Source organism: Perissodus microlepis, chromosome 3 (genome assembly GCF_051167445.1).
Source record: "Perissodus microlepis isolate ML-2025 ecotype Zambia chromosome 3, ASM5116744v1, whole genome shotgun sequence".
NCBI classification, from domain to species: domain Eukaryota; kingdom Metazoa; phylum Chordata; class Actinopteri; order Cichliformes; family Cichlidae; genus Perissodus; species Perissodus microlepis.
Window position 1 is genome coordinate 46,834,149 of NC_140463.1, and position 72,089 is coordinate 46,906,237.

Consider the following 72,089-nt stretch of genomic DNA (forward strand, 5'->3'; position numbering starts at 1 on the left):
AGTACCATTGATGTTAAGTTAGACTCTTTTTCTCCAACTGATCTTTCTGAGTTAACTTCTATAATTACTTCCTCCAAACCATCAACGTGTCTTTTAGACCCCATTCCTACAAAACTGCTCAAAGAAGTCCTGCCATTAATTAATTCTTCGATCTTAAATATGATCAACCTATCTCTAATAATCGGCTATGTACCACAGGCCTTCAAGCTGGCTGTAGTTAAACCTTTACTCAAAAAGCCATCTCTAGACCCAGCAGTCTTAGCTAATTATAGGCCAATCTCCAACCTTCCTTTCATATCAAACATCCTTGAAAGAGTAGTTGTCAAACAGCTAACAGATCATCTGCAGAGGAATGGCTTATTTGAGGAGTTTCAGTCAGGTTTCAGAGCTCATCACAGCACAGAAACAGCTTTAGTGAAGGTTACAAATGATCTTCTTATGGCCTCTGACAGTGGACTCATCTCTGTGCTTGTCCTGCTAGACCTCAGTGCAGCGGTCGATACTGTCGACCATAATATCCTATTAGAGCGATTAGAACATGCTGTAGGTATTACAGGTACTGTGCTGCAGTGGTTTTTATCATATCTATCTAATAGACTCCAGTTTGTGCATGTAAATGGAGAGTCCTCTTCACACACTGAGGTTAATTATGGAGTTCCACAGGGTTCAGTGCTAGGACCAATTCTGTTTACATTATACATGCTTCCCTTAGGCAGCATCATTAGAAGACATAGCATACATTTTCACTGCTATGCAGATGACACCCAGCTCTATCTGTCCATGAAGTTGATTTGTTCACATTTTCACATCTTAATTTTTAAGTGAAATGTGCATTTTGAGTTTATACACTATGTATAAGGGCTGGGCGATGTGGCCTAAAATCCATATCGCAGTATAATTTGAAGCACGTGCGTAACGATATATATCGCGATATATTCTTTTCTTCTGTATAACGTATTTTCTACACTATAAGGCACACTTAAAATCCTTTAATTTTCTCAAAAATCAAGAGTGTGCTTTATGTATGAATTCTGGTTGTGGTTACTGACCTCGAACCGATTTTGGTGTGCAGAAATCTGTTAGAAAATGTTTTGATGGATTGTCAGAGCATTACGGCTGCTGTGGTGAGGAGCTTCACGGAGTAATCTGGGTCCAAAACTCTGTTCCCTTCAGGTCCCAAAGTCAAACGAACACTGAGAGTTAAAAACGGTCTAATTCTTTCATCTTTAATAAAATCATCAGCGTTGCTGCTTTACCAGGTGTAACAATTAAGTTTAACATCCAGGCATCCATGAAAACAGAAGTTGTTAAATTTAACGGAGTTACAAGTTAACAGGAAGTTAGCTCGCTAGTTTCCACCTAAACATTTCATACCATGTTCTGACTGAGAGATTTTTGAAACTAATTAAAACGTACAGCTCTGCTACCACTACCAACATAAATGAAGACAGAAAACTAAACAGCAGTGGCGTTTGAGGGGTTACTGAAGTTGGACTACCTGGTATATAATGTATATAATGTCGTATATAATGTTGTGCTACGTGATTGTGCATAACAAAGAGCTCACAATTGTGCAGTCAAAATGTAAACTAAAAGACGCTGAGCAATAACAACATAGACAGATGTCACAGCTGCTCTGTTCCTAACTTCTGGGAATTCTCTGGAGTGGTTGGATGAAAAATCAGTTTCCTGTTGTTCAAGTTTTTATTAAATGTATTTTGTTAAATAAAGCAAAAAAAAAGTTAAATAAAGAATTGGTTTAACAACAAAGATTTTGAGCCATGATGTCATTTCCTGTATTTCAGAGTAAAGACTGAAGTGACAAATGGAAACATGTTTACAGTCATGGAATAAACACTGATGGGTCATCTGCAGGAAGAACTATTGCTGACCTGACAGACTCGACCTTGTTTACAAAGAAAGAAAGGAACTGATTACATGTGTCAGCAGAGGCTTTCAGGGTTGTTTAGAGTAGAGCTGATAGTCTTAAAGAACACGGGGATTATGACAATTTAACACAATGATCTGAGAAAAATATCTGTTTCTTTCACTGTATTCTGATCAAATTTCCAACATTCTTTTAACATTTCAAAAGAATCCTGCAATTTGTCTTTCTTCCACTTTCACTCTGCTCTCCTACACTGACGCCTGACTGCTCGGGTGGATTCATTTAACCAGGGCTGTGGAACACGTTTTGGGCGCCTGGTTTTTAATGGGTTCACAGTGTTCAGGGTCTGAGTACAGGTTTCCTGGAACTGCAAAAGCAGCTCATCTGGGGTGGGCCCAATAAGTAATCTCAGGGTCGGTAAAGATTTTCTTTATAAAAGTGGAGCAGAAGAGAGCAGCGGTGGGGTGGAGCGCGAGCTTTAAACTCATGCGCAAGAGAAACAGGTTTGTGATGAGAGAACACTGAATCCCCAATTTCCAAATTAAAAACAGATAAACCATATGATAACACCAGGTCAAGAGTGACTGATGAACACTGAGAAAACCTCCAACCATCAAACCAATTTGAGCTTAAACAGAAACACATGAAAGGTAATCTTGTTTCTTACATTAATCACCAGAGGTTGTTGCATCAAAAGAGACGACGTCTGTCAAAGTCAGGGGTTAAAAGTGGGACGGTGTTTTTGTTTTGCTAACTCTCCACGACACTCTAAACTTCAGGCTGCTCACCTACAGTCAGCCTCCATTGCCCCTTGATGCCTACTCACACTAGTCAGCTTCTACGACAGTGGGTGGGGTAACTGCAGAGTTACTCTAGTTTTGCATTTTCATTTTCTTCGTTTGTTTTTAATTTAGTTTAGTTTCACTTACGTTCTATTGTGAGTTTATGTATTTCAGTTTCGTTTAGAGAGCAAGAGAGTAATAATAACTAACTGAGGAAATAAAAGTAAAACCCTTCAAAGTGCTGCAGAGAAAGAAAAGATTTCACTCGTGTCAGTCACCTTAAATGATAAAAACTGGACTTCACCACTGCTCTAACTTGGCTGTCCAATTTAAAATCACTGTCCAACTTAAAACCAAGGTCAGTAATAAAAGGTTTAAGATAAACTTCCAGGGGTCCCAAACCAACAGAGGAGGACTCACAAGGACCACTAGTTCAAAACGCCAACATCTCTGTTTTCTTATCATTAGAATTTAAGAAGTTTAACCCTTTAAAGCCGATCGGAGCGGGCACGCTCTGTTTTGCGTAAGTATTTTTAAATCCCGGTAGCACTGCAACCATGTAAGCTAGCGCAAAAATTTTTTTTGCATATGAAACCGGAGGAGTTGTACTTACATCTTATGCCATCAGCTTGTCCTAGGTCACGGTTTCCTTCCACATATAGCTTTGCAAAAACTGCATAAAAACCACTTGCAGCAACACAAACATAATATTCCAGAAACACGCTTTGCCGATCTGATCAGCTGTTCATAACACTTCCTATGTTGGAATAGACGTCAGCGCGAACTTTCACATGTCCGCCATACCTGCCCGAAACCGGAAGTGATGTCGTTTTCGCAGAAATGTACTGTTTTTTTTTTTTTACCATCAGGGCCTCATGAGCCTATAATTGTGTTTTTAAAAGTTATCTTTGACTTTATGACTTTCTGTGTCGTTTGTGGGATGCTTAGGACTCATATTGCACTGCTGGAAATAGTTTATTTTGATGCACATGCTGCTTCTTTGCAAATTTGCATTATAATATTTATTTTCATTTTTCCTGCAGTATATAAAAATTGGTGTATTTCAAAAATAAAAGTATGAAGACACTCAAAATAAATTTCCTGTGGTGGGAAACTATTTTGTGCAACTTTTTTGTACTTACAGTTTTGAGGGATAAGCCTCTTAAATTTCTCTAACTAGAAATATATGTTAAAAAAACAAAAACGATTTTAAATTTTTTTTGTAGTTTATTGCACTTTTTTGCAATTTATTTAATTACTATGCACTTAATGCATACATATTATTAAAATCTGGGTTATAATGGTTGTATTGATGTAAAGCAACTTGAAATGCTCCCAAAAATGGCTCCACAGCATGTAAAAATATAATATAAGCTCTGGCGGACTTGGTTCTATGGTAGGTCTTAAAGGGTTAAAGCCAACCAAGCTTTAATGTTATTTAGACATGTCAAGAGAGGTTTTATGGAGATGCCATCCTTCTGCTTTAGTGGCAAATACATTTAACAGTCATCAGTGGAACAATTAAAAGAGATCCCATGCCTTTTAAGGATGAAACCCAAAGGCAATATATACAGTAAAAAGAGCCCTAAACTTGACCCCTGTGGGACGCCACATGACAGAGAAGCAGAAGATGATTTGGAACCGAGAAGCTGACAGAGAAAGTTCTGTTTGCCAAATAAGACTAAACCAATTAAGTTCAGTGCCACCAATAACCACTACATCCTTTAATCAAGATAATAGGATGTTGTCATCTACTGTGTCAAAAGCAGCAGTCAGGTCAAGCAAGACCAGAACAACGTGGTTACCAGAATAAAGACCTTTAAGAATGCAGATTCTGTGCTATAAAGGGTTTTAAATCCTGATTGAAAAACCTCAAGGATGCCATTACATCTATAAAATATTTCAGTTGACACAAAACATTTTTCTCTAACACTTGGAAAGAAAATGCAGCTTGGAAATCGGTCTATAATTAGCTAAAACTGTGTGATCAAGGCCAGGTTTCTTAAGCAGTGGCTGCCCTACTGCATGTTTGAAAATTGCAGGAACCACACCAGAGGACAGACTGCTGTTAATAATGTCAAGGACAGACTGCCCTATACTAGGAAAGATTTCTTTTAAAAATCGTGGAGGGAAAGGATCCTGGGGGGAACCTGCGGGGTTAATATGACACCCCCCAGGGCAGCTGTGGCTACAACCGTAGCTTGCCTCCACCAGTGTGTGAATGCGAGAGTGAATGAATAGTGGCATTGTAAAGTGCTTTGGGTGCCTTGAAAAGCGCTATATAAATCCAATCCATTATTATTATTAAAATCAGCAGTGCAAGGGACAGAGACAGAGGGGTCAGAGTCAGGAGCTGTGATAAGAGGCCTGGTGGTGCCGACCTTTTCAATAAAAGATGATCATCATGTCTGGCGATTATACCTCAGCAGAGACTTTGTTTGGTGAATGACACAGGTCAGAAATAATAGAAACAAACTTCAGAGTGACAGACGAGCAACCACGCACACCAGCGCCATCTTGTTACCAGTCAGGTGTGAAGAACAGTTGGACCAAAGGTTCATTCAAGACTTTTTATGTGAAGGGAAGGAGTTTAAACTGGATTCTGGATTTATCAGAAAATCAGTTCAGTTCGGTCTGTTTCAGGATGGCTGAGTGGTCTAAGGTGCTGTGTTTAGTGCTCACTCTCCCCTGGAGGTGTGGGTTTGAATCCCTCTTTTAGCAGTTTCTGCTTCATTGTCTTTCTCGGTGTTCACATCTCCTCATTCCTGAAATGGTCTGCTCACATTCACGTCCAGTCCAAAAAGGCTAGGCAAGCGCCTGTACTGTCTCCGACAACTCAGGAAGTTAGCAGGTTTTTCCAGTGGTCCTCAGAACTTTCTATTCAGGCGCTGTGGAGAGCATCCTCACACAGAACATCACTTCCTGGTGTGGGAATAACTGTGTCCAGGATTGAAAAGCAGAGTGATCCGTGCGTCAGAACGCGTTACAAATGCAAATACAGTATGATCCACAAATAAAACTTCCCTACAGGACATTTACACCAGGAGATGTTGGTCCAGAGCATCTCAGATATTAAAGGACTGGTCCCATCCCAGTAACAAAATGCTTCGACTTCTGCAATCAGGCAGAAGGTTCCACACCATCGGGGCCAAAACAGAGACTCAAGGAGGAGCTTCTCTCCTCAGGCCATACGAGTCCTAAATCAGAACATGCCCCCACTCCCCTCATAGCATCAATAAGTGACTGAAACAGGACCTGTTCACACTTCTCTGGTCACTCAGTTGAATTACTCTGTTTATATTACTCTGGTCACTTGTTTACTTGCACTGCTCTGTCAATACGTTGCTGTGCTAATATGGCACAAGACACGTTAACGCTCCATTTGCACAATGTACATTTTCAGATTTTTGATTTAAAATTTCCAGACTTTTAAAATTTATTTACTTATTGTATATAATGTCTTTTTTTGTACAGTCAAAGGAGCAGTTCACTGTTTTTTTTTGTAATTTAATGACTATGCATGTGACAAATAAAAAATCTCGAGTCTTGAACGTTATGCTCTCTCTTTCTAGGCCCTGCCAGTACTCTCGCTCCAGCATTTTGGATCAGCTGAAGGCTTTTGAGGGAGTTTTTATGACATCTGAAAATAGCAAATTGCAGTTGCCCAGGACTTGCATGAACAGTTCAACAGCAAAGCCCCAAATACAAAACAGGCTCATCAGGGATTTGAACCCAGGACCGTTTACACCCAAAGTGAAAAGGGAAAAGCTTCCTTAGGCATTTTCCAGGTCACAGCAGAGGTGTGCTTGCAGGCCGAGGAGGAGTGAGGTGCTGAGGCTGCTCCTGCTGCTCTCCAGCGAAGTCCAGGTGGCTGCTCTCAAACCTGCCCACAGCAAAGAGGAGCAGCTTCAATTACATGTTTCTTAGATTGTCACAAATAAGCTTTCGTCTAATTTTCAGATGATCACTTTTAATTTTAAATTAAGAACCAATTTAGGTGGGTTATTTAGAGCTTCCAATGAGGTGCATGTGTTTAGATCATGGCGGACAAAAAAAGAGTACCTGAAGAAAAACCCTGCAACATGAAGCATGCACCCACTGCAATCAACACAGTGGCATGAGCAGTAAATATAAACAACGATAGTATTCAGGAAGAAAACCAAACATTACAAATATTTTTATCATAACTCTGGTTTTACGTGGCCGATCAACACAATTTAAAAACTGGTAGAAAGTCCACACATTTTCCGTCAGTTGTTCCGTCTGTCCTGCTCACATCTCCAATGGTTGTACACGTTGTCATTAACGTGGCTTCACTCCTCATCATCCGCTTTGCTCGCTAAAACACCGGCACATAAGGACGCTGTCATAGCCTGTCAACGACGTTGATTAGCTGCGTATATACGAATGTGAATCGCATTACTGGCTGGACTATGGGATAAGGTGGCATCGTTCTGATCCCATACAGGAGCAGCCAGTCACTGACTAACACTGCAAAACAGGATTGTTAAAGTTTTAATTTTAATTTCAATTCAGGTTGGATTTTTTTGTGCGCAACACAGATGTACTGTGCGCAGAGACCGTGCCTGCAGTGCGCAATTGCTCACGCCTGCAGCTTAGAGGGAACATTGGTCAGGCGTCAGTGTAGGAGAGCAGAGTGGAAGTGGAAGAAAGACAAATTGCAGGTTTCTTTTGAAATGTTAAAAGAATGTTGGAAATTTGATCAGAATACAGTGAAAATGAGAGAAACAGATATTTTTCTCAGATCATTGTGTTAAATTGTCATAATCCCCGTGTTCTTTAAGACTATCAGCTCTACTCTAAACAACCCTGAAAGCCTCTGCTGACACATGTAATCAGTTCCTTTCTTTCTTTGTAAACAAGGTCGAGTCTGTCAGGTCAGCAATAGTTCTTCCTGCAGATGACCCATCAGTGTTTATTCCATGACTGTAAACATGTTTCCATTTGTCACTTCAGTCTTTACTCTGAAATACAGGAAATGACATCATGGCTCCAAATCTTTGTCGTTCAAACAATTCTTTATTTAACTTTTTTTTTTTAACTTTATTTAAGAACTTTAATAAAATACATTCAATAAAAACTTGAACAACAGGAAACTGATTTTTCATCCAACCACTGAAAAAAAAGGTAACCACTGAACACAAACACTACAGAAGAACAATTTATAAAGATTAAAATGGAACTACAGGAACATTTTGATTCATAGCCTCATTAGATCTTCAAGGAGAGCCGATCTGAACTCTGTGGAGCCTGATCTCCAGGGTTTTAAGTTGGACTCTGAAACTAGAAGAGGATGTTTCTCTCTCTTCAGATTCGCTGTCGTCCCGTGATGGGAACGATTTCAGCCCTGCGTGATCGCGCTGATGTTTGCACAGAGCAGATAATGAAGTGAATGTTTTGGCACATTGGTAACAGTGAAACAGTTTATTAGTAACGTGGGATTGTTTGTGTGCAGAGTATGAACTGAGATTACTGAAGCTCTTGTCACACTGCTCACAGCTGTAGTTTCCTTCCATGTGTGTACGTTCATGCTCGTTACAATTCCTTGAATGTGAGAAGCTTTTGTCACAGTGTCTGCACTTGTATGGTTTCTCTCCTGTGTGGACTCGTTTGTGTGTTTTAAGGTCACCTGCAGTGGTGAAGGATGACCCACACTGATCACAGAGATGCTTTTTGACCCCACTGTGAAAGAGTTCATGTCGTTTTAAGTCACCTGACGTGGGGAAGCTTCTCCCACATTCTTTGCAGTATTTCAGTTTGTCGCCAGTGTGTTTACGTTGATGTATTTTTAGGCCGGCTTGCTGACTGAAAGTCTAAAATACTTAGTCATTTGTTTAATTGTAATTTAGCATTATATAACTCACATATAAAACTATCAATTGTAATTTTAAATGGTTTAAAAGCATGTAGAAGAGCATATTTAGGCAAGTACATTTCTCCTTTTGTTATCAAGAAGCACAGACAAACAGGAAAAAAAAACTGAATCATTGGTCATTGGTCCCCACCAATGCCAAAACGAAATCTACGCCCACTGTCTCTTCCATTGCCGTTTCACTCCAAACGTAACAAATGTCCAACTCAGACACTGTTCTCAATTTGCATTCACACACAGTGAAGTTGCAGCTTGTTGGAAACGCATCTCCATCCATCCAGTCATGATGATGGTGTTTTCTCCTTGCTGATGCCTTTTGCACATACTGCTGTTGCTGCTGGACCCCTCGCTGCTCAGGATACTGCTGTTGTCTCTTGACCTGCCATGTTGTTGCTTTTGGATCTGCATTTCGCGACAGTCAAGTGGAGGGTGCGTCTGTCCTCTCAGTAAGTGAGTGAGACAGTAGACAGTGGTGAGGAGGGCTGTGCGAAAGCAAAAACACATAAATATGCCTGACACCCGTAAACGAAGCAGCATCTGGCTGCAGTTTAAAGACTTTTTTGTCTGTCTTGGTCTTGGTCTCGTCTCGACTTCGTCTCATCTTGGTCTTGGTCTCGGTCTTGGTCTCGTCTCGACTTCGTCTCGACTTCGTCTCGACTTGTTCTTAGTCTTGTCTTGGTCTCGATACCCTCTGGTCTTGGTCTTGGTTTAGGCGGTCTTGACTGCAAGTCTAGTTGCACCAGTGGTGCCATGAGCAGTATCTATCTGCTGCTCATCAGCTGCTATGCCGTGGTTATTGTCACAATGTGGTGTATTTGGATCACTCAATCCTAAGTGGATATGGATATGATCCAGGATTGGATGTTTTGTATAAAATTTGAAAGGAACAATTGTTCCTTTCCCCTTTGCTGTGTACTCTGCTGATGCTGTTTTCAAAACCTACCACACTCATGTACAGTATCAGTGTCACACTGAGATATTTCAAAGATAATAATAATACATTTTATTTGAAAGCGCCTTTCAAAACACTCAAGGTCACTGTACACATTAGAATAAAAAGCAACATAAAAGCAAGCAGTTCACACAATGGTAAAAGCATAAGACATAAACTAATAAAAGAGCAGAGTGGAGAGGTTATGTGGGATAAGCTATTTTGAACAAGTGAGTTTTGAGTTGGGACTTAAAGAGAGAGAAGGAAGAGATGTTTCTTAAATCAGGAGGTCGGGAATTCCAGAGTCGTGGAGCAGAGCAGCTGAAAGCCCTGCTCCCCATGGTGGCAAGACGGGGGGAGGGGACGGAGAGTGAAAGGGAAGAAGTAGATCTGAGACAACCAGATGGGGCGGTGATCTTAACCAGATCAGAGAGATATGGAGGGGAGAGATGATGAATAGCCTTAAATGTGTGCAAGAGTATTTTGAAATTGATGCGATATTTGACCGGGAGCCAGTGAAGCTGCTGCAGGACAGGAGTGATGTGGTGGATAGAAGGGGTCCTGGTGATGATACAGGCAGCAGAGTTCTGGACGCGTTGGAGCTTGTGGATGGATTTTTGAGTATAAAAAGAACCTGAATAAATACAAATAAAGGGAAAGAGCTGTCCAAACCTCTGTCTCTGACCATCTGTGTTAACACTTGAAATGGGAAACATGTAAATGTAACAAACATGTTAAAACATAAGAAATCAGGAAGGGGCAAAAAAAGCATTTTGCTAAAAAAAGATTTAGAGCAGAAGTTTTTAAAATGAAGATATATTGCATTTATTTACAATTAAAAACACACAGAGCAGAAAGTGTGTTACTGTTTTACATCCACAGACACACAAGAAAAGAAGCAGGCAACATGAGGTCAAGTTATGGCAATTTTATTTTTGTATGTCAGTACATGTATTCAGAATAGAGTTTTTAAAAAACAAACAAACGTCCCAAGTAAAGTTTGGGGGGATTTTTGTGAAAGAAAGGTTGAGAGAGGGGGAAGGAGGAAGATGCTGCTGGGTCAGTTCTTTCTCAGCAGTCTGCTCCAGAATCCCCTCCTGTCCTCGGCTTGCTTTTCTTTTGCCTTCAGCTCTTTTAAGGTTTTGTTGAGCTGCTCCTCGGCATCTTTAAATGTTTCTTTCAGCTGCTGTTTGGCCAGTTTCCCTTTGTGTTTGAGGAGCTCTTTAGCTTCCTTTTTGTGCTTTTGTATTTCTTTAAGTTCATCTTTGCAGCCTTTCTTGCTCACCGTCGTTTCTTTCTTGAATACCTTCAACTCAATTTTCTCTTCTGCAAGTTCCTCTTGCACTTTCATCAGTTCCTTCTTCATGTTTTGAGTGTAACTCTTTGTATCTTCCATTTCTTTCTTTGCTTCCTGTATTTTAATTTTCTCTTCCTCCAACACTTTTTGAGCTTCCAACAATTCTTTCTTCATATTTTCAATCTCATTTTCTGCCTCGTGTTTACATTTTTTCTCCTCTTCAAGTTGTTGCTTCACATGCAGTAATTCCTTCCTTAGTGTTTCAGCTTCAGCCATTACATTTGCAGCTTCTTCTGTTTCCAACTGCATTTTCCTTTTTTCCTCTTCAAAAGCTTCCTGCACCTCCTGTAATTCCTGCATCACATTTCCTGCCTCCTTCTTTGCAGTTTGATATTTATTTTTGGCTTCTTGTGCTGTGCTTTTCTCTTCCTCCAATGCTTTTTGAGCTTCCAACAGTTCTTTCTTCATGTTTTCATTCTCGTTTTCTGCCTGTTGTTTTCTCATCTTCTCTCCTTTAAGTTTGAGACCCACATCCAGTAATTCCTGCAATACTACTTCAGTTTCAAACTTTGAATTTTTAGCTTCTCCTCTTGATTTTTCTGCCTCTTCTTTTAATTTGACATTTTCAGCCTGTATCATTTGAAATTTAAAATGAATCAGCTGTACTGTATTGTGAGGTGAAGCACTCGCCGATCCTCTTCTCGGTCTCCCTTCATTCATTTTGGCCTTTTAAACAAAGGAACCAACGTTTTGCAGAGGAGTGAAGTGAAGTTTTCGATGTTTCTTCGTCAACTGTCGTTTGTCCTGCACAGAGATGCTGCTGTAGATGTGTCTCTAGCTGTGTCTGGATACAATGAAACATGCTGTAACTAAGTGCTTGTGTTGCACAGTTCTACTAAACATTCCATTTCATGCATGCTCCGCCCACATGGTCAGGAATGTCAGGTGCTGCATCTCCAAATGCTGCTCCCGTTGCCTAGCAATAACAGCTGTTTACTTTTTGGGGTCTGGTTCATTGTTTAATAAAGAAAACATGTCCAAGTATTGGGTGCTGAGGCTCAGCGCATATTCTAGCCTGCTGTGTGGGTGGGCAGCTAGAAATCACTGGTGGGCAACATGAGTGAGGAGAAAACTGGAGCAGCCAAGCAGGGAGCTGCAGGTTGCTGGTTTGAGTCTCTGTTCAGATGCTGGTGTCTCCTCTCTCTGAGATGTCTGCAAACAGTCCCAGATAAAACAATAAGGATAATAAACAAACACGTGACTAAAATAACAATTATGACTCTGATGTGTTTCATGTGTAGCAGGATGGCCTCTATACAGCAGTCGCTGCAAGCATCCACATCGCCACACTTACGTTTCTTTAAGCAGGCGTGCTGGGCTCCTCCTAAGGAAAGTTTGAAACTTCATTTCCTTCATGCTGGTGAACTTTTTACCAAATATTTTCATCAAAGCTTCTCCATCACTGACAGGGATTGTTTGGATCTTCACACTCATCTCCACCAACCCTAAAAAATGAGTCTCACTTTGCTCATATAATGCCAGGAGTGTCTCCATATTCCACAAAAGTCTATGCAAACATGTAACAGTATCCCATATTCATAGAAATATTATTGATATTATAACAAAAGCTGTCACCAACACAATTGTCCCAAGTGCTTTTTTAAACAGGATTTTCAACCAGAGGATTTCCCTATAGCTTAATTTTTTAAAAATATTTTGTACACAACAACAGAATCATTTCAGAAAAACTCAAAATGACTGGTGTCAATATTATTTGCCCCACAAAAAAGGTCGAATATAAAACAATATTGCAAATATTGCACAGTTGAAAAAAAAAGCACTAAAGCTCAGTTGTTCCCGCCCTCCTTTGTCCTCCTGTTTCCCATCTGTAACGCTGGACCCAAGAAACATAAGCCGGAGCGAATATTACGACAGCAGAACTTTTATTTAATACTGTGGTTTTGCACTGGGACACAGACACTCCCGCTCTCTCTCACTTCTGTCACGTCCGCTCTCCTCCTCCGACTGTCACTGCCAACATATAAAGAGAGACAATCACTGACAGATCCCCAGCACACCTGTTCACCCCGCCCCTGCGCCACCCCGGGACCTCACTGCGTCACCCCTCCTCTGCAGCTGGCCAGAGACCACACCCACGCCACACCCTCCCTCTCCCCTCCAATGAGGAGTTTGATGGTGTTACAGATTCAAATATTGGGGATGGATACAAGAGGAAAAACCAAAATAACAACACTGGTCCGGCCGGGTTGAGTCAAACGATGATTTTAATGATCACACGCGTGGGAGATGGACACCGTACGCAGACAGCATCAGATCTCAAAATGGTGGAGCATTGATCAAACTCTTATAGCCTCTAGTGGCCCCCACCTAATCATAAAAGCCTAAACATTCACATCCTTTCTCTCACACGGCGCCTAAGCTACAACCTTGGCTCCCTGTTTATCTGCTCCTGCTGAGATGGGGCAGAAAACCTCTCCAGTATGTTCTGTTCTCTTCTAATCAGACAAATAAGGCGATGACTTTCTGCGAACAGTATTTCTTATAACTCAGCAGTATAATGCATCATAAAACAATATCATTCATTCACAATAAATCAGCAGTCTAATGTAATGCAAATCAGTTTAACAAATGCAATAGTTATCACCTTCTTCTAATTCAGGAGAATAATGCAAACTAAAACTACATAATAATTCACAATCTTCAATTAGGGGTCTAACATGGCATAAAATAATATTATAATCCCACACTGGCAAACTTCTCCCGATGTTTCCACTGAAGGGGTTGGAAGTTAAAAAGCGCTGAAGGTTAGGTTTGGAGTAAATCATAGATGTGTGCATGTGTTTGTGTGCAGCTTGTAGTGCAAACGTGCGTGCAGAATTCATGCAGACATGTGTAACTGGTCGTTTTGAGGTAGAAAAGAGTGATGCGCGGTCAAGCTGGTAGTTGAAAGTGTCAGTCAGAGTAGAAGAGCATTGTGTAAAAATGCAAGTAATAACAGAAAAGTGCAAGTCATTAATCGCATCACCCTGAAAAACCTGAGTAAGGAGTGCAGCTCCTGATGAAAGGAGGAGCACTGAAAACCAGGAAATGGTGTTTCTGGAACAGTCTGATGACTGAAGCTGGATGTTTGAAGTCTCAGTGAACTGCTTGTCTTTTCCCCACAGCTCCTCCCTCAGCGATGTATATGGCTATATGTTATGAACAATGTGCTGATGTCCGTATCAGGTAACAAACAGCGTGACACAAACGGAGAACATTGTGTCCACTCGATAATATGCTGCTCTAAAAAGGCTCCATCCTGCAGGGAAGTCGGCCCAGCTTTACTCGCACAGACTGCCAGCTCTGTTTGAACAGAAAGGACATCTGCACAAGAAACACAGCAGCCTGTCGCTCAGCACCAACCGCCTCACTGAGCGGATCAGTCTCAGGTACGACACGCCATCACAGATGCAGGGAAACAGGAGCTGTAGGTGCAGCAGTATTAATAATGTCATGTATGATGCTACCACCTGATTTTGAGGAAGGAGGATACTGTAAACCCAATTTTGTCTGCTTGTTCTGACCTGGATATTCTCTGTTGGCCACAGAAAGTTTGCCATATCTGTAAAGATTCCTGACACTAAAGGTTGTAGGAGGTGCAGTGTAGGTAAGCAATGCAGAGTTACTCTGGTCAGTCTGTTTGTTCACGGAGAACAACTGCAGACACTTAGTCCTGCTCTCTCTGTTTCAGCAAGAAACCCATACACAGATAGCACATTTCTGTGCGGGGCTGTCCAATCTGGCCTGGTTTTATTCTTGTGGTATGAGCCTCTTCAGAAGTTCATGCATCTAAAGGTTTGTACAGATATGTCGAACTTGCCACCTGAATAAATGTCTTCCTTTCTAACTCTAACCCGATTTCCACAATGCAAACCAGCCATTAGACCTGAATTACATAAAAGTAGACAGACAGCACATCAGAATCTGAAGCTGAAGAATGTAATTGATTTTTTAATAACATATGCATACTTTTTATTCAAGCCCAACAAGATTTTAGAGACTTTAAACGTTGTACAAACGCCGTCCAAAAACACCAACAGCACCTTCTCTGGGTCCAAGCTCGTGTAACTGAATGGTTACCATGTGTTTTCTGTGCTACAGGAACAGTGTTATCAGCACACAGTTCAACGCCAGCATGCACCATTAGATCACATAGCAGACTAATTGACAGGTTTTTTGTGAATGTCTCGCACATTTCACGAAGATAATGTATGTACTGTGAGAACAGAGCTCTGTGTTAAGCCTGTCTGCAGTCCTAACACAGTGCTGCTTGGAGAAACACGCCTGTGTCACAACATTATGGAAAAGTGGCATCAGTCCAAAGACGTGCAGTTAGGGGACAGGTTCATTGGAAACGCTAAATTGCCCATAGGTGTGAATGTGTGCGAATGGTTGCCTGTGTCTATGTGTTAGCCCTGCCACAGACTGGGACCTGTCCAGGGTGCACCCCGCCTCTCGCCCTAAGACAGCTGGGACAGGCTCCAGCCCCCCGCCACCCTGAAAAAGGATAAGCGGAAGCGGACGGATGGACGGATGCTTGGATGGATGGATGCATAGACGGATGTATGGACAGATGGACGGACGGATGGATGAACGGCTGGATGGATGGACGGACGGATGGATGGATGGATGGATGGATGGATGGATGGATGGATGGATGGACGGGTGGATGGATGGATGGATGGATGGAAGGATGGGTGGATGGATGGATGGGTGGATGGAAGGATGGGTGGATGGATGGATGGGTGGATGGATGGATGGACGGATGGGTGGATGGAAGGATGGGTGGATGGACGGATGGACGGATGGATGAATGGACAGACGGATGGATGGGTGGACGGATGGATGGATGGATGGACAGACGGATGGATGGGTGGACGGATGGGTGGATGGATGGGTGGATGGCATCAGTTTATCTTTAATCTCAAGATTTACTAATCATACAAGAATTCTGTTGTGCTGTTTTGGACGGTTGTATGAACAGGTTCAGCTCCGGTTTAACAAGCATCACTTAACCATCATGAGACTTTATTTAGTTTTGCTTGTTTCCTTGGTGACTGTTTCACAGCAACTCGCCATCAGGCTCCCAGATTCTCTTCCGATATTTGAACTGCTGGTGTTGGCAACAGATGAGTTTCCTCAGCTGTGTGTTGGAGTGAGAGACTGTAGTAATGATAAACCACCAACCGGCCAACAGCTCAGGTTTGATATTATAGAGCTGAACGGCGCTCCTGTTCCAGTGCCAGGTAGGACCGTTTCTGAATTTCTCTGCTGACTTCCTGAAGCTTCAAGCTTCAACCTGTTTCAACAAGCTTCCTTCTTTCCGTGCGTCAGGAGATAGTGGAGCACTCAGAGCCGTGCAGGTAACCCAGCTGGACCGAGACACTGTTCTCATCACCTTGGAAAGTAAGTCCCCTCGCATATTGTGAATCCTTCAAATGTCTTTCGTGCTCATTCTCAATCTGTGTACCGTTTGGACAGGAACTGTAAAGATCGTGAACCTGCAAGGACTTCCATCCAGACAGCTGGCTGCAGAAATAGTCTTTGACTTCCCCATTGAAGCACTAGGTAGAAATAATGATGTGACAAACAGAGTGAATGAGAGCTGATGTGTGTCCTGAAAGCTGAGTGACACCTCCTGTTCTGTCAGTCTGCTTGCAGGATAGTGTGCTGGCGTTCTGGAAGCATGGCCTCAAAGGGAGGAGTTTCCATTCAGATGAGGTGATGAACTAGTAAATTCATCCAGCGTTGGCTGAGCTCGTATCATGTGCTTATCATATTTGTTCTAAGTCATTACACATGTGAAGTTTCACTTTATGTGCAGGTAACACAAGAAATTACAGATGAGAGTCGTGTGTTCAGAGTTCTGGGAACAAACAGGTATGTTAACAGTATGCTGACAAGAGCTATCAATCACTGTGAGAAACTAGTAATCCTAGAACATCAGAAGTAATCAGGATAGTATTTTTCTTGATACTATTGTTAATAGACCTGGAAATGATTTTCAGAGTAGCATGTGGAAGTAGCATGAATACTACTAGCATTAATGGTAGCATTAAAGCAGGAGTCACACTAGAGTGTTTGTTCTGTTGGTTACTCAGATCCAAGGATTTAGGAAATGCAGCCTATGTGTTTGCATGCAGCCCTCCAAAAAAAACCAGCCATTAAAGTTACCAACTACCGTCTACCTGACACTTTGTACAGAAAACTACTTTCCTTAGTGCTAATTTTCTTTATGCTAGTACCAAATCACAACAATAGTCACTTCAAGACACTGTATATTGTAAGGTAAAGGCCCTGCAATTATGGTGCACAAAGGTGAAAAACTCCCTTTTAGCAGGTGAAAACCTGAACCAGGCTGGGGGAGGGGCGGGCATCTGCTGCGATCGGTTGGGGGGGTGAGAGGAAGACGGGACAAAGACAATCTGGGGAAGAGAGCCAGAGAATATTCTCAACTAATGATTGAATGCAGAGAGGTGTATAAACAGATAGTGAGTGAAAAGGGCGACTGAAGAAGAAACACATCAGGGGAACCCGCCAGCAGCCTAGACTTAGGCTAACTAAGGGAGGATTCAGGGAAGAAAGGAAAGTTGTAATCCTAATGTTAAAAGTAGAGAGGGTGTCCGTCTCCCAAACCCAAACTGGAAGCTGGTTCCACAGAAGTGGTGGCTGTAGCTCAGGTGGGGGAGCAGGTCACCTACTCCCCGTCTACATGCCAGATATCCTGCATGAAAGTTGCTCTCCGGTGCATCCGTCAGAGTATGAATGGGTGTGAACGGGTGAATGAGGCAAGCTTTGAGTGCTCAGAGTAGAAAAGCACTATATAAGAACCGGTCCATTTACCATTTACCAAGAGGGGCCTGGAAACCGAAGGGTCTGGCTCCCATTTTACTTTTAAATACTCGGAGCGAAGTGCTCTAATGGGGTGATATGGTACTATAAGGTCATTAAGATAAGACAGGGGCTGATTATTCAAAACCTTTTATGTGAGGATTTTGAATCTTTTATTCTGGAGCCAATAAATGTTCTGTTTCTAGTCCCTGTCAGGACTCTCGCTGCAGCATGTTGGATTAACTGAGAGCTTTTAGGACATCCTGATAATAACCTCAGCACTTCCTTTTGATCATTTTTGTGGGGGGAGGGGACATTAACACCAGGTTTTCTCAAACAATTGACACACAACCTGTGAAAATGAATAATTTCAGTAACTACAAGTGTGTGTTTACATTTGGATCGTATAGATATCTGGCATTAAAGCTCAGTCTTCAGAAAATGTCCTTTTCTTTTTGATTTCTTTCAGAGCAGTCTGGATCTGATTTTTGACTAAATAATTAAAACTAATAATAATATATTACTATATTATATTACTAACAAATCCAGGACACCCCTGTTGATCCAGTAGCTCTTAATGAAGTTTGAAATAAGAATCGTGGTGAGTTCATTAGAAATATTTCACAATCTTTTTTAAATCAGTCATTACTGGAATCTTCTGAAGTGCAAAAACAGTGAGATTATATATGAGAAGGACGGACTCAAAGACTGTCGTGTATCACATATATATTACATAGATGTCCAAAATCAATGCATCATTAATGAAACTGAAACAAAAGTACTGAATTTCATGTGGAAGACCAAACCTCAGCATTCAGGAAAGTCTTATACAGGAGCAAAGATAATGGACGTTACCCGGAGTTTTCCACTGTGAAACCAGGAATAACAGCTTAAAAATGTTGTTGGATTTCTGTGATCTAAATCATTGTCAGCCTGGCAGGCAAATAGCGTGGACACCAAAGTTTGTGAACGTGATAACCTGAGAACAAAGACATGTAGGATTTTAAATCGGTACCATAGGTGTGTCTACTGGGAGGCTGAGGCTTAGCGCTGGTGGCTGCCAGTACTAAGTATTATTATACAACTGTGCCAACCCTTATTTAGTTGATCTTATCTTCTTTCCTTGTGTTTCAGTTAGTTTTTACTCAAACTGGGTGTAGAAGGAATCCTCGCAAAGGTTTCTTTTTCTTCTGTGTTATGTTTTATGTATTTCTCAGCTCTTTGCTTCCTTTTTTCTACTTTAAACTTTTTTGTATGCTGTTGTGTAAATGTTGACACTTATCATAAAGTTTAAAAAAGTAGTAGGCGTGGTGATGAGCAGGAACAGGAGTAAAACTCCAGTAAGTGTACCAGTACTGTACCAGTGTGTAGCATTAAAGTCAAACTACAGTGGTTGTAGTATCAGTAGAGTAGTGTTAGTACTAGAGGTGGGAGGAGTAGAAGCAGGTGGAGGCACTGGCTTTAGGTTAGTACTGCCTTTCTCTGGTTCTCCTTTACAACTCATCTCCTTCTCATTTGCTGACAATGTGCAGAGACATCATCCTTCAGAGCACACCGACTGATGACCCGTCAGCACTGAGCAGCCTGTACATCCTGACAGGACACGAAAGCAGCTACTGAGAGAGGACACGGGGCTTCTCTTTCGACGGTGTTACCAAAGAAAAGCACAGCCTGTCTGTAACTGTGGGGTGGAAACGATGCTCTGTTTCACTGAGGCTGTGCCAGGAAACGGTTCAATGCTGGGAATGACAAATGTTAGGAAGGTATCCTGCTGACTGTCCAGCCTTCACCTGTACACAAGACACCTGTCAAGGTCCTTGCTGGGGTTATAGTTGATAAAGCTTTCTAGCTTTTCTTGTCTATTCAGCTTACCTGCTTAAATCAGACCTTTCTGTTAAAGCTAATGCAGACTCCACTGATCCACCTGCTCAGTGTGGACGGGAGAATAACCTGAACATGGCCTCTGGGACATCATCATACTGATGTTATGAAGCGCTCAGCCAGGTTTTCTTCTTGATCAGACTGAGGGGCAGACTGAGTGTGTTTTGGTGCCTCAACATTCAGTCATATTCTGTAAAGCCATTTTCTGTCTGCATGCTGCACATAAACTCTTTGGACCAGAGTGCTGTGACACCTACACCTTACACCTGCAGGAGCTGCTCGGCCATAGAAAGCTGTTCTGTGAAGTGCACGGCTTTTTTGCCAGTGTTGATTTTATGGGTTTAATGTAATAACTAATTTTTCACATCATCGTCTGAGTCGTAATCCCAACGAGGAAACCTGGAATGTAAAACTTGATGGACGCTCCAGCTGAAGAGTGAAGTGTCAGACTTTTAATGGATCTTTCAAGCATTAGCGTACTTACAATGGCAGAAACAGTGCCACGTCTAAAGCATAGGAGCCATCTTCATCTCATTCTTCCCATTTCATGCAAGTTTCTTTCTCATCCTCAGATGGACAGAATTTGGTTTGCTGACTTCATTCAGTCACACCATACTAGAGCATAAAAAGTGGAAATAAACTGGTCAGTAAGAAAGTGTGATGCTTGAAAGTATAGCGTAAGGACAGCAGCAGCACTGCATTTACAGCTGATATGATGACTTCAGCATCTTTAAAGAACTGTGAAGGAATTATCAGTGCTAACACAACCTTAAGCACGTGATGTGACCGTATACACTGCTTACACTCTCAGTATCCTTACTTAAAGAGAACATCTCAGAAAAAAGTACAGTTAGCAAGAAGCTTTGAGAACAAGGCAGTGTTATTGTATGCTAACCACCGTGGTGGTGTAGCTTGTCCTGATAAAAAGTGAATGTGGTCACATTATACTTGTTAACTAAAATGAAAAAATAAAATAATTCCACTACATGGGTAAAGATATTTATGATATTTATGGAAAGGATACTATAAAAGTAACACTGGCCTTTCCATGAGAGAAACTTGAAGTACAGTATGCATGTTGAGATTAATGTTTTTTTAATATGTTTTTGCTACTATGTGAAGATGTGATGTTATTAACAACACAGAATAGACAGAAATAAAGATTTTCATATCTCTTGGAGTTTTATGAAGAGTTTGTTGGGTTGTTCTTCTTTGAATGTGTGGATCGATGCTTCTACGATTTATATCTTAATCCTTCAATTTGTAAAAAACATTTTGAATTCCGTTTGAGAAGATAAATGAAGGTTCTTGCGTTCAAGTGGAGGCTCTAGCAGACTGAGAAAGTAACTGCATAACTGTGTTATTCCTGCACCCATAGCAGCAAGTAAGTGAAGGCAGTGATGAGCGCTGATGAGTTCTCAGATCACTCAGTCAGTCTCTGAACGTCACCTTTATTGTGATCGCGCACTTTAAGCTTTCATGCCTGTATTTTTGCACAATTGTGATAATACTGTATTGAAAGAAATCTGTGCACAGACGAACATGGGGCGGCTTTGCTCAGGTAGTAGAGGAAGGTGCTTCAATCCCCGTCTGCATGCCAAATATCCCTGGACAAGATACCAACGCAGAGTTGCTCTCCGAATGTGTGTGAACATTACACAGAAAGTGCTTACAGAGAAAAGTGCTTGCGTACACCTGAATGAGGCAAGTTTAGTGCTTTGAGTACTATATAAGAACCAGTCCATTTACATCGCCAAAGCACTCAATACTCTCTTTACGAAGTTCTCTGTAGTTTGTTTCTCCAGCACCATATTTGACCGCGGTCAAGTGAGGCCTCACTTACGAAGACACAGTCAAGCTAGCCGCACCTAAAATGTTGTTGCACTATTCTTATGCACATTACGGTACGGGTGCCGACTGGCTTAGAAACGCAGTCTTTTGTGTCCTGACACTATTGTACTTCACAATCCACTCCCAGTTTTGGTTCATCTCCACTCTTCACCCTGTGACCCACAGCCCAAATTACTGTACGAGAAAATTTACAGTAAAATTTACCCAATATACAGTACTGTACTTTTAATATCCTCATCTTTGAGCTCAGATTACACAAACACTGTAAGAGGTGACAGAGATATTTCACTAGATTCTGACTCTAGGCCATCTCCACTTTTTACCCAGTGATCCACACCCAAAATTACTGTACAGTTTTCCAGAAAATGAATACTAAAATTTACCAAATTTACTGTACTGTACTATATATTTTCTCATCTTTGAGCTCAGATTACAGGAAACTGTAAGAGGTTACACATATCTCACTAGATTCTGACTCTGGGTGACCCCCACTCTTCAGCCTGTGATCCACACGCCCAAAATTACTGTACTGTTTCTGAGATTGCTGTGTTAACCCTCTCAAGGCAGACGTTGCAGATTTGCAGCAGTTAAAAGCTAACAACCTGATCACCCCACATACATATTTTATGAGGTTTTTTTACTCAGAAGTACCACTGCAGGTATTCTTTTGTGCATTAGCAACAAAAACTTAATTTGAGCCTGAGAGGGTTAAGCATGAGTATGACAAAGGCTAAGAAAATATACTGCCTGAAATAATATCAAATTTAAACAACAAATTACAAAATTGCCACACCTGCTGTTATTGCCAGGTGTTCGATAGAGCATTATTGAGTCATAAAAAATACATATCATTGAAATATCATCAGTAAAAGAAACACTCTCACTATGTAAGACATGTTAGCAAATTCAGTTAATAAATAATGTATCAAATCTATACAGATGTTTGAAGGTATAAAGCAAAGCATGTTTGTTTCTTATGGCTTACAAATGTGTTTGCCTTTAACATAATTTACATTTCATTTATACAGTTTCACAGATGAAACAATAAAATAGGTTTCCTGAACTGTTCTTCATGGCCCAAATTTTGAATCCTTTTGAGGGTGATGCATTATCCATGAAGGTGGGCAATTTGTTCATTGATCTCTGACCCTCGCTGACTCTGACGCCTCCTAATTCTGCTTCCAGCCTTGCTGATGAATTTGTTGTCACTGATGCTGTCACCAGTTGTACACAACATCTCTGTTTGTCCACCAGTCTAATCTGTAATTCAGGTGAACCCAGAATTACCTGCATCTTTGTAATGTTTCAGAAAATATACACTATATGTTGATGGGCATTGTCCCACTTTTCTTTCCTTTATAAGTAAGAATCTCTGTGGTTTTAATGACAATTCATATACAGATTGTGGAGGACATTTAATTCAACACTCAAAAAAGTTCCTCACCAGCAGACTGTAGCACAATTTCAGCCCACAGTTAATAAACCCATCCAATGCAGCGTTATCAGAGAAATTATGCAAGTGTTATATTCGTATGTACTGGTAATCTATTTATCATTTATCATGATTCCTGCTCTGATGATTACTTTCTTCTCCTTCTGTAATTTTAATAGATAAAGGATGTTGAACTTTAAGCTCCAAACAGGATGAATGAGGAAGACCACAGAGGAGAATCGTGGATGTAGTGAAAGAATACATGCAGATGGTTTTTTTCATGGTGGAGGAGCAACTTCTGATCCCATCTTAAAGAAAAAACACATAAAATTGAAGAGTAAAAATAATGACAACAATATGTCTAAATTTTTATTAATTTTTTAGAGCAAATGCAGTCTTGTCATGGTCAGAGTTGCCCACTCATCCATCCATCCATCTTCATCCGCTTTATCCGAGGCCGGGTCGCGGGGGCAGCAGCCTAAGCAGAGAGGCCCAGACCTCCCTCTCCCCAGCCACCTCCTCCAGCTTATCCAGGGGAACACCAAGGTGTTCCCAGGCCAGCCGAGAGATATAATCTCTCCAGCGTGTCCTGGGTCTGCCCCGGGGCCTCCTCCCGGTGGGACATGCCTGGAACACCTCACCCAGGAGGCGCCCAGGATGCATCCTTGTTAGAAGCCCGAACCACCTCAGCTGGCTCCTTTCGATGTGGAGCAGCAGCGGCTCTACTCTGAGCCCCTCCCGGATGGCCGAACTTCTCACCCTATCTCTAAGGGAGAGGCCAGCCACCCTTCGGAGGAAGCTCATTTCTGCCGCTTGTATCCGCGATCTCGTTCTTTTGGTCACTACCCACAGCTCGTGGCCATAGGTGAGGGTAGGGACGTAGATCGACCGGTAAATTGAGAGCTTTGCTTTTACACTCAGCTCCCTCTTCACCACGACGGACCGGTGAAGCGTCCGCATTACTGCAGCTGCAGCCCCAATCCGTCTGTCGATCTCCGGCTCCCTTCTCCCATCACTCGCGAACAAGACCCCGAGATACTTGAACTCCTCCACTTGGGGCAGGAACTCATCCCTGACCTGGAGTGGGCACTCCACCCTTTTCCGGCTGAGAACCATGGCCTCAGATTTGGAGGTGCTGATCCTCATTCCCGCTGCTTCACACTCGGCTGCGAACCGTTCCAGTGCGAGCTGGAGGCCCTCACCCGATGAAGCCAACAGAACCACATCATCCGCAAAAAGCAGAGATGAGATTCTGAGGCCACCAAAGTGAAAGCCCTCCACCACTTGGCTGCGCCTAGAAATCCTGTCCATAAAAATTATGAACAGAACCGGTGACAAAGGGCAGCCCTGGCGGAGCCCATCACCCACCGGGAACGAGTCCGACACTTGCAACGGTTGTATAGGGATCGAATGGCCCGTAGCAATGGTCCAGACACCCCATACTCCCGCAACACCTCCCACAGGACACCCCGAAGGACACGGTCGAATGCCTTCTCCAAGTCCACAAAACACATCTAGACTGGTTGGGCAAACTCCCATGCACCCTCAAGTATCCTTGAGAGGATAAAGAGCTGGTCCAGTGTTCCGCGACCAGGACGAAAAGAGTTGCCCACTCATATTTAACTAATTCAAATACAATTACTGCATTTAAATGCTTATGTTCTAATAAAAGGCATTGTTTAATACTTCTGCCATGACAACCCAAATAAATCAATGAGAGGGAAACGGGAAGATTAGTCATCAGGTAAGGTTTACTGTTCATTTACCATGCCTTGATAACAGTAAGCTTAACAAAAGAAAAATGTTGGGGAGGAGAAACAGTGTTCTGTCAAAACATCCTACCGTAGCGTAAATTTATAGTCTTGTCTATCAATCCGTGCTAACTTATCAGAATATGCTACCTTACGTGGTTAATGGCTCTGTTGTATAGGTAGCGTGTTCAGATGGCCCAATCACACTATTAAAACATGCTTCCTGCTGGGATTTATATAGGTAGCGTGTTCAGATGGCCCAATCACACTATTAAAACATGCTTCCTGCTGGGATTTATATAGGTAGGATGTTCAGATGGCCCAATCACACTATTAAAACATGCTTCCTGCTGGGATTTATATAGGTAGCATGTTCAGATGGCCCAATCACACTATTAAAACATGCTTCCTGCTGGGATTTATATAGGTAGCATGTTCAGATGGCCCAATCACACTATTAAAACATGCTTCCTGCTGGGATTTATATAGGTAGGATGTTCAGATGGCCCAATCACACTATTAAAACATGCTTCCTGCTGGGATTTATATAGGTAGCATGTTCAGATGGCCCAATCACACTATTAAAACATGCTTCCTGCTGGGATTTATATAGGTAGCATGTTCAGATGGCCCAATCACACTATTAAAACATGCTTCCTGCTGGGATTTATATAGGTAGCATGTTCAGATGGCCCAATCACACTATTAAAACATGCTTCCTGCTGGGATTTATATAGGTAGCATGTTCAGATGGCCCAATCACACTATTAAAACATGCTTCCTGCTGGGATTTATATAGGTAGCATGTTCAGATGGCCCAATCACACAACATTAATTAAGGTGGGGGGTGGACAATGGCTATTACACTCGATGCACTCCAGCTGACTTACCTTGGTATGAATGACGACGTACTCACAGTTTGGCGGCTTGAAAATAGCCAAATCTTGCACCCAGCCATTTGTAAATTGGATCTGCGCCTCGAGTGACTTGTAATTACGAAACTGGTTCGCAGTGTAAGCGCTTACTCCACAAACAAGATACGTGAAGATATCAGGGTAGGACAGTGGCGGTAAGTCGTCTGGGTCTTTACTCCACTGCCGTATTTCATATGGGTCCAGATTTGCGATGCGCTCTAATTTTTTCAAGTGCTGCTGCTTCGCCTCTGGACGCAATCGGTCTCTATACCGTCTGTTTTCTTTTGACCTGCTTTTAAGCATGGTTCTTGTCGTCGTCGTTCCAACACGGTGCGTTTGTTTTGATTTGTGGACCCGGAAAATGGCGCAATACATTGCGGCTTAAATCAGGTGTAGGACTGAACTCTCCCACACACATCACATCACTATAAGACTGGACTCTCACACACATCACATCACCACACACACACTCTGGTTTTTCTTCATGTACACTTCCTTATAATCTCTTTCTGCTATTTGCACATTTTTACTGTAAATTTCTAAGTTAAATCTGTAAATTTTGTAATAACCTGTAAATTGTAAATAGTGTAAAACCACTGTCATTTAATGGTCGGGCATTGCACAGCTACAAGCATTTCACCTCATGTCATACTGGGTATGGTTGTGTGTGTGACAAATAAAATTTGAATTTGAAAGTGTTTCCAGGTGAGTTTGATCCAGGAGGGTCTGAAGCCAGAGTCAGACAGAGACTGTGCAGAGACTGTAGAAGGACAGAGCAGCAGCAGAGCAGTCCAGATACACTGATGATCCTCTGTCAGATCCAGAGGGACACACAGGGATGATGCTGGACTCTACATTGTGTCTGACAGTGGAGCTGTTCTCAGAGCAGTTCACTCTGCAGCACTGACAGTCATCTGCACTTCTTCTCATTCCTCTGTCAGTCACTGCTGGATGAAGCTCTCCTCTCCACCTCCCAGTAACATGGCCCAGTCAGAGCGTCTCTACACACAAGCTGCTGCTGCTTCAACCTCTCTGGATCATCAGGACACAGCTCCTCCTCTCTCAGCACACACACCGTCCTGTTTACCATCATCAGCTCCACCTGCAGAGAGAAGAAGGAAGAGCAGAGGAGATAAACGAGTGTTTCCAGAGACTCTTCATCAGCTGTCAGTCAGTGATGCAGCACATCCAGTATAAAGAGCAGCAGGGACTTCAGTGCTGGGACTGTACTAGGACTCATTGTTGCTTCACTTTTTCTAATCTTTGGATTTTTATTGAAGTTGATGAAAATGTTTTTCCCTCCTAGTTTGAGTTTGGACTTTCATTCATTAGAAGAACCTTGGTGTGTCCACTCTGAGCTCTGTAGGAACCCCAACAACAAGCCCAACAATCCAGATGGACGGTTCCAGCTGTTAACTGGAGGAATTCCATCCAAACATCTGCTCTCACTAAATTCTTCCTCACCTACAGACTGTGTTCTTCACTGCTTTAAACTTGGAAATGAATGCAGTCATTGGTCTGCGTGCTGCTTTGTTCAGAGAGCTGATTGGCTGTTGACAGCGTTTGATCAGAGCGTGTCAGCCGTTACTATGGTGACCATAAAGGTCAGAAACAGGAAGTGTTTGTGTCCAATCCTGAAGCCTGTCACCATTCTCCTCTCACAGCTTCACTGAGAAGCTGCAGCTTTACAGGAAACACTGGATCTTTGTTTCATACTGACTGTGTTTAGTACAATACTGCTGACAGCACCACCCACTCACTCCATCACTCTACTGACCCCAGAGTCTCCAGTCTGTAGTCTGGACTCTGCTGAAGATCAGACAGCTGCTTCACATCTGGATACTGCAGGTTGTTTCTGTACAGGTTCAGCTCTCTCAGATGGGAGGGGTTGGACTTCAGTGCTGCTGCCAGATAATCACAGCTGATCTCTGACAAACCACAGAAACTCAATCTGTATAAAGAATGAAAGATGTAAGTTTATTAGACAAAGTGTGAGCTTGAAATCATTCAGTGTTTCATCATCTGTTCAGAGCTGAAGAAGGTTCAGAATGTAGAAGTTTAGAAAATGGAAACTCCAAACAGCTGAAGCCAACAGGAAGCAGCTTCAAACAGGAAACTGTGCAGAGTTTCAGACTATATGTCCTGATGCAGCCAGTTGGATTTTGGAGATTTGAATCTCTGTTCTGTGACTAAGTCCTTGAATCATTTCTTCCAGTTGGTCCAACAAGACAGACTAAGTGTTGGACATGTGTTGTGGCTCCATTAGGGGAGCTTCTAAATGTGATGTGATGGCCCCTCTGGGTCTGTCAGGTCACAGGACTGAAGAGAGCTCAAACTGGGCACACAGTTGTTCCAGTCTGGACCAAAGACTCTATACTGGGACTGAGGGACTGCTTTGACTGCACCCACTGGGACTTTTTAAAGGCTCATGTTCTCACTTAGATCATCGATTTCTACTTACATTTCTTTCTGGGGAAAATGGGGATTACTTTGGAAACAGGAAGTATTTTCCCCAATAAGCAGCCCTGGATTAGTAAATCACTCCAACATGTTCTCAGGCAGAAGAAGCTGTCTTGTTATGAGGGAGAGAAGAAAAAGATTGAGGCACAGAAACTTGTTGAAAGAGAGATAAAGCAGCTAAAATCAGGTGTAAAAGTAAAGCAGAGGATGAGCTGAATAAAGGACACTCAAGGCTGGCTTGGAAAGGAATGAAGTCCATGGTGGGGATGCAGAACAAGGAGCAAAGATGAATGTGATGCTGAATCAGCAGAAGACTTGGACTCATTTGATTCCAGCTTTGATGTCATTGATTTCAAGGAAGAGCTTTGTGATTGTAGCAAAGGGCTGGTAGCTCTGAGAGTCCCACTGATGAGGTGTTTGTGTGGAAATCTCTTAGTGGGATCAAAGAGAGAAAAAGCCCTGGTCCTGATGCTGTGGGAGGGAAATGATTGAAGTGTGCTGTGAGGAACTGACTGGGAGGTTTTCACACATTTTCCAGTCCTCCTTGGAACAACAGGAAGTTCCCAGCATATGGAAACAAAGGTTAAGTGTCCTATGGCACTCAGTGATGATGGTGCTGTGGCCCCACCACCTCCACCTCTTTGTAAAGGAACTAACTGTAATCTGACGCTTCAAATGGAACTACGACTTCCTCCACTAGGTGGCAGTGTCTGATGAGAAAGTGTTAGTGGAGCTGGCCTGGAGTCAGAAACAGGAAGATGCAGGATTTGGGCTGAAATGGGGAAAAGTGGTTCGCACTAGTGCCTTAAAGCAAGAAGGTTGTAGGTTGAAGCTTGTTGGCCTTTCTGTGGAGGTTGGATGTTCTCCCACAGTCCAATGAAATGCTGCTTAGGTTCATTGGTGCTTCTAAATTGGCTGTAGGTGTGGATGTGAGAGAGTGCTTCTCTGTCTCTCTCTGTTGGCCCTGTGATGGACTGCTCACCTGTGCAGGTGGACCACGCCTCTTGCCCTATGACAGCTAGGGCACAGGCTGCAGCCCTGTGAGCCTAAGCTGAATAAACAGTTAGCAAAAATGATCCATAGATGGCCTGAAATTCCCCAGTTAGCAGTTTGGTAGATAGCTATGACATGCTAATCCCATCCAGCAGCTGTATTCTGCCTGTAAGCTGATCCCTGCTGAGCCAAAGCACTTTTTCATATACAAATTACAACCTTTAATAGAAACCTATTGGTCAGCATCTTATTAGCCTGCTGTTAGCTTCATTCCACAGAAAACTGAGAGAAACTAACAGAGTTGATAAAGAATAAAGAGAAATGTGCTGATTTAAAGCCTTTGAAGTGCTTCAGATGATCTCTGTCCACTTCTGTCCACTCATTCATTCATGTAAGCTTTCTAATGCAGCTTTGATCTTCACAGCCTGCTTTATGAAACTCATTCTAACCCTGAATGTCAGAGTGTTCCTCCTTCTCTTTCCCATCATTCATGCTGGCAGTGGAGGAGATTTGGATGTTGGACTGTGTTTTGGATGATGTGTGTATGTTTGTGTTGGACTGCTGTCTGTAAAGCAAACGCACATTTTGCTTTGGATTTCAGTGTCAGACAGACTTTAAGGTGGAATGAAGAGTTTGAGAGTTTCACAGTGAATTATCCAGTGGAGGATTTTTCTTCTTCTTTGAAGGTTTGAAATGTGAACATTGTTCTGCTGCAGTCAATGGACTAAACCACAGAAGAAGAAAACAGACTTTACAATGAAGATCCTCAGTGTGGATCAGTATAATATCAGCCTGATGTCTGCAGTTTAGTGTCAGCACAACTTTCACATCATATTCATCTCAGCACAACTAAAACATGCTGACTGACCTCAGAGTTTCAAGTCCACATCCTGGACTCTCCAGGAAACCACACAGATGCTTCACTCCTGAATCCTGCAGGTTGTTGTTGGAGCTCAGGTCCAGCTCTCTCAGATGGGAGGGGTTGGACTTCAGCGCTGCTGCCAGATAATCACAGCTGATCTCTGACAAACCACAGCCCCTCAATCTGTATAAAGAATGAAAGATGTAAGTTTATTAGACAAAGTGCTTGAAATCATTCAGTGTTTCATCATCTGTTCAGAGCTGAAGAAGGTTCAGAATGTAGAAGTTTAGAAAATGGAAACTCCAAACAGCTGAAGCCAACAGGAAGCAGCTTCAAACAAACACAACAAGAGAAAAAACTCTGAATGTTTCACATTAAAGTCGTACATTTATCATAAAAACAGGACAAAGACTTGAAAAAGTCGTGTTTTTCCTTCCAGGAACCACAAGGCTTCACTTTTAAAGGTGAAGTGTGAAAGAAATGGACATATTTGAAGTCCAACACCTTTTTCCAGTCACATTATTAAAGCAGACAAACTACAAGCTCATTTTCATTCCAACAAGTCATCTTCTGACCTGGACTAACAACACTGGTCTCTATGTGCAGCTGGCTGTGAGACCAGTGCTCAGGGAGCGTCTACAAAGTGCAACACTGAAAGAACATCACACACTAATTTGCTTCCAGCACTTCCACACAAACATCTACTGTCATTATTGTCACCAAACTCTGTGGATCCTTTATTGCAAATTCAAATGGGATCAAATGGTCAGACAAAAGAGGGTTATGAGGAAATATGATGAAATGTTGTGTATTAGCAGCAAGTTATTGAATCATTTTCCTCAGAAACCAAACAAAATGATTGACAAACATGTTTTTACAAACTCAGTGTTGGACTTGGATCAGCAGGATAAGCTGATGTTTAAAGGCATTTGTGTCATGGTCCTGGGTCATTTTGACCCAGTGTTCTTAGTTTTCCTGTGGTTTTGTATTTTGTTCCTTATGTTCATTGGATTGTTTGGTTTGGTATTTGGATCCCCCCTGTGTCCATGCTGTTATTGTGGTGTTTGTTCTGGTACCGTGTTCCCGTCCTTTGTGTTCTGTGTTCTCCTCATCCCCTCGTGTATTCATCCTTGTTCTCTGCCTCTCTCTCTGTGCTCATCTCTGTGTACTGTGTTGTGTTCAAGGTCCACATCTTGGTGTCAGTATTTTCAGGTTCGTGTCCTCCCCGCTCTGTCACGAGTAATTGTCCTCAGCTGCGTTCCCCGTGTGTTCCCACTTCCCTCATTACCTTCTGTGTATTTATGTCAAAGTATCCCTTTGTTCCGTGTTGCGTCGTCCCTCTAGGTTGTGTGCATTTACCGTGTCTTCCCAGCGCCTCAGCTTTAGTTGCTCCCAGTATAGTTTTTGTATGACTTCTTATGTTCCTGTTAATAAAGACCTGCCTTTGAGTTCATCCCCGTGTGTCTAGAGCCGTGCATTTGGGTCCTCTCTTGCCTTCACACAGCCGCTGCATGACAATTTGAGTCTCGCTGTATGAGAGTCCAGTTATTACTCAATATTTATGGATGATGTTCTTTCAGTGTTGCACTTTGTAGACGCTCCCTGAGCCTCACAGCCAGCTGCACATGGACCAGCTGACATTACCCAGCATTAGAGGCGGCTGTAAAAAAATGGATTTTCCTATTTAAATGGTTTTAATTTGAATAAAGCGATGTTGATTCATTCAATCCTGAATCGATGTTTAATATAAATGTATTTTGCCAGAATCTCAGGTTAAAGCTCCCAAAAGTATTTCAACAACAAGCAAACAGATAAAACAGTAAATGAGAGCAGCTAAACACACAAAGATGGAAACACAGAGCGTGGATCGTTCACTCGACGGCACGTACACGGACACGCCGTCGGGGCTGAAAGTGGACAGCTCACAGATCCTGAAGCTGCAGGTTTCATCTGTCTCCAACCAAAACTGAGTGAACCAGCAGCAAAAGAAGATCCAAACTACGCTTTACGTTTGATGAACATCGTCATGAATTCTCTCTGACTTTGACGTTTACTTCCTGCACAGCTCTCTCTCTCTCAGTGTACTTCAAGAACAGTTTACCTTCAAAAATCTGTTTCCTGCATTCTTCACTGCTTATTACGCACCAGTCTGCTGTTGTGTTCACTGCTGTCGGCCTCCCAAAACAAAGCCTCATTTCTGCTGTTCAATACTGAAGAAATTGAAACCTTTTAAAATGATGACAGATTACAAACTCTCAGCTGTGTCTGTAATCAAACCTCTGTAACTTTGCTTCACTTCAGCAGCATCAGCTCATGTTCACATGTTGATTCATGGTTTGCTTCAGTTTTTGATCGACTGCAGAATATTTTGAAGGTTATCTGCTATAAAAAGCCAGAACAGGAAAATCTGCTTCATGTGTTTCTGTTTGATCCTCAGTGACTTTGACACAAAGGCCTCTGCTGTGATGATCACACCTCTGATCAAGTCTCACAGTGTCAGCTTTGTTTTTATACATATGGATATGTGCTGATAAATGATCAGAATTATAATATTTCCCACTGTCTGCTGTGTGCCGTGACCTTTGACCTGCTAAAGACAGTCAGCTGTGGATTATTCATTGTTGTGTCTGATACTTAGAACTGTGAGGAAGAACACTACACAGTTAATCAGGGTCCCCTCTCTCTGAATCAGGAAAGGTGGGCAGGCCGCGTGTGGGCCGCGGGCCATACGTTGAGTCTCACTGTTTGAAATGTGAACATTGTTCTGCTGCAGTCAATGGACTAAACCAGAGAAGAAGAAAACAGACTTTACCATGAAGATCCTCAGTGTGGATCAGTATAATATCAGCCTGATGTCTGCAGTTTAGTGTCAGCACAACTTTCACATCATATTCATCTCAGCACAACTAAAACATGCTGACTGACCTCAGAGTTTCAAGTCCACATCCTGGACTCTCCAGGAAACCACACAGATGCTTCACTCCTGAATCCTGCAGGTTGTTGTTGTTAGTCAGGTCCAGCTCTCTCAGATGGGAGGGGTTGGACTTCAGCGCTGCTGCCAGATAATCACAGCTGATCTCTGACAAACCACAGCTCCTCAATCTGTATAAAGAATGAAAGATGTAAGTTTATTAGACAAAGTGTGAGCTTGAAATCATTCAGTGTTTCATCATCTGTTCAGAGCTGAAGAAGGTTCAGAATGTAGAAGTTTAGAAAATGGAAACTCCAAACAGCTGAAGCCAACAGGAAGCAGCTTCAAACAAACACAACAAGAGAAAAAACTCTGAATGTTTCACATTAAAGTCGTACATTTATCATAAAAACAGGACAAAGACTTGAAAAAGTCGTGTTTTTCCTTCCAGGAACCACAAGGCTTCACTTTTAAAGGTGAAGTGTGAAAGAAATGGACATATTTGAAGTCCAACACCTTTTTCCAGTCACATTATTAAAGCAGACAAACTACAAGCTCATTTTCATTCCAACAAGTCATCTTCTGACCTGGACTAACAACACTGGTCTCTATGTGCAGCTGGCTGTGAGACCAGTGCTCAGGGAGCGTCTACAAAGTGCAACACTGAAAGAACATCACACACTAATTTGCTTCCAGCACTTCCACACAAACATCTACTGTCATTATTGTCACCAAACTCTGTGGATCCTTTATTGCAAATTCAAATGGGATCAAATGGTCAGACAAAAGAGGGTTATGAGGAAATATGATGAAATGTTGTGTATTAGCAGCAAGTTATTGAATCATTTTCCTCAGAAACCAAACAAAATGATTGACAAACATGTTTTTACAAAAGTGTTGGACTTGGATCAGCAGGATAAGCTGATGTTTAAAGGCATTTGAGTCTCGCTGTATGAGAGTCCAGTTATTACTCAATATTTATGGATGATGTTCTTTCAGTGTTGCACTTTGTAGACGCTCCCTGAGCCTCACAGCCAGCTGCACATGGACCAGCTGACATTACCCAGCATTAGAGGCGGCTGTAAAAAAATGGATTTTCCTATTTAAATGGTTTTAATTTGAATAAAGCGATGTTGATTCATTCAATCCTGAATCGATGTTTAATATAAATGTATTTTGCCAGAATCTCAGGTTAAAGCTCCCAAAAGTATTTCAACAACAAGCAAACAGATAAAACAGTAAATGAGAGCAGCTAAACACACAAAGATGGAAACACAGAGCGTGGATCGTTCACTCGACGGCACGTACACGGACACGCCGTCGGGGCTGAAAGTGGACAGCTCACAGATCCTGAAGCTGCAGGTTTCATCTGTCTCCAACCAAAACTGAGTGAACCAGCAGCAAAAGAAGATCCAAACTACGCTTTACGTTTGATGAACATCGTCATGAATTCTCTCTGACTTTGACGTTTACTTCCTGCACAGCTCTCTCTCTCTCAGTGTACTTCAAGAACAGTTTACCTTCAAAAATCTGTTTCCTGCATTCTTCACTGCTTATTACGCACCAGTCTGCTGTTGTGTTCACTGCTGTCGGCCTCCCAAAACAAAGCCTCATTTCTGCTGTTCAATACTGAAGAAATTGAAACCTTTTAAAATGATGACAGATTACAAACTCTCAGCTGTGTCTGTAATCAAACCTCTGTAACTTTGCTTCACTTCAGCAGCATCAGCTCATGTTCACATGTTGATTCATGGTTTGCTTCAGTTTTTGATCGACTGCAGAATATTTTGAAGGTTATCTGCTATAAAAAGCCAGAACAGGAAAATCTGCTTCATGTGTTTCTGTTTGATCCTCAGTGACTTTGACACAAAGGCCTCTGCTGTGATGATCACACCTCTGATCAAGTCTCACAGTGTCAGCTTTGTTTTTATACATATGGATATGTGCTGATAAATGATCAGAATTATAATATTTCCCACTGTCTGCTGTGTGCCGTGACCTTTGACCTGCTAAAGACAGTCAGCTGTGGATTATTCATTGTTGTGTCTGATACTTAGAACTGTGAGGAAGAACACTACACAGTTAATCAGGGTCCCCTCTCTCTGAATCAGGGAAGGTGGGCAGGCCGCGTGTGGGCCGCGGGCCATACGTTGAGTCTCACTGTTTGAAATGTGAACATTGTTCTGCTGCAGTCAATGGACTAAACCACAGAAGAAGAAAACAGACTTTACCATGAAGATCCTCAGTGTGGATCAGTATAATATCAGCCTGATGTCTGCAGTTTAGTGTCAGCACAACTTTCACATCATATTCATCTCAGCACAACTAAAACATGCTGACTGACCTCAGAGTTTCAAGTCCACATCCTGGACTCTCCAGGAAACCACACAGATGCTTCACTCCTGAATCCTGCAGCTTGTTGTTGGAGCTCAGGTCCAGCTCTCTCAGATGGGAGGGGTTGGACTTCAGCGCTGCTGCCAGATAATCACAGCTGATCTCTGACAAACCACAGAAACTCAATCTGTATAAAGAATGAAAGATGTAAGTTTATTAGACAAAGTGTGAGCTTGAAATCATTCAGTGTTTCATCATCTGTTCAGAGCTGAAGAAGGTTCAGAATGTAGAAGTTTAGAAAATGGAAACTCCAAACAGCTGAAGCCAACAGGAAGCAGCTTCAAACAAACACAACAAGAGAAAAAACTGAATGTTTCACATTAAAGTCGTACATTTATCATAAAAACAGGACAAAGACTTGAAAAAGTCGTGTTTTTCCTTCCAGGAACCACAAGGCTTCACTTTTAAAGGTGAAGTGTGAAAGAAATGGACATATTTGAAGTCCAACACCTTTTTCCAGTCACATTATTAAAGCAGACAAACTACAAGCTCATTTTCATTCCAACAAGTCATCTTCTGACCTGGACTAACAACACTGGTCTCTATGTGCAGCTGGCTGTGAGACCAGTGCTCAGGGACCGTCTACAAAGTGCAACACTGAAAGAACATCACACACTAATTTGCTTCCATCATCCAACCTGAAGAGGAAACAGAGACGCCTCCCCTTCAAAGTAAAAGCTGCTCCTTTTGGACACAGTATCAAAGAAAGTCTACAGTATAACATAGAAAAAACAGAAAAAAAGTTTTGGTTGTTTTTAAATTGTGCAGAAATGAAACTACACTAAGCTCAATTATGTGACAGACATTTCATCCCATGTCAGTTTGGCCTCATCCTGGGCCGGATTATCCAGCACACACTCTGACCACAGGCCCAGGGGCCACGCACAGCTGGGCTCCATCCAAGAGACAGGAAACAAACCAACACAATAATAAAAAGCACCATGTGATCTTCTTACATTCAAGACAAACATAGTAAAAACATGAGCATATTTGTTTCCTGATAAAATGATGTGACAGGTAGAACAGAGTAAAGTGGTGGTGTTACAGCCTTTCTCCCCTCTGCTGCCGAGGCTGTTAGTCTCTCCCAAACTCAGCTACAGGACTTCCAAATGAATGAAAGCAGCAGAAGTGGCTTTACAAAGGAAAGAGGAAGAGGAGAAGAAGAGGAGAGGGAGGCCACCCTGACCATCACTCCAGCTGAAAACATCACACTTCCATTAAAGTTGGTGAGGAAATGTTGAGCAGGATGAGCTGCTGGCTAATCTGGAGGCTGTAGCAGCAGCTCACAGTCACAGTGGATTTCCACTCATGAAAAAGCTCTGGCTGCTTCATTTCTCATCTCATATCAGAGACTTTAATGCTTCACTGAAGCTGTACTGTGATGCTTCCATATTCCAGTGAGGCCTCCATAATGATGTCAGCTGTTCTGTACACACACTGTGTGCCCTGTATGGCTCAAAGTCTCTGCAGCCTGTTTTTATCTGCTATCATCAGATCTTCATCATCCTCATTCACATCCCTCACACACTCTACAGCCTCATCAGCACTGACTTCATCTTCACTGACTGATGGAGCACAACATGAACCTGTGGAGGCTGAAACACTGTCCTGTCAAACATCTCCCCGTCACCACTCCACTTCTGTCAGCCTTTAAATGAACCCTGCTCAAGTCTGTCACTTCTGTTTGGAGCCAAAAGAGGTTAAAGATTACGCCACTACATTCTTGTCTAGAAAATATTAAAAGTGTATTTGGTGACACACAAAAAAGGGTAAAGTTTAAGTATAGTTTGGGTCCACACATGTCCAAACCCTGGTGTGTAGGCCTACTTAGTATTGAGAAAAGCCCACTACAAGAACGCCCACCAGACCAAAGCAATGGTTTTGACTTGATCAGCATTAACCCCGCCCCCTGACTTTGATGGGTGAAGCTGACAAATCAAATGTATTTATGAACAGCGATGCAGGGCCAGGAGTAGCAACGTGAATTAAATAAATACATCATTAAATAATTCATTAAATGTGTCAGTAAAATAATTAAAATAGAAAACAAACCAATAATTGATTAAATTTGTAATTAACTAATTAGAATTGTACATAAATAAATAATGAATTATTTTAAATGAAATTAACTGATAATTCATTATCAATATATTTTTTAAATTAATTACTGAAATAAATAATTCATTAGTGATGTATTTATTTAATAAACCATAACATTATTGCTAGTTTACTCAAAATAATTTTAAGACATCAATATTAAAGGTTAAATTATGATAATGAATACATGCAACTATAACTGATGACATAAGAATTTGGATTTTTTAAGCTAAAGCGAAGGTGCTGACTCACTTGGCATGTTACTCTCAAATCCTCCCTAATAACAAGAACATAATTACACTTTAGCCACAAGAGGGCAGCAGCATTAATACAAGTCACGTGTATATAAAGGTACAGTGATTATATTACAGTGATTTCGACAAAAACAAAACAGAAGTTGATGGCAGTGTGTTTTTATAACTTACAGAGCTTTTTTAGAGACTTTGACCACTGGCAGCAGCCTCAGAAGAGCCTCCTCTGAAGCAAAGTATTTCTTCAGGTCAAACACATCCAGATCTTTTTCTGATGACAGTAAGATGAAGACCAGAGCTGACCACTGAGCAGGAGACAGTTTATCTGTGGAGAGACGTCCTGAACTCAGGGACTGTTGGATCTCCTCCAGTAGAGAACGATCATTCAGTTCATTCAGACAGTGAAACAGATTGATGCTTTTCTCTGCAGACAGATTCTCACTGAGCTTCTCCTTGATGTACTGAACTGCTTCTTGATTGGTCTGTGAGCTACTTCCTGTCTGTGTCAGCAGACCTCGTAGGAGAGTCTGATTGGTCTGCATTGAAAGACCCAGGAGGAAGCGGAGGAACAAGTCCAGGTGTCCATTGGGGCTCTGTAAGGCCTTGTCCACAGCACACTGGTAGAAGTATTTCTCTGAAGATTTTCTTGTTTGAAACACCTTCCAAGTTGTTTGTTGCTCTTCCAGCAGATTGAGTCCAGAGTTGATGAAGGTCAGGTGGACATGAAGAGCAGCCAGAAACTCCTGAACACTGAGATGAACAAAGCAGAACACCTTGTTCTGGTACAGTTGTTTCTCCTCTTTAAAGATCTGTGTGAACACTCCTGAGTACACTGAGGCTGCCCTGATATCGATGCCACACTCTGTCAGGTCTGATTCATAGAAGATCAGGTTTCCTTTCTGCAGCTGATCAAAAGCCAGTTTTCCCAGAGACTCAATCATCTTCCTGCTCTCTGGACTCCAGTGTGGATCTGTCTCAGCTCCTCCATCATATTTGATCCTCTTGACTTTGGCCTGAACCACCAGGAAGTGGATGTACATCTCAGTCAGGGTCTTGGGCAGCTGTCCTCCCTCTCTGGTTTCCAGCACATCCTCCAGAACTGTAGCAGTGATCCAGCAGAAGACTGGGATGTGACACATGATGTGGAGGCTTCGAGCTTTCTTGATGTGGGAGATGATCCTGCTGGCCTGCTCCTCGTCTCTGAATCTCTTCCTGAAGTACTCCTCCTTCTGTGGGTCAGTGAACCCTCTGACCTCTGTCACCATGTCGACACACTGAGGAGGGATCTGATTGGCTGCTGCAGGTCGTGTTGTTATCCAAAGGTGAGCAGATGGGAGCAGGTTCCCTCTGATGAGGTTTGTCAGCAGCTCATCCAATGAGGTGGACTTTCTTGTTTCAGTCAGGATTTTAGTTTTCTTGAAGTCCAAATTAAGTCGACACTCATCCAGACCATCAAGTATGAACACAACCTGGAAGTCTTCAAGCCTGCAGATTCCTGATTCCTTAGTTTGATTAAAGAAGTGATGAACAAGCTCCACCAAGCTGAACTTTTCCTCTTTCAGCACATTCAGCTCTCTGAAAGTGAATGGAAATATGAACTGGATGTCCTGGTTGGCTTTGTCTTCAGCCCAGTCCAGGCTGTATTTCTGTGTTAAGACTGTTTTCCCAATGCCAGCCACTCCCTTTGTCAGCACTGTTCTGATTGGTTCGTCTCTTCCAGGTGAGGCTTTAAAGATGTCTTCTTGTCTGATTGTTGTTTCTGGTCTGTCTGGTTTCCTGGATGCTGTTTCAATCTGTCTGACCTCATGTTCATCATTGACCTCTGCAGTCCCTCCCTCTGTGATGTAGAGCTCTGTGTAGATCTGATTCAGGAGGGTTGGGCTTCCTGCTTTAGCGATGCCCTCAAACACACACTGGAACTTCTTCTTCAGTTGGACTTTAAGTTCTCGTTTACGGAGTGAAGCAAATATTTCTGAAGGTAAGAAATTCAGAAAAAAATATTATATAATAAATATCATAGCCTTTCAGTACCCTGAAAGGATGAATGTCTATTGGTCTGTTTCTTGAGCTATTAGGAAAGATCAATATTCAGTCTTTAGAGAAATTCTCTTACTGCTCTGCAGATGGTCAGCCATCTCATGCTGCTTAAGTCTCCTCAAGAAGTGGAGTGTGATCTTCAGAAATGCTTCTCTGCAGCTCTTTCTTTCATCTTCATCCTCACCTTCAAACATCTCCTCATCCTCCATCTGGCTCTTTAAAGTTTCTGGGTGATCTGGACTCAGAACCTTCTGGATCTTCTTCAGCTCGTTCTTCACAAACATGGTGATGTTGTCCTCCAGCCGCTGGAAAAGAAGACTATATGAATTACCCAGTGGTAAATGGACTGGTTCTTATATAGCTCTCTTTGATACTCTGTGCACACAAAGCATTTTATACAACATGCCTCATTCAACCAAGCACATTGTTCTATGCTTAAATTAGGGCTGCTCGATTATGGCAAAAATGATAATCACGATTATTTTCGCTGAAATTGAGATCTCGATTATTTGACGATATTTATTTAACCCTTTAAGACCTACCATAGAACCAAGTCCGCCAGAGCTTATATTATTTTTTTACATGCTGTAGTGCCATTTGTGGGAGCATTTCAAGTTGCTATACATCAATACAACTGTTATAGACCATATTTTAATAATATGTATGCATTAAGTCCATAGTAACTACATTAATTGCAAAAAAGTGCAATAAACTAAAAAAAAATTGAAAATCATTTTTGGTTTTTTTTTTACATATATTTCTACTTGGAGAAATTTAAGAGGCTTATCCCTCAAAACTTTAAATACAAAAAAATTGCAAAAAAATAGTTTACAACAACAGGAAATTTATTTTGAGTGTCTTCATAGTTTTATTTTGGAGATACACCAATTTTTATATACTGTAGGAAAAACAAAAAACAATCCTATGATGCAAATTTGCAAAGAAAACAGCAGGTGCATCAAAATAAACTATTTCCAGCAGTGCAATTCGAGTTCTAAGCATCCCAGAAACTATTCAGAAAAGTCAAACATGACTTATAAACACACCAGTATAGGCTTTTAAGGCCTACAAGTAAAAAACTACATTTTCCGCGAAATGACGTCACTTCCGGTTTCGGTCAGGAAATGGCTGACGTCTTTTTCAATGTGGGAAGTGTTATGAACAGCTGATCGGATCGGCAAAGTGTGTTTCTGGAATATTATGTTTTTGTTCCTGCAAGCGCTTTTTATGCAGTTTTTGCAAAGCTATATGTGGAAGGAAACCGTGACCTATGACAAGCTGATGGCATAAGATGTAAGTACAACTCCTCCGGTTTCATATGCAAAAATAATTATTGCGCTAGCTTACGCGGTTCCGGTTCTACAGGGATTTAAAAATAGTTACGCAAAACGGAGCTTGCCGCTCTGACCGGCTTTAAAGGGTTAACAATAACAATGTATTGAATAATGACTTTTAAAAATAATATAAAATAGTGTGCAAATACTGATAACAGTGCAAATGTTTGCAATATAAAAAGTAAATGAAAAATGTAAACATCTATGTTTAGTGAACTTTGCAGTGTTGCTCTGTGGTGCAGCTACGACACCGTAGCAAAGTTTACACACTATGTCTACTTGATCCACGTCTGACTCCGTGAACCCATAATGTTTCCACCCCACTGAAGTTTATTTTACCTCTCTTTTCAACCAACGGCAGTCACTCTCCTCTCCAAATAACTTCTGCTTAGCTTTCCGAGCTTCCCTCGGGTCCTCTTAATTGTTGTGAGGCCTGTTCGAAATGCAGAGAGGTGCGCTCGATTTGCCACACGGAGCAGCGCGAGAGTAAAGCACGAGGGAGGGGCTAATAATCGGCTTAGTCATTTTTAATGATCGTTGAAAGCCCAGATCGTAATCGTGATTAAAATTCGATTAATTGAGCAGCCCTAGCTTAAATACTTTCTTTCACACTCTGATGGATGCATCAGAGGGCAGCTTGGGTTTAGTACGTTACCCAGTACATTTGCCAGCCAGGGTTTGATTCACAAACCTTCTGACTAGTAGCTGACCTGCTCCCCTCCTGAGCTACAGTCACCCCAATCTGACTGAAATCATGGAGCCCAAACTCTGATTTATGTTGGACACACTGACAATCCTCTGGTCCACAAAGTGCAGCATAGAGGTGACTGAAAAGAACAAATGTAAACGTAGTACTACAAACCATAACCACAGAGTCCAGGTGTGTTTGATGTTGCTGTGCAGACTGACCAGTGGAAACCTCTGCTCTCTGCTGGTCCACTCTGTGGAGGAGTAATGTATAATTAGCTCATGTTATGTCTGTCCACACACAGACACAAGCTAAAGGTCCATGAAGTGATGTTTGGATGGGTTCAGTCAATCAGATGACTGTCATGGTGAAGCTTTGCTAGTCCTGGTGATCCCACTGAGAATTAACATCTCAGTTTCCAGATGTCTGTAGTTTTCTGCTCAGTTTCTTTAGTCCCAACAGCTCTTACCATCTCCTGCGTAAAGCTTTCCTATGGGCAGAAATCTGTGCCATCAGAAACTGAATTTGAATAAGTTAAATTTGAATTTGAATTGCTCAGATTGAATCTGAATTCTAACTTGAATAAATGCTTTTGAAAACTGAATTTGAATTAGTCTAATTTGAAATTGAATTTATGGTTTGAAAATGATCATCACTAAATTGAAATTGAATTTTATATTTTGAAAATGAATTGATTTGCTTTGAAACTGCATTTTATCCTTTAAAAATTCAGCTCTCGAATAATTTCAGTTTCACTTCTCACCATTCAGTTTCAGTTCTACAATTCAATTTCAGTTCCAAAGTTCAGTTTTTTGGAACTTACATCCGGTTCCGGTTCAAGCGCAGATTAATAGAACTACGTTTTACTAGCGGACCGAAAGTGTTACTGACAGGAATCTACAGCGTCTTGAGCTGAATTAAGACTTCAGAAGTCATTCGTCATGTCGAATGACCAGCGGATGAACTCTCAGGTTGGTAATAAATGTATTACATGTACAAGAACAAGCGTCATGTTAACAAATGATAGCCGTACAGTAACTTTTATGCTTATTGTAGCTGTTAGCTAAAAAGGCTAATTTAGCTTAGTTTGCCCTGAATTCAGCTTTGACAAACAAATATGATCGACTGTTTCTAGTAGAATTCCAAAGTTGTCGTCTTGTACCCTCTCAGAGTACCCCCTCTGTATGCTTGCAGAGACCCCTGCAGTAGGGAAACATGCAAAACGTTTCCCAAACCTTTGTATTTTAGCTTTATTTATGTCTTACACAGCATCCCAACTCTTTAGCTGACTTAATAACTTTAGCTAAAGTGAATAGTTAGTCTAATTCATTAGTGCAGCATTACTGCACTAGTGAATTAATGCACTAATAATTTTTAAAGGATAAAATGCAGTTTCAAAGCAAATCAGTTCATTGCAGCTCACTCACGTCACAGCAGTGTCGGCATCTTGGGTCCTTTATTAAATTCAACATGGCTCGCCCCGCTAGCCGTGACATAAGATGTGAAAACAATATCCAAAAAACATGAGGGACAAACAGGGAATAGTTTTAAGGTGCAGGGCCAAGAAACTGAGTCTAGCCATAAACTCAGAGTTGATTGAATTAGCATTTTGAATTGGCTGATCTGAGTTACTTCAATCAAGTCTATGTTCACTTTGAGTTAAGATTATACGTGATTGATGTAAAAGAAAAAAGCCATCATCAGCAACTGATTCTGATTTAGCAGGTTTTCTAAACAGTACCCATCCCTAGCTGGCTGTAGTTAAACCTTTACTTAAAAAGCATCCCTAGACCCAGCTGTCTTAGCTAATTATATCTCCAACCTGACAATCCTTGAAAGAGTAGTTGGGGGGAGACAATCAGAGGGGCAGTGTGATGATCTTAGGTTACAAACTACCGCAGTCAAGTCCAGAGGTGGGTAGTAACGAGTTACATTTACTCCGTTGCGTTTACTTGAGTAAGTTTTTGAAAAAAAATGTTAATGTTAATGTTAGCCATTTAAATATTAGCAGTTAGCTGAGGCCACAAGAAGAAGAGGCCCTAGAAGAACAATGGATGATAAGATTAGATTTTCAAGACTAGGCAGAGACGTGTTTTCCTTTACTGTCTCTTACAGAGGAGGGAGCAGATACCAGACGAGGTCACGGAGGTACGGGGAGGATTCGCAGCAGACAGCAAGACTGCCACGTCCATGCGAGAGAGCGATGGCTACGATAATCTCTGTTTTTGTCTCCCTATATAATGTTGTACAGCCCATTTGAGGGTTATCCTCTCTGTGAACCAGATGCTTGATTTCACACAGAGGTCCACCAACTCAATTTGATCAGTTATGGAACGATTTACCTCGACAGGCTCCTTCACTCGCTGCTTTTAAACCTCCTTTAAAACACACTTTTACTCCCTGACCTTTGACCCAGTGTGACATGTTGACTCACTACCTCAGACAGCTTAAAATAGTCTTTTTGTTTTTTGGTGCTGCCTAAAAGAACCGTAAAATATCTGTCCTATATACAGTTATGTTCATATATTTTTGTACTACATCAGGAAACTCAAAAACATAGTTTGTAATATTTTAATCCTAATTTTTAAAACTGTTTTTGTCATTTTTCTTCTCCCATTGCATCAAAATCATTATTTACACTGAATAAATGAGTCAGCAGCTCTCTTACATTGTTGCTGCAGGTTCATTACTGAACCTTGGAGGTAGTTCTTTGGACCCGTCACTCCTCACAGACACACAGCTGAATGCTGCAGATCCTGCTCCATCCTCTTCCTCCATCTTCTTGATGTCAGGGTGGAGTTAGTCTGAGAGGTAAACACACACACTCAGAGGTGCTGTTGTACTGGAAGCATCACACTGACGGGTTTCTAAAGTTCTCATTGATCATTTCATGGAGTTTCTGTGGTAAACACTGTCCTGTGACGTATGTGTTATGGTGAGGGTCATGAGGGCTAACCAGCCCCACTCCTTACTCCTCATATTTCAGCCTGAAGCACAATAACAGCCTAAACCTAACCAGGAGGCTGTAACCTCAAAGGGACTTCATGGTTAGAAATGAAGGTTCAATGAAATGAAGCAGATCATAAAGACATGAGTTCCAGCTTTAAAAGAAGCATCCACACGATGACGGCACAGCAGAGGAGCACTTTCTCTAACACACTGATTCAGTTCCACTGACACAAGGACACACACAGGAAGGCACACACACACAAGCCTTTATAAGAAACAACACAATCATCTGCGCTTGACTTGTCAATCCAAGTCCTTAGCCCATGAGCCCGCGGTATCAGACCACAGATATTCCCTTACTTTGAAAAAATAAAGCCAGTTTTCAGAGCAGACCTGATGTTTATGCTACAGCCTGTTTACCAATATAATCAATATCAGATATCAGAGCAACAGAAACCTCGGTGATCAGGACGCTGGGACTGAGAACAGGAAGTGGCTCAAACGTCACAGTTTCATAACGTCACCCTGAACTCCACTCACCAAGGGCGTAGATTTGGCATGGACGGAAGGGACGTGTCCCCACCAATATCCAGCGATTATTGAATTGTCCCCACCAATAATTTGATCTCTTCGAGTAAAGAAAAACAAACCCGATAGTAAGAAAAAAACGATCTGTCAGCGTCTCATTCAGCAAGCGGAGCAGAAAAAGTTAAATTACGTTCTCTACTGGAGTCCTACGTCATGTGACAAATATGGCCAATGTGATTGGCTGAGCCTTTCAGGGAGCTCTGTTTAGTTTCAGCAGCGGCAAACCTGCGCTGCGAGGAGGAGAGGAGGACGGCAGCGCAAAGGAAGAACCTGGATATAAGAAATTGTTTTTCAAAGAAACCTGTAAGTCACTTAAAGTCAAGTTCACTCATATAATGTGTCCGTCACAATAACGTTACAGGCTATGCCGGGTTCTCACACAGCTGAATAAACTGCTGTGTGAAAACAGCAGTTTATTCGACCATCTACGCCAGCGTCCGGTTATGTTTTAGACAGCAAGGAACAGACGGCGGGTGACGTAATTCTGAAGGCTAGACCGTCCAATTTCACAGTCGCTCATTTCCGGTCTACCCGGCTTTCGGAGGACCCGGCCCACTTAGACCACTAAGGCCGCGTCCTCAGGTGGACGCAGCCTCTGAAGTTGGACACCCCCGGCCTGTTTCCGGCTGGACAATAATAACAGTGACATTTAACTTATTTTATCCGATAAATAAACACTGTAAGTTTCAAGTTTTTTGTATATATATGTACATGTATTCCCCCCCCAGCCCCTTTCTCCCTAATTCTGAGGTCTCAAGGTTGGCAAGTAGGTGCTAGGCTTGGTCCACATCAGTCTAAAATTGTATGTAACCACGAATAATGTGATTCCATGTCCACCAGGAGAGACTGGACAGTATAGATGTAAAACAAATATGCCAGCAGTTCATTTCAGCTAACGAGAGGAGCAGGCATGTGTTTGTTGTGTGGGCATGTAGTCCATATCTGTTGCTGTAACAGTAGTTCATGTTTAGAATTAAACATCCCAGCTCACTGATCTGATAGAGGGCAGTAGTGCCTAAAATGTTGCATAATGTTGCTGAGAGATCATTTACTTTGTGGTAATCTTAGATGAGTAGTTTTATGGACAAAACCCACCAGATCATTCAGTGTTCCCTTAGTGCTAATGTATCAGAGATGTTGGTGTACTATAGCTGAAGTAATGTTGTTAAGTCCTTAAAGTCATATTCTTTTATTGTCTTGACTGTATTTGAAGCTATTTTTACTTTTGTATGATACCTGATTTATATGGAATATGGCTGAAGTAAACTAAAGCCTGAAATACTTAGTCAGTCATTTGTTTAATAGTAATTTAACATTATATAATTCACATATAAAACTATGAATTGTAATTTTAAACGGTTTAAAAGCATGTAGAATAGCACATGTAGGCAAGTATATTTCTCCTCTTTTTATCAAGAAGCAAAAACAAAAAGGAAAAAATAAGAAACGGGGCAGGGGTCGATGGTTGAATCATCCGTCCCCACCAATGCCACAACCAAATCTACACCCTTGCCACTCACGGAGTTTCTGTCGCTATTGTAGTTTTTAAAGTCCCGTGATGAAGGCGGGTCTTTCTGTGAATCCGCACGCTCATTGGCTAATAGCTCGAGATTGACACATCGTTATCCAATGAGCGTGCGGGAACTTCCGACATAAAGTTGTTTCCTTTGAAAAACCAAAGTCTGATTATTTTTGCCTCCACTGACGGAGCCTGTTGTTCCCGCCACAGAGACACAGTAATGTCAGAGCGGTGTTAACACTCACCCTGCCTCAGCACAGCTCTCACTCTCCTCCTGCTCTCTCACACTAAACGGAGGCTCAGCTAAACTCACTTCCTCTCTACTTACAGGAAACCAGCGCTCAGAGGAGCCGACCGGCCTCACATTTCACCCACAGACACGAACAGCGTGGAATTATTTTATGTCATAAGAAGAAACATATTCATGTAAACACTCACCTGCCTCAGCTCCACCTTCCTCCTCCTGCTGCTCTGAACGGAGGCTCAATACTTTCACTTTCACTGCTGCTCCCTAAACACAGAGGATGCTGGGACTTGTAGTTGTTTCCTTCCGGTGCGGTCTTCCTCTTTGTTTGTTTGTGTTTGTGTTCAAGTTATTTCGATCATGTAAACATCAACAGAACACGTGAAGCCACACAGAGTTTGTATGTCGAGGTGGGTAGGAGGGTTTGAGGGTTTGGGGAGGGGTCAGAGGGAAGAGGTCTCTCAGTCTTGACAATCCACATTGATGGCATTGCATCTTTCAACGTGTTTGTGGGTCGATTTGGATGCTCCAGGTGTGAGAGCAGCCACTCAGCCTCTACTGCAGATGTGTGTCACAAGTTCATCTAGTAGTAGGCTATGGCACTTGGCCACAGGTGGCAGCAGTGGACTGGCCTCCATTTGAGACTGCTCCAGCTGCTATGTGATAGTCCAGCTGCAAACTGAAGATCATATGCAAGTTTTGGAAATTAAACTGTACAATATAAAGCGCCTTGAGGCGACTGTTGTTGTGATTTGGTGCTATATAAATAAAATTGAATTGAAATTCAGAATATTCTTAACTTAGCTTTAAAACCAACCCAATCTAACTCTCCTCCACACTCAAAAACAAAGACAAACCAACTGACACATCTGAGTCCCTCACTTTCTTCAATCCACTCACTCTCACAAGCTCCACTTAGTCACACTGGCTGTTTATTACTAATTACTATTGTCTCCCTAAAAACACTTCAGTTTTCTTTTTTCCTACTTGTGTTTTCTTTTTTCCTATTTCAGTTCTGTTTTTTGTGCTTTTGCAGCGTTTTTTTTTATTGCTGGTGTTTTCTTAAGTTGCAGTCCGTTTGGCCTCTCAGGGCCACCGTAGATATAGGCCAAAAATAAATACATAACATCATTTCAGTCAGTTTAAAGGTTTATTTGCAAGACACAAAAACAGAAAAAATTAAAAGTTACAAATGTATTGTGCATGAAACAGGAATTCAAACGTGGCTCAGATGTGTGTCACAAGTTAATCTGGCTGTAGGCTATGGCACTTGACCACAGGTGGCGCTAATTGACTTGACTCCATTTGAGTGCACACAAAGTAAACTGCACACTTTAGTTGTGAAGCGAAAACGCTGAAATCGCAGTAATAACACGTACGAGGGGAACGATAATGAAGACAAGATGCTCCTGATCGTTACTCTTGCTGTCCTGTGAACAGCATCGGCGTGGTGTTAATTGTTTGCTTTTGTTTTGGCGATCGCCCCGTGAATGAGAATATGACCAGGTAAACCCGCGACATTTTTAAATAGTTTGTCGTTCAACAGCAACAAGACTGACGGAGTGTGTTTGAGGAAACCTCACAAATGTCACAGATGAAATATTTGGTGTTTATTTGCTGGTTTGTCGGTAGCAGCTCCTTCAAAGTAAGTCTACCACACATCTGTTTGACCAACACCAGTTGATTTGGATCACCGGTCCAAACAATTTGAACCATTGTTATGTTACCTTTTGTGTTGAGTTTGACTGATATTTGCTGGATAGCAAATGTTTTAAAGCTTTGCAACCTTTATCTGCACATAGCAGTTAAACTGTTTAGATCAATCTTTATTGATAATATACATTATTTATTTATGAACTACTGTGTACACAAGAATAAGTTAATGTATTAAGATAAACTGGCTGAAATGTTTGTATTACTCTTGTGATTTTTTTTTTTTTATTGGCCCTGTTTAGTTACAGGCCAGGTGACCCTTTAGGGGTTTAAAATGCTGAGCCAATGAACGGCAGGGAGCAGGAATCTTTCTTCACTGAAGCTTCCACTTCCACGGGTCTGGTAGGAAGTTGTCCAAGCCAACAAAACAAACAGACAAAAAATCCATCTATCAATCACCTGGATCACCTGTTGAGAAAGAAAAAAGAGAAAACAAGCAAACAAAAGAGAGCAATATAATAAACAACATCATCGCGATGATCTATGTGAATATAACTGTAAATACTAAATATTGAATATTATTGTGCAGCACGTAAGATCGACAGCGCACAGTGTGCTTTGAGGTAGCAGCCAAAATGCAAGGCAAGTTTATTTATATCGCACAATTCAACAACAAGGTGATCCCAAGTTCTTTACAGAACATTAAAAAACAAAAACAGATAAAAAGCATGATTTAAACGTGACGTGCCCGTGAGCTCCGCCGGCAGCCAGCTGTGCCTGAGTGACCGAGCCCCAGGCTGAGAGGCCAAAGGCACCCCACCCCCGAAGGAGCCCGAGCGAGCCCCAGGCTCCAGGCCCCGACAAGCAGTACCTGGACGCCCATCCCCAGACACAAAGAACCACCAATGCACCGATGTCTGAAGGCGTCTTCCACTGGCAGGGGGAGTGGTGGGGGGAGATAGGCCTCCATACCTTGGAGGGCCTGAGATGCCCCCAGAGAGGTGGCGTCTGATACCCGACCTGACATATGGACACAGACAAACAGGCACACACAGATACAAACATCCATTCCCACCCTCATGCTCTCATATGCAATTACTCAGCAGCAGGTAAGCGCATAGCCCCTCCTGGTAGCCCTCAATGTCTACGTGTATTTAAAATTGAGAGGTGGGCAACAGCGCCAGGGGTGAGGTCGTACACCCTGATGTGATTCTGATCTGGGAAACATTAAAGACATTCATAGCCAGACTGCTGACTTTGTGTTTTTATTCAGTCGCCTAACAGAAGTGCAGTGAGAAATGATTTACCCCATCCTGATTTCTTAGCTATTTGCATATTTGCCACACTTACGTGTTTCAGATCGTGAAGCAAATTTTTATGATAGATAAAGATGACCAGAGTCAGTATAAAATAAAGCTTTTACATGTATTGCTGGGAGGTCAGCAGCTCCCTCCACTGCTTGGCCCTCTGTGAAAAACAACTGGGATCCAGCTTCCCTGTGATGCTGAATTATATAAGCGGAAGAAAATAGATAGAAGGATGGATGATTGTATTTTGTGTACAATCATTGAAGTGTAAAAAGGGTTGGCCCTCCGTGGTGCCCTAAGCAAAGTTTGATTTTTGGGGCCCTTTAATAGTGCCAATAATAGTGATTAATGATCACCTACTATAAATGTATTTCATTTTCTAATGTTGATGTTGTTGTAATCCACAGTGAAAAATGTCATAAAAACAGATAACAAATTTGCAACTTTCATGAAAAATGTTTTCATTAATATTTAAAAAAGAAAAAACTAAGCAAAACACCTCCCCCTGCTGGCCACACAGAGAAACAATAGAAAAACCTGAGAGCTGCACAGTTGCAGCAGTGTGGTTTACGTCATTCTGTTGTCAGCCTGTTTTACACATCGGTGGTTTCTTATTGACGTGTAAAAAGATCTGAAATCGTAGTAAATTCAGCTGCTATTGTGGGCTGCGGATGATTTACACTTAACATTTTAATAACTGGGTATTGAATGTCAGAGGCCCAATGTTCCCTCTAATTTTTCACGTGTCTGAGCGAACACACAAACTCCCTGAGCGGTTCCTTGGACCACTGTGAGCGACATCAGACGTGTGCACTGTGGTCACGCCGGCATCGAATCCATCCAAGTTTCATGGTTTATTAAAATAATCAAATTACAGCGTTTACATTTATGTTAGACTACTTTTAATGAACTGCTTCAGCCCATTTACAATGAAAATGTAAAAGAAATCTTGTTCATGACCTGTGTAGTATGTTAACACTATTGGAAGTAAAAATAACTTGAACTCCAATTTCGAAAACACAACTTTCTTTTCTTTTTTTTATAAGGCTCTGACTTGTATTATGAGTCTGTGGTCTGGGAGAGAGTCTGTAACTCTCTGTCTCCAAAATACAGTATATAATGACCAAAGCTGGGCAATTAATCAATCAATCAATCAATTAATCAATCAATCAATCTTTATTTATAAAGCACTTTTCATACAAAAAAAGTAGCACAAAGTGCTTTACATGGTTAAAAGCAGCCCACCCCACCCTCCAACTAACCCCCCACACTCTCATTAACATAAACGATCATGAATACACACATCTCTCCCCCTCCCACACACACGCATACGCACACTTAAAGAGTAAAATTGGGCTGGGTACGCATGAGCCAAGTGAGGAAACACTATCACAGGGAGCCGTCTGCACCGGGAGCCTCCAGGCTGGGCACACAGCAGGAGGGAGGCAAAGAAGCCCCCCAGCCAGGCTGAGAGGACCCCCAGAGCCCCAGCAGCCACGGTCGATCACAGCTCCGGTGCAGAGAGCCCCCTCCGAGGAAACACTGGAGATATGACACAATAGGATATATACAGGGTAAAAAGATAAAGTAAATAAGAACGGGATACAATAGAAATAGAAATAGAAATAGAGTAAGAAGATAAAAAATGAATAAGAATAAAATCAATAAATATTAGGTAAAACCTAAATTAATAAATAGAATAACAGGATAGAATACATAAGCATAAAATAAATAAACGTTAGGTGAAAGCTAAATTAAAAAGGTGGGTCTTGAGCCTGTTCTTACAAACATGTACGTTCTCTGCGGCCCTGAGCTCCTCTGGCAGGCTGTTCCACAGACGAGGACCATACCACTGAAAAGCTGCCTCTCCGTGAGTATGTGTCCTGACTTTGGGAACAGTCAAAAGGCCAGTGCCAGAGGACCTCAAGGTCCGCGAGGGTTCATATGGTAAAAGCAGATCTGAGAGATAAGCCCAAGACCATTAAGACATTTAAAAACCAACAAAAGAACTTTAAAATCGATCCTGAAACACACGGGGAGCCAATGCAGCGATTCTAAAACCGGTGTAATGTGGGCCCGCCCTCTGGTCTTCGTCAGCACACGAGCTGCAGTTTTGTAAAAGTTGTAAGGGTGATATATTCTTTTTGGGGAGACCAGAGAGCAGGGCGTTACAGTAATCAATGCGACTGCTAATAAAAGCATGCATCAACATCTCCGTGTTGGCCCGAGAGAGAATAGGGCGGACTCTGGCTATATTCTTTAAATGATAAAATCCCATTTTGGTTACATGTTTAATATGTGGGATAAAACCAAGCTCAGAGATAAAAATAACACCCAGGTTTTTCACTTGTAGTGAAGGACATAGTGAAAATGCCTGTAATTTAGACAAGAGTTTCTCTCTCTGAGCCTCAGGACCGATGATTAAAACTTCAGTTTTGTCCTGGTTAAGCTGTAAAAAGTTTTCTGCCATCCAAGATCTTATATCTAAAATACAGTTAAAAAGGGCATCCATTGGTCTGGTGTCATCGGGAGACACGGAGATGTACAGCTGAGTGTCATCCGCGTAACTGTGGAAGTTCACTCCATGCCTCCTGATGACACCGCCAAGAGGGAGCATATACAAATTAAAAAGTACAGGGCCTAAAACCGACCCTTGGGGCACACCACATGTCATTTTATGGATCTTAGAGGAGCAATTAATTATATAGTTACTTCTTCAAAAAAGTTACTCAGTTTGGCAAACAAAGTTTTTTGCAGCTATTTTTTTAAATGCAGCCAAGGCATTTTTAAATAAACATTTCAAACTATTTACAGAACAATCAGCTGTTCTGCATCAAATCTGATGCCACACAAATTATTTGTGTCACTCCAAAAATTAATTTCTGTCCACTATGAGATAAAGGAGAACAACAGCCTGATACCTGCAGGCCTGACAGCAGGAGATGTATCACTGCTGTAACACCTGTAGCATTCAGCAGTCGCCTCATTGTTCTGACACACACAACAAAACTATTGACTACACTACACACTAACTACACACTAACTACACAAGATTTCGTTTCTTAACAACTAGATGCCACGTTGCCATATCATTTTTTGATTGGTCGACATGGTACTTTTTTGGACGAATAGGGAAGGCAGAGGGGGAGGGGTTTGTTTTTGCTCACAGGTGGAGAGCGCTTTCGAGACTTTTTTCTTATAAAACGCCGATTTAACCGTTTCTTCCTGCAGTAAATATAAACAACCAGTATTCAGGAAGAAAACCAAACATTGCATATTTTTTTTTATCACAACTCTGGTTTTACGTGGCCGATCAACACAATTTAAAAACTGGTATAAAGTCCCCAATTTTTCAGTCAATTGTTCCGTCTGTCCTGCTCACATCTCCAATGGTTGTACACGTTGTCAGTAACGTGGCTTCACTCCACATCAGCCACGCCGCTTTGCCCGCTAAAACACCGGTGTCGGCACATAAGGACGCTGTCATAGCCTGTCAACAAGGTTGATTGGCTGCGCATATACGCATCATTGGCTGGACTATGGGATAAGGTGGCATCGTTCCCATATGGGAGCAGCCAGTCACTTACTGACTAACACTGCAAAACAGAATTGTTAAAGTATTAATTTTAATTTCAATTCAGGTTAGATTTTTTTTGTGCGCAACGCAGAATTTCTGTGCGCAGAGACTGTGCCAGCAGTGCGCAATTGAGCACGTGCGCAGCTTAGAGGGAACATTGCATAGGCCCACTAAAAGTTACAAAATAAGCTAATATCAAATACATTTACTGTAAACACATCAGAAGGTTAGTCATGTGGCAAAAAGTTAGATGTATACAAAATGTTGCAGGGAAACAGAGAAGGAGCTCATATAGGTTTGAGTTTTATTCACATCTATTGTGCAGGTACAAATAACAGAGTGGAAAACTTTATATTTTGTGTTTGCAAACATTAATTTATGAAGATTCATTAACATGAGTGTAGCACAAAGTAAAGGTGAAAGCAGTATTCTGACACGACAGTGCAATCAAAACACATTTTGCCACTACAATCTGTGAATAATTGTGACAAACAACTGTCATTTTAATATTGGACAAAATAGGTTCCAGAGTGTGGGGGTGCCTACTGGGGTCAGCGGGGGAGCTCGCCCCAGGGAGGGGCCGCTTGCCCCTCCCTTTCTTCCCTCCCCATCCTCAGCTGCCTCCCTATTCCCGCTCTACCACACCCACCCACACACGCAGGGCTTGGGGTGCAGGTATGTCACCAAGGTGCAGGGGAGGCACTCCCCCTCTGTCCCCTTCTGGCCGCCTGTGCCTCAATTTTATTCTGCAACCCAGACATCCACATTACTCACACTCTCACATAACACATACATATAGGGCCTTGGGGGTGTGCACGTTTTACAGCATCCAGAGGATGGTCGGTGTATTCCAACCCACCCCTGGCGCTGGTGCCCTACCTTCAATTTTAAATGCATATAGACACTGAGGGTTTTCGGGAAGAGCCGTGCTTCTCTCTGAGAGGAAGCAGGAACCATGAGCAGGCGTAGGGAGGTTTGGGGTCTTCACTCACCCCGGTTCTGTTAGCCGTCAGGGCTGGGGGGCTGGGAGGAGGTGCTGGCCGTCAGACTGGGGTCTGGGATGCGGGGCCTCCCTGCTACTGCAGATAAGGAGGTGGTCCGCTTGACTCCACCCCAGAGAGAAGGGTTACATCTCCTGGGTCTAGGTGCGGCTTGCCCCTCTGGGGGCGGGGGTACCTGGACCTGGGATATAGAGTATGTTTGGGGAGTGCGACTGTCTGTGCAGTGTCTATTTGTGTCTGTCTACATGTTGGGTGAGTGCCGAGTATTTGGTTGTGCATATGGGGTGGGAATGCACGTTTGTGTCCGCGTGCGCCTGTTCGTCTGTGTCTATATGTCAGGTTGGGTCTTAGACTCAACCTCTCTGGGTACATCTCAGGCCCTCCAAAGTACGGAGGCCTATCTCCCCTCACCACACTCCCTGCCGGTGGCTGATGCCCTCAGTTGGTGTGTTGGTGGTCCTTGTCGTCTGGGGCTGGGCGCTCATGTATGTACCGGCTCACTCCTGGTGGCCGATTGGCGGGGCCTGGCGCCTGTGGCCCGGCTGGGCCCCTTCCGGGGGTTGGGATGCCCTCAGGCCTCTGGCCTCTGGGCCTGAAGCTCGGTCCTCTCTGGCACAACTGGCTGCTGGCAGAGCCCGCGGGCACGCCACTGCAACCCCCTCTGGCCTCTGCTCCGTAGCTGCTGGGTGACCTCTCGTTTGGGGCTCTACTCAGCTCTTCCCAGGAGGGTGGCACGGTTCCCCCCCCCTTTTTGGTGGTCCTCCTCGGGTCCTTGTACACTGGGGCCTCTGGATATCTGGGGCCTGGATCTCCTCCATACCTGCTTCATACCCTGGGGGACGGGGCTATGGCTCCCCACACTCCCTAGCAGATCGTTACATGGAGAAACCTTTGGAATACAAGCGTGCTGATCCACACAGGTATGCACACAGGTGTACACACGGGTGTTCACAGACGTGGACTACACCTTTCTTGGCTGCTGCCTCAAAGCACATTGTGCGCTGTCTATCTTGCGTGCTGCACAATATCGTTTAATATTTAGTATCTACTGTTATCTACTGCTAGCTAGTTTATTGTGATGGTGCTGTTTTTCTTATGTTGCTCTTTTTTTGTTTGCTTTCTCTTCTGTTTTTTTTCTCCATACAGGTGATCCAGGTGTTTTGTTAGTTTTTCTTTCTTTCTTCCCCCTTTCTCACCGTCTCTTCTCCCCTCTGGTTTTCTTTCTCTCCCTCTCTTTCTTTCATTCTTTCTCCCTGTCCTATCCCCCAGTCATGTCTGTCCCGTTTGTAGCAACCGAAAATAAAATAAATTCATAATTATAATAAAGGTCAATCAAATGGACCAATATGGCAAGGCCATGATGATCCACTTGGTAAAATAAATCCGCTTGGCATCTTTCTTGGCCTTAAGACAACAATTCTGATGGCTAAAGATCCAAACGGGACACAAAAAAAAAAAATATTGGACAAAATAGTTGTGCAGCCCTAACCTGAAATATGCTGTTTGTTCTGAATGAAAAACGTTAGTCTTTGGTAAACATTTTAATCACATTTATAGATGCAATATGTTATTTCAGTTAAGACTAAATGTTACCACACGTTCCCATCATTAGAGCGCATTTAAAGTGTGGAGAAGTCTGTGAAGGTTCTCAGTCATCCAGGTCATCGTAGTCTAAGGAGCTTGGAAAGAAAAGCGTCTGGACTTCTTTGAGTTACTTGAAGACGTTTCACCTCTCATCCGAGAAGCTTCTTCAGTTCTAAGGGTCAAATGGTGGAGAGTCCAAGCTGTATTGAAGAATTTCTAACTTCATGTAGACTAAACAGCGGCCTAGAATTAGACTCAAAACCCTGCAGTTGCCCAAAATAAAGGGGGCATTAATGTACCAGATTCTACAGAACACCAGAAATAACTGCTAAGATGGGTCCAACACATCTGAGTTCATGCTGGAGGAACTGTGGGACACACTCTGCCAACCATACTTACATATTGTGGCTCTGCCCTAAACTCTGTGTATTCTGGAGGCAGATATTTGATGCTCTCAAAGACATTTTCCAAGGTAAATATTCCACTAATTCCTACAGTAGCAGTGTTGGGAAGGATTGCAGAACATATTGACTGCAAAGCCAAAACTTGCCTGCTAAATATATGACTCACTGCAGCCCTAAAATGCATAACTATCAGATGGTTAAAACCAGAAACTCCCACATATGGATATATGGATCCAGAGAGTGTATGATGTCTGTCTGATGGAACAAATTACACACTACATACTACCTTTACTGTTACAATGAAGAACACCACCTAATTTTGTGAGCTCACTCTCTCTCTACACACACACACACACACACACACACACACACGCACACACACACACACACACACACACACACCTACACACACACACACACACACACACACACACACACACACACACGTGTGCTGGACATTCATGGCTGCTTTGTGTAGTTACAGTTGAATAGAGGAAGTGTAGGATGTATCACTGCTGATTCAAAATTAATAAAAATTTAGTTAAAAAAGAGTAACAATTAAAAAGATGCAACACTGTTGTAATCTTGTTGAAATTTGGACAGCAGGAGGTGTAGTTTCCCTGAGTTTGTTTTCCTGAATTTCTCTGTATTTTTTGTCACTAAGAAGTCAGGAGGCAGCATGAAACATGAAGTAGATTCACAACTTTTTAAAAATTTGATTAATTATCCTTTACATTTGAGAGTAACAGATAGTTAAGTAAACTAGTTATCATACACTCTTTAAAAAAATGGAAATATAAATATTTAACATCAGATTTCTCACAGAAACACAGAATTTATATCAATAACCCTAAAACATAAAAAGCAACTTGTCCACCCAAGTTGTGAATGCAATAACATGAGAACGAAGGCACGTAGGAGTTTCAAACTGATACCACAGGTGTATCTATAATTGGTTTAAAATCAGTAACCTTGACCTTGAGGTCAAATTTTTATGAAAATCTTGTAAATTGATAACTTGAGAACATGGCGACATAGGATATAGAAATTCATTACATAGGTACATCTGCTGGGAGGCTGAGGGGCACTACTGGCTGTTGCTAGTAGTTTTTCTTTGAAATTTTCTGTTTGATTAAAACAATGCAGACTGAGTCATCTACAACAAAGATATGATTACCTGACAAAAGGAATCTCATATACATGTCTATTCAGTAAAAGAAATTAATTGTGTTTAAAGCAAACAGATAAAGGGATCAGTGATGGCAATTATTTGTCATTGTCTTACTTGTCTTAGCCCAGTTAGGTAAACATTAACAATTGTGGTGGCAGATTTCTTTTGTCATGTATTAACTGAGAGCCATGCTAGGCTCAGGGAGACTCTGCTGACCGTCTGTCCCGCGCTCATGCAGGGACAGTGTTCAATAAAGCAACATAAAGACCGTGCTTTATGTCCTGATTCAATTCAGAGTGCTCTGCCTAATTTAGTAATAAGGTGGGCACACAACAATGGCGACGAGGACGACACGGACCTGAATTTGTTTTTGTGAGAAGTAGACCCAGCGGTGGCACGGTGTTAGCGAAAACTTGTGGGCTAACATGGAAAAGTCGGGTATTCAACCGTTCGCCTGCTACACTGATCCAGCTACGCGAGATGGACGCGCTGGTTAACATCCTTCGAGTTGTTTGCTTATGGGAAAGGTCTTATTTTGACGGATGATGCTACAGCCGCGATCAGACAGCGGAGACGCGCTCTTCTACTGCACATGGCCGGACAGGACGTGCAGGACGTCTTCTCCACTCTACCACAGACGGGAGAGGCGATGGATTACACCGCTGCGGTGACTGCACTCAACACTTATTTTGTTCCTCAAGTGAATGCAGCATACGCACGCCAAACTTTCCACAAATTGTCCCAAACACCAGGTGAGACTGTGCAACAATTTTGTACACGTTTGAGGCGAGCTGCAAAAGACTGTGACTTTCAAGCTGACAATGATAACCAGATACGGGACGCTATCCTGAGTAAATGCACTTCTGAATATGTACGGAGAAAGCTGCTTGAGGAGGGTCCAGGCTTAACTCTAACTCGCACGTTGGAGGTGGCTTCACACTGTGAACGCGTGGAGGAGCAGATGGCGGCGATGAGCGTCGCCGGGGAAAAGAAAGGAGAGGACACGGTCAGCCGGATTTTTACAGCAAAGAAAGAGAAGAACAACAGACCAAAAGGAAAAATGAAAGATGATAATAAAACAGACAGACAGTGTTACAGGTGTGGATATACTGACCACATGGGCAAAGATCCCAAATGCCCAGCACGAGGACAAACATGTCACAAGTGTAATGGTAAGGACCACTTTTCAAAAATGTGTCGTACAAAAAGACAAAAGAAACAAAATGTGAATGCTGTTGAACAAGATGATTATGCATTTACTGTGAATGATGATAATGTACCTGAGAAACTTACCTTTTCTGTTGGGGGAATAGAGTTGAAAATGTTAGTTGACTCTGGAGCTACAAGTAATGTGATGGGAGAAAACATATGGGAAAAGCTAAAAGCTGAAAAGATAAAATGTCACTCATATGTACCCAAAGAGCAGAGGAATTTATATGCATATTCCTCAGCACAGGCACTCACGGTTAAAGGTGCATTCAGATGTGAAATCAAGATTGGTGACAGGACTGAAGAGGCTGAATTTATTGTGAACCACTCCTGGGGAAAAAGACTGCCATAAAGTTAGGAGTGTTGAAAATAGGTGAAAATGTGGCGGCTGTCACAGATTTAAAGCACACTCTTAAAGAAAAGTATCCAAAAGTGTTCAAAGGAGTAGGAAAGCTAAACACCAAACAGATCAGCCTGTACATTGATCCAAATGTGAAACCAGTAGCACAGCCACTGAGGCGCATACCTTATCATTTGAGGGATGCAGTGGAGAAAAAGATCAATGAACTAATCGACATGGACATTATAGAACGCGTAGAAGGACCTACACCTTGGGTAAATCCTGTAGTGGTACTCCCAAAGAAATGTGACAAAGATATCAGAATGTGCTTAGACATGAGAAAAGCAAATGAGGCAATAATCAGGGAAAGATACCCCATACCCACTGTGGATGAAATTTTGCAAGGACTAAACGGCTCTGCAATCTTCACCAAACTCGATCTCAAGTGGGGATACCATCAGCTAGAGCTTACCCCGGAGTCAAGAGAGATAACTACATTTGCAGTGCACAACGGAGTATACCGGTACAAAAGGCTAATATTTGGAGTCTCATCAGCTAGTGAGCAATATCAGCATGAGATTGCCAATGCACTAGCTGGCATTGAAGGAGTTGAGAACATTTCAGATGACGTAATCATACACGCGCCAGACCAGGAAACCCATGATAAACGCCTGCATGCTGTGATGAAGAGACTCTCTGACTGTGGCCTGACACTAAACTCAGAGAAGTGTCAGTTCAACATGGACAGACTCGTGTTCATGGGAATACTGCTGACACAGAAAGGCATAGGCCCAACTGAAGAAAGAGTGAGAGCTGTGGTGGAAGCCCGAGAACCGAAGAATGCTACTGAGGTGAGAAGCTTTCTTGGACTGGTAGGCTTCAGTAGCAGGTTCATACCACAGTTTGCTACACTCTCTGAACCACTTAGACGTTTAACTCGAAAAGAAACTATGTTTACATTCGGGCCAGAACAAAAGCAAGCATTTGAAAGACTAAAGACTGAGTTAGCCAGAGCAGGTACCCTAGCCTATTTTGACAAAGAAGCCCCAACCAGAGTCATAGCAGATGCAAGCCCTGTAGGCTTGGGCGCAGTGCTAATACAAATACAGAACGGAGAAGAGGTACCAGTGTGCTACGTAAGTCGGAGTTTAACAGACTGTGAGCGAAGATATTCTCAAACAGAAAGAGAAGCCCTAGCACTGGTATGGGCATGTGAGAGACTACATCCATATGTGTATGGCAGGAAGTTTGACCTAATCACAGACCACAAGCCGTTAGAGGTCATATACAGCCAGAAATCTAAACCTTGTGCACGCATAGAAAGATGGGTTCTCAGACTGCAACCATATGACTTTAAAGTAGTGCACATCGCGGGAAAACAAAACATTGCGGATTCACTGTCAAGACTGCTGTCTGACACCACGTCAAAAGAGATACATAAGCATGAATCTGAAGAATATGTGAGATTTGTTGCAGTGAATGCTACTCCAAAAGCACTCACAACAAGAGAGGTTGAAGAAGCCTCTGCTACAGACTCAGAATTAACAGAAGTGCGAAGAGCTATTGAAAATGGACACTTTGAAAAATGCAAAACATATGCACCCATTGCAAATGAACTGTGTGTCATCGGCTACATAGTTTTGCGGGGAACTCGCATTGTATTGCCAGAAAACCTCAGAGCTCAAGCACTGTCACTAGCTCATGAAGGACATTTAGGAATTGTTGGAACCAAACAGCATCTCAGAACAAAAGTTTGGTGGCCAGGGATGGACAAAGCTGCAGAAAAGTTTTGTAAAGCTTGTCACGGATGTCAAATAGTAGCCAGACCAGATCCACCTGAACCACTGAGAAGCACACTTTTATCGGATGGACCATGGCGAGATGTGGCGGTAGACTTACTGGGACCGCTACCTTCGAACCACTCAATACTTGTACTGATAGATTACTACAGTCGGTACTATGAGTATGATGTACTGTCATCTACAACTGCTGAAAAAGTCATTGACTCTATTGACTGTATATTTAGCAGACATGGGCTATCAGTTACCATCAAATCTGATAACGGCCCACAGTTCAAATCTGAGATGTTCAGAGAATATTGTGAAACTAATGGAATCAAACATATAAGAACTACACCAAAATGGGCTCAAGCAAATGGAGAAGTGGAACGTCAAAATGCATCATTGATGAAAAGAATCAGGATCGCACAAGCCGAAGGACTTGACTGGAAGCGAGAGCTAAGAAAATATGTAACAGTGTATCGCAGCATTGAACATCCAACCACGGGCAAAAGTCCAGCAGAACTCCTGTTCAACCGCAAAATGAGAGGAAAGTTACCGAGCATCAGTGAGGCAAAAACAACGGAGTTGGACGTGCGTGACAGAGACGCTGAACAGAAAGGAAAATCAAAGATTTATGCTGATGAACGAAGGGGAGCTGAGTATTCAAAAGTTGACTCGGGAGACACAGTGCTGGTTCAACAAGACAAAGTGGACAAGTTTACAACACCATTCAACGCAACACCACACAAAATTGTAAGCAGAACTGGAAACCAAGTCATTATTGAATCACCAACAGGAGCTCGCTATCACCGGAATACCACACATGTGAAGAAATACGAGACAAATGAGACCAGAGAAGGACACTATGACACAATACCTGAAAGGGAGGAAGGTGAAACACCCACAAAGACTGACACCTTCACTCCAACACCACAAGAGGGCTCCCAGGGGCCAGAGAGACCAAGTAGATCACAGAGGGCTAAAAAGATACCCGAGAGGTTTCGTGATTTTGTGGTGAAATGAACTATAATATGTTAAGGTGGAGAGGTACCTTAAATTTGGCAAGTTTCAAGTTCGTATGTGTATGTCGACATGTATATATTGAAAAAAGAAAGATACATGTGTGGTGAGACAGTTAGATAATATAATTGTTAGAAAGTAAGACAAGAGAGAATGTTCAATGTTGGAAAAAAAAAAAAGACATCAAAGTTATTACAACTAAAGTTTGAGTCTAAGGAAAAGGGGGATGTCATGTATTGATATGGCTATGTCTTAAGGTGATGACCTTTGAACCGGATGTTGTTGTCCGGAGGAAGCCCCGTTAAGTGGCTAGTTGTAAGATGGACAGTGTTCAATAAAGCAACATAAAGACCGTGCTTTATGTCCTGATTCAATTCAGAGTGCTCTGCCTAATTTAGTAATAAGGTGGGCACACAACACTTTCAGCTGCTGTTTGGCCAGTTTCCCTTTGTGTTTGAGGAGCTCTTTAGCTTCCTTTTTGTGCTTTTGTATTTCTTTAAGTTCATCTTTGCAGCCTTTCTTGCTCACCGTCGTTTCTTTCTTGAATACCTTCAACTCAATTTTCTCTTCTGCAAGTTCCTCTTGCACTTTCATCAGTTCCTTCTTCATGTTTTGAGTGTAACTCTTTGTATCTTCCATTTCTTTCTTTGCTTCCTGTATTTTAATTTTCTCTTCCTCCAACACTTTTTGAGCTTCCAACAATTCTTTCTTCATATTTTCAATCTCATTTTCTGCCTCGTGTTTACATTTTTTCTCCTCTTCAAGTTGTTGCTTCACATGCAGTAATTCCTTCCTTAGTGTTTCAGCTTCAGCCATTACATTTGCAGCTTCTTGTGTTTCCAACTGCATTTTCCTTTTTTCCTCTTCAAAAGCTTCCTGCACCTCCTGTAATTCCTGCATCACATTTCCTGCCTCCTTCTTTGCAGTTTGATATTTATTTTTGGCTTCTTGTGCTGTGCTTTTCTCTTCCTCCAATGCTTTTTGAGCTTCCAACAGTTCTTTCTTCATGTTTTCATTCTCGTTTTCTGCCTGTTGTTTTCTCATCTTCTCTCCTTTAAGTTTGAGACCCACATCCAGTAATTCCTGCAATACTACTTCAGTTTCAAACTTTGAATTTTTAGCTTCTCCTCTTGATTTTTCTGCCTCTTCTTTTAATTTGACATTTTCAGCCTGTATCATTTGAAATTTAAAATGAATCAGCTGTACTGTATTGTGAGGTGAAGCACTCGCCGATCCTCTTCTCCATCTCCCTTCATTCATTTTGGCCTTTTAAACAAAGGAACCAACGTTTTGTAGAGGAGTGAAGTGAAGTTTTCGATGTTCCTTCGTCAACTGTCGTTTGTCCTGCACAGAGATGCTGCTGTAGATGTGTCTCTAGCTGTGTCTGGATACAATGAAACATGCTGTAACTAAGTGCTTGTGTTGCACAGTTCTACTGAACATTCCATTTCATGCATGCTCCGCCCACATGGTCAGGAATGTCAGGTGCTGCATCTCCAAATGCTGCTCCCGTTGCCTAGCAATAACAGCTGTTTACTTTTTGGGGTCTGGTTCATTGTTTAATAAAGAAAACATGTCCAGGTATTGGGTGCTGAGGCTCAGCGCATATTCTAGCCTGCTGTGTGGGTGGGCAGCTAGAAATCACTGGTGGGCAACATGAGTGAGGAGAAAACTGGAGCAGCCAAGCAGGGAGCTGCAGGTTGCTGGTTTGAGTCTCTGTTCAGATGCTGGTGTCTCCTCTCTCTGAGATGTCTGCAAACAGTCCCAGATAAAACAATAAGGATAATAAACAAACACGTGACTAAAATAACAATTATGACTCTGATGTGTTTCATGTGTAGCAGGATGGCCTCTATACAGCAGTCGCTGCAAGCATCCACATCACCACACTTACGTTTCTTTAAGCAGGCGTGCTGGGCTCCTCCTAAGGAAAGTTTGAAACTTCATTTCCTTCATGCTGGTGAACTTTTTACCAAATATTTTCATCAAAGCTTCTCCATCACTGACAGGGATTGTTTGGATCTTCACACTCATCTCCACCAACCCTAAAAAATGAGTCTCACTTTGCTCATATAATGCCAGGAGTGTCTCCATATTCCACAAAAGTCTATGCAAACATGTAACAGTATCCCATATTCATAGAAATATTATTGATATTATAACAAAAGCTGTCACCAACACAATTGTCCCAAGTGCTTTTTTAAACAGGATTTTCAACCAGAGGATTTCCCTGTAGCTTAATTTTTTTTCAATATTTTGTACACAACAACAGAATCATTTCAGAAATACTCAAAATGACTGGTGTCAATATTATTTGCCCCACAAAAAAGGTCAAATATAAAAAAATATTGCAAATATTGCACAGTGAAAAGGCACTACAGCTCAGTTGTTCCCACTCGCCTTTGTCCTCCTGTCTCCCCTCCCTCTCCCCTCCAACGAGGAGTTAAACAGTTTGATGGCGTGTGGGACAAAGGAGTTTTTAAGCCTGTTGGTTCTTGACTTTGAGAGAAGCAACCTGTCGCTGAATAGGCTCCTCTGATTATTTACGAGCACGTGCAGAGGATGCCCAGCATTTTCCATAATGTCCATCAGTTTCTTTAATGTCCTTTTCTCTGCCACTGTCACCAAAGTGTCCAGCTTCATGCCGACCACAGAGCCAGCCTTCCTGATTGGTTTTTCCAGCCTGGATGAGTCCTTTGCTGTGCTGCTCCCCCAGCACACCACAGCATAGAACAGTACTCCTGCAACCACCGACTGATAAAACATCCTCAGGAGCTTCCTGCAGATGTTGAAGGACCTCAGCCTTCTGAGGAAGTACAGTCTGCTTTGGCCTTTTATGTACAGGTGCTGCGTGTTGCATGACCAAACAAAACTTTCAGTGCACTGTGAAAGTAAACAAACAAACAGACAGGAAGGCCTAGTTAGGACATATCTAAGCATGCTCTTCATCTTGGAAGGGTAATTCAAACCAAAACTAATTGGCAGGTTCAACTTGGTAACAAAAGAAAATGCCTCAGCCAGATAAATCCCCAAAACATTCATCCATCAGCCACACACACCACATAACACTGCTGTTCTATTAGATAATGAGTTTCTTCCCATGTAAGCAGGTGTGTGTCATGGTAAAACCTCCCCCACACATCAGAACCCAGAATCTATTAGTGCCACCCATTTTAAACCCTCTCTACAGCATTCTGTTTACACCTGCTATCATTCAATCATCTTTCCTAACATAATACTAGTCCACTAGTTTACATATCACCTCTCATCCCACTAAGTGAACTGGACAAGATGATAAAACAGAAAGGCATGCTTAAGATGTTATCTGGTCTTCATTGCATGTGAATATGTCTTAATAGGATTAATGCATTTTCTGTTTGTGTGTGTGATTTTTGTGTGCCTCTCCTCCTTGCAGTGTTTCAGACACTTTTCAATTCTCCACTCAAAGGCAGTCGCTTTTCCTCCCCAGGTTCCTTAGCCCAATTTGATCTCCCACACTAAACAACAGCATTCTTCCATGTCTCCTCCCCCTCCTTCCACTGAAGTCTCGTCTCCCCCCTTGCAGCAGTCCATTGCATCTCCATCCATCCAGTCATGATGATGGTGTTTTCTCCTTGCTGATGCCTTTTGCACATACTGCTGTTGCTGCTGGACCCCTCGCTGCTCAGGATACTGCTGTTGTCTCTTGACCTGCCATGTTGTTGCTTTTGGATCTGCATTTCGCGACAGTCAAGTGGAGGGTGCGTCTGTCCTCTCAGTAAGTGAGTGAGACAGTAGACAGTGGTGAGGAGGGCTGTGCGAAAGCAAAAACACATAAATATGCCTGACACCCGTAAACGAAGCAGCATCTGGCTGCAGTTTAAAGACTTTTTTGTCTGTCTTGGTCTTGGTCTCGTCTCGACTTCGTCTCGACTTGTTCTTAGTCTTGTCTTGGTCTCGATACCCTCTGGTCTTGGTCTTGGTTTAGGCGGTCTTGACTGCAAGTCTAGTTGCACCAGTGGTGCCATGAGCAGTATCTATCTGCTGCTCATCAGCTGCTATGCCGTGGTTATTGTCACAATGTGGTGTATTTGGATCACTCAATCCTAAGTGGATATGGATATGATCCAGGATTGGATGTTTTGTCTAAAATTTGAAAGGAACAATTGTTCCTTTCCCCTTTGCTGTGTACTCTGCTGATGCTGTTTTCAAAACCTACCACACTCATGTACAGTATCAGTGTCACACTGAGATATTTCAAAGATAATAATAATACATTTTATTTGAAAGTGCCTTTCAAAACACTCAAGGTCACTGTACACATTAGAAGAAAAAGCAACATAAAAGCAAGCAGTTCACACAATGGTAAAAGCATAAGACATAAACTAATAAAAGAGCAGAGTGGAGAGGTTATGTGGGATAAGCTATTTTGAACAAGTGAGTTTTGAGTTGGGACTTAAAGAGAGAGAAGGAAGAGATGTTTCTTAAATCAGGAGGTCGGGAATTCCAGAGTCGTGGAGCAGAGCAGCTGAAAGCCCTGCTCCCCATGGTGGCAAGACGGGGGGAGGGGACGGAGAGTGAAAGGGAAGAAGTAGATCTGAGACAACCAGATGGGGCGGTGATCTTAACCAGATCAGAGAGATATGGAGGGGAGAGATGATGAATAGCCTTAAATGTGTGCAAGAGTATTTTGAAATTGATGCGATATTTGACCGGGAGCCAGTGAAGCTGCTGCAGGACAGGAGTGATGTGGTGGATAGAAGGGGTCCTGGTGATGATACAGGCAGCAGAGTTCTGGACGCGTTGGAGCTTGTGGATGGATTTTTGAGTATAAAAATAACCTGAATAAATACAAATAAAGGGAAAGAGCTGTCCAAACCTCTGTCTCTGACCATCTGTGTTAACACTTGAAATGGGAAACATGTAAATGTAACAAACATGTTAAAACATAAGAAATCAGGAAGGGGCAAAAAAAGCATTTTGCTCAAAAAAGATTTAGAGCAGAAGTTTTTAAAATGAAGATATATTGCATTTATTTACAATTAAAAACACACAGAGCAGAAAGTGTGTTACTGTTTTACATCCACAGACACACAAGAAAAGAAGCAGGCAACATGAGGTCAAGTTATGGCAATTTTATTTTTGTATGTCAGTACATGTATTCAGAATAGAGTTTTTAAAAAACAAACAAACGTCCCAAGTAAAGTTTGGGGGGATTTTTGTGAAAGAAAGGTTGAGAGAGGGGGAAGGAGGAAGATGCTGCTGGGTCAGTTCTTTCTCAGCAGTCTGCTCCAGAATCCCCTCCTGTCCTCGGCTTGCTTTTCTTTTGCCTTCAGCTCTTTTAAGGTTTTGTTGAGCTGCTCCTCGGCATCTTTAAATGTTTCTTTCTGTCATGTATTGATATGGCTATGTCTTAAGGTGATGACCTTTGAACCGGATGTTGTTGTCCGGAGGAAGCCCCGTTAAGTGGCTAGTTGTAAGATGGACAGTGTTCAATAAAGCAACATAAAGACCGTGCTTTATGTCCTGATTCAATTCAGAGTGCTCTGCCTAATTTAGTAATAAGGTGGGCACACAACAATGGCGACGAGGACGACACGGACCTGAATTTGTTTTTGTGAGAAGTAGACCCAGCGGTGGCACGGTGTTAGCGAAAACTTGTGGGCTAACATGGAAAAGTCGGGTATTCAACCGTTCGCCTGCTACACTGATCCAGCTACGCGAGATGGACGCGCTGGTTAACATCCTTCGAGTTGTTTGCTTATGGGAAAGGTCTTATTTTGACGGATGATGCTACAGCCGCGATCAGACAGCGGAGACGCGCTCTTCTACTGCACATGGCCGGACAGGACGTGCAGGACGTCTTCTCCACTCTACCACAGACGGGAGAGGCGATGGATTACACCGCTGCGGTGACTGCACTCAACACTTATTTTGTTCCTCAAGTGAATGCAGCATACGCACGCCAAACTTTCCACAAATTGTCCCAAACACCAGGTGAGACTGTGCAACAATTTTGTACACGTTTGAGGCGAGCTGCAAAAGACTGTGACTTTCAAGCTGACAATGATAACCAGATACGGGACGCTATCCTGAGTAAATGCACTTCTGAATATGTACGGAGAAAGCTGCATGAGGAGGGTCCAGGCTTAACTCTAACTCGCACGTTGGAGGTGGCTTCACACTGTGAACGCGTGGAGGAGCAGATGGCGGCGATGAGCGTCGCCGGGGAAAAGAAAGGAGAGGACACGGTCAGCCGGATTTTTACAGCAAAGAAAGAGAAGAACAACAGACCAAAAGGAAAAATGAAAGATGATAATAAAACAGACAGACAGTGTTACAGGTGTGGATATACTGACCACATGGGCAAAGATCCCAAATGCCCAGCACGAGGACAAACATGTCACAAGTGTAATGGTAAGGACCACTTTTCAAAAATGTGTCGTACAAAAAGACAAAAGAAACAAAATGTGAATGCTGTTGAACAAGATGATTATGCATTTACTGTGAATGATGATAATGTACCTGAGAAACTTACCTTTTCTGTTGGGGGAATAGAGTTGAAAATGTTAGTTGACTCTGGAGCTACAAGTAATGTGATGGGAGAAAACATATGGGAAAAGCTAAAAGCTGAAAAGATAAAATGTCACTCATATGTACCCAAAGAGCAGAGGAATTTATATGCATATTCCTCAGCACAGGCACTCACGGTTAAAGGTGCATTCAGATGTGAAATCAAGATTGGTGACAGGACTGAAGAGGCTGAATTTATTGTGAACCACTCCTGGGGAAAAAGACTGCCATAAAGTTAGGAGTGTTGAAAATAGGTGAAAATGTGGCGGCTGTCACAGATTTAAAGCACACTCTTAAAGAAAAGTATCCAAAAGTGTTCAAAGGAGTAGGAAAGCTAAACACCAAACAGATCAGCCTGTACATTGATCCAAATGTGAAACCAGTAGCACAGCCACTGAGGCGCATACCTTATCATTTGAGGGATGCAGTGGAGAAAAAGATCAATGAACTAATCGACATGGACATTATAGAACGCGTAGAAGGACCTACACCTTGGGTAAATCCTGTAGTGGTACTCCCAAAGAAATGTGACAAAGATATCAGAATGTGCTTAGACATGAGAAAAGCAAATGAGGCAATAATCAGGGAAAGATACCCCATACCCACTGTGGATGAAATTTTGCAAGGACTAAACGGCTCTGCAATCTTCACCAAACTCGATCTCAAGTGGGGATACCATCAGCTAGAGCTTACCCCGGAGTCAAGAGAGATAACTACATTTGCAGTGCACAACGGAGTATACCGGTACAAAAGGCTAATATTTGGAGTCTCATCAGCTAGTGAGCAATATCAGCATGAGATTGCCAATGCACTAGCTGGCATTGAAGGAGTTGAGAACATTTCAGATGACGTAATCATACACGCGCCAGACCAGGAAACCCATGATAAACGCCTGCATGCTGTGATGAAGAGACTCTCTGACTGTGGCCTGACACTAAACTCAGAGAAGTGTCAGTTCAACATGGACAGACTCGTGTTCATGGGAATACTGCTGACACAGAAAGGCATAGGCCCAACTGAAGAAAGAGTGAGAGCTGTGGTGGAAGCCCGAGAACCGAAGAATGCTACTGAGGTGAGAAGCTTTCTTGGACTGGTAGGCTTCAGTAGCAGGTTCATACCACAGTTTGCTACACTCTCTGAACCACTTAGACGTTTAACTCGAAAAGAAACTATGTTTACATTCGGGCCAGAACAAAAGCAAGCATTTGAAAGACTAAAGACTGAGTTAGCCAGAGCAGGTACCCTAGCCTATTTTGACAAAGAAGCCCCAACCAGAGTCATAGCAGATGCAAGCCCTGTAGGCTTGGGCGCAGTGCTAATACAAATACAGAACGGAGAAGAGGTACCAGTGTGCTACGTAAGTCGGAGTTTAACAGACTGTGAGCGAAGATATTCTCAAACAGAAAGAGAAGCCCTAGCACTGGTATGGGCATGTGAGAGACTACATCCATATGTGTATGGCAGGAAGTTTGACCTAATCACAGACCACAAGCCGTTAGAGGTCATATATAGCCAGAAATCTAAACCTTGTGCACGCATAGAAAGATGGGTTCTCAGACTGCAACCATATGACTTTAAAGTAGTGCACATCGCGGGAAAACAAAACATTGCGGATTCACTGTCAAGACTGCTGTCTGACACCACGTCAAAAGAGATACATAAGCATGAATCTGAAGAATATGTGAGATTTGTTGCAGTGAATGCTACTCCAAAAGCACTCACAACAAGAGAGGTTGAAGAAGCCTCTGCTACAGACTCAGAATTAACAGAAGTGCGAAGAGCTATTGAAAATGGACACTTTGAAAAATGCAAAACATATGCACCCATTGCAAATGAACTGTGTGTCATCGGCTACATAGTTTTGCGGGGAACTCGCATTGTATTGCCAGAAAACCTCAGAGCTCAAGCACTGTCACTAGCTCATGAAGGACATTTAGGAATTGTTGGAACCAAACAGCATCTCAGAACAAAAGTTTGGTGGCCAGGGATGGACAAAGCTGCAGAAAAGTTTTGTAAAGCTTGTCACGGATGTCAAATAGTAGCCAGACCAGATCCACCTGAACCACTGAGAAGCACACTTTTATCGGATGGACCATGGCGAGATGTGGCGGTAGACTTACTGGGACCGCTACCTTCGAACCACTCAATACTTGTACTGATAGATTACTACAGTCGGTACTATGAGTATGATGTACTGTCATCTACAACTGCTGAAAAAGTCATTGACTCTATTGACTGTATATTTAGCAGACATGGGCTATCAGTTACCATCAAATCTGATAACGGCCCACAGTTCAAATCTGAGATGTTCAGAGAATATTGTGAAACTAATGGAATCAAACATATAAGAACTACACCAAAATGGGCTCAAGCAAATGGAGAAGTGGAACGTCAAAATGCATCATTGATGAAAAGAATCAGGATCGCACAAGCCGAAGGACTTGACTGGAAGCGAGAGCTAAGAAAATATGTAACAGTGTATCGCAGCATTGAACATCCAACCACGGGCAAAAGTCCAGCAGAACTCCTGTTCAACCGCAAAATGAGAGGAAAGTTACCGAGCATCAGTGAGGCAAAAACAACGGAGTTGGACGTGCGTGACAGAGACGCTGAACAGAAAGGAAAATCAAAGATTTATGCTGATGAACGAAGGGGAGCTGAGTATTCAAAAGTTGACTCGGGAGACACAGTGCTGGTTCAACAAGACAAAGTGGACAAGTTTACAACACCATTCAACGCAACACCACACAAAATTGTAAGCAGAACTGGAAACCAAGTCATTATTGAATCACCAACAGGAGCTCGCTATCACCGGAATACCACACATGTGAAGAAATACGAGACAAATGAGACCAGAGAAGGACACTATGACACAATACCTGAAAGGGAGGAAGGTGAAACACCCACAAAGACTGACACCTTCACTCCAACACCACAAGAGGGCTCCCAGGGGCCAGAGAGACCAAGTAGATCACAGAGGGCTAAAAAGATACCCGAGAGGTTTCGTGATTTTGTGGTGAAATGAACTATAATATGTTAAGGTGGAGAGGTACCTTAAATTTGGCAAGTTTCAAGTTCATATGTGTATGTCGACATGTATATATTGAAAAAAGAAAGATACATGTGTGGTGAGACAGTTAGATAATATAATTGTTAGAAAGTAAGACAAGAGAGAATGTTCAATGTTGGAAAAAAAAAAAAAGACATCAAAGTTATTACAACTAAAGTTTGAGTCTAAGGAAAAGGGGGATGTCATGTATTGATATGGCTATGTCTTAAGGTGATGACCTTTGAACCGGATGTTGTTGTCCGGAGGAAGCCCCGTTAAGTGGCTAGTTGTAAGATGGACAGTGTTCAATAAAGCAACATAAAGACCGTGCTTTATGTCCTGATTCAATTCAGAGTGCTCTGCCTAATTTAGTAATAAGGTGGGCACACAACACTTTCAGCTGCTGTTTGGCCAGTTTCCCTTTGTGTTTGAGGAGCTCTTTAGCTTCCTTTTTGTGCTTTTGTATTTCTTTAAGTTCATCTTTGCAGCCTTTCTTGCTCACCGTCGTTTCTTTCTTGAATACCTTCAACTCAATTTTCTCTTCTGCAAGTTCCTCTTGCACTTTCATCAGTTCCTTCTTCATGTTTTGAGTGTAACTCTTTG

At 42.3% G+C, this 72,089-nt stretch overlaps 2 protein-coding genes and 1 long non-coding RNA gene across 9 annotated transcripts; 2 read left to right on the forward strand and 1 right to left on the reverse strand.

Moving 5' to 3' along the window:
- The first annotated feature begins 14,153 nt into the window (after nt 1-14,153).
- On the forward strand, nt 14,154-14,595 carry LOC146391694 (uncharacterized). Its single transcript, XR_014798651.1, has 3 exons — nt 14,154-14,240; nt 14,400-14,458; nt 14,543-14,595. It is a non-coding gene; the product is annotated as an uncharacterized LOC146391694 (long non-coding RNA).
- LOC146391695 (mitogen-activated protein kinase kinase kinase kinase 5-like) lies at nt 14,595-20,753 on the forward strand. The gene is made up of 7 exons (XM_084915183.1): nt 14,595-14,646; nt 15,920-16,097; nt 16,186-16,257; nt 16,333-16,419; nt 16,502-16,572; nt 16,676-16,731; nt 19,215-20,753. Exons 1-7 carry the CDS (start codon nt 14,635-14,637, stop codon nt 19,300-19,302), a joined length of 564 nt encoding a protein of 187 aa, XP_084771309.1. The 5' UTR covers nt 14,595-14,634; the 3' UTR covers nt 19,303-20,753.
- Nucleotides 20,754-26,496: 5,743 nt separating this feature from the next.
- On the reverse strand, nt 26,497-47,245 carry LOC146391696 (protein NLRC3-like). Of its 7 annotated transcripts, none has more exons than XM_084915024.1 (10): nt 47,033-47,245; nt 44,207-44,342; nt 41,713-41,791; nt 39,593-39,821; nt 37,654-39,451; nt 35,082-35,258; nt 32,752-32,928; nt 29,833-30,009; nt 27,289-27,462; nt 26,497-26,613 (listed from the first exon to the last, which is right to left on the reverse strand). In XM_084915024.1, the coding sequence occupies exons 2-10, from the start codon at nt 44,314-44,316 to the stop codon at nt 26,604-26,606; spliced, it is 2,931 nt and encodes a 976-aa protein (XP_084771150.1). In that variant the 5' UTR covers nt 44,317-44,342; nt 47,033-47,245; the 3' UTR covers nt 26,497-26,603. The 7 variants fall into 7 exon arrangements, with proteins under 7 accessions (XP_084771150.1, XP_084771159.1, XP_084771168.1 ...); XM_084915033.1 differs by lacking the exon at nt 47,033-47,245 and adding an exon at nt 44,848-45,153; XM_084915042.1 differs by lacking the exon at nt 32,752-32,928 and having other exon boundaries at nt 47,033-47,242.
- Between the last annotated feature and the right edge of the window lie 24,844 nt (nt 47,246-72,089).

Coding starts and splice junctions, on each gene's coding strand:
- LOC146391695 (XM_084915183.1), top strand. Junction 16,258..16,332: donor TGTTCTCATCACCTTGGAAA/GTAAGTCCCCTC, acceptor CCGTTTGGACAG/GAACTGTAAAGATCGTGAAC. Junction 16,732..19,214: donor AGAGTTCTGGGAACAAACAG/GTATGTTAACAG, acceptor GACAATGTGCAG/AGACATCATCCTTCAGAGCA.
- LOC146391696 (XM_084915024.1), bottom strand. CDS start 44,316: ATGGAGGAAGAGGATGGAGCAGGATCTGCAGCATTCAGCTGTGTGTCT. Junction 30,010..32,751: donor TGTGGACTTGAAACTCTGAG/GTCAGTCAGCAT, acceptor TTCTTTATACAG/ATTGAGGGGCTGTGGTTTGT. Junction 27,463..29,832: donor TGTGGACTTGAAACTCTGAG/GTCAGTCAGCAT, acceptor TTCTTTATACAG/ATTGAGTTTCTGTGGTTTGT.